We start from the raw sequence: 72,089 nt of genomic DNA, 5'->3' as shown, positions 1-72,089 counted from the left end.
ATAAATACACAATATCAATAAAATAATGTAAATTTGTATGAAAATAAAGATGCAAAATACTAATAAAATAAAGCATTTTTTTATGAAAATACATATACAAAAATACACATAGAATAATTAAATTTGTATTATTTTATATGTACGTAATGTAGTCGTATATATACAAATACACATTAAATAACATGAATTTGTATAAAATTTGTATTAAAATATATACTTATACACACAATAAAATAACGCAATTTTTTTTATGAAAATGTATATACAAAATACATATAAAATAATTCAAATACGTAGAAAATATATATACAAAAAACACATAAAATAGTGTAAATTTGTATGAAAATATATAAATAAATACACATAAAATAATGTAAATTTGGATAAAATATATATACAAAATGAACATTAAATAATGTAAATATGCATTAAAAAATATATACAATTTTTTTTATTTTTTTTATTTTTATTTATTTATTTTTTTTTTTTACGTCGCGGCCTATAGCGCCGGTAGGCTTTTTCCCGGTGGGGCCTGATGGTCGGCCGAAGGCTTCTTCCCGGTGGGTCCTGATGGTCGGCCCAGCCCGTTCTGGCGCAGGCGAGTGTTTATAGTAGCGCCATCTTGCATTGGCTCATGCTGCCCTCCCGGAGCTCATCTTTAATCCTAGAATCTAGAGTCAGGGTTGATAGGTGGTCTTCTGGACAGCATGTGGGTAGTTTTAAGCCACTCGGCGGCGGCTGAAAAATCCCAGCTTGGTGGCACCGGGCGGGGATTGAACTCGCGTTCTCCTGAACGCGGTGGTGTTACTCTGTCGATTCAGCCACCGCCTCCCCTAGTAAATACACATAGAATAATGTTAAATCGTATCAAAATAAATAAAGAGAATATCAATAAAATAATGTAAATTTGTATGAAAATAAAGATGCAAAATATCCATATAATAACGCATATTTGCATAAAAATATATATACAAATATACATATAAAATAATTAAATTTGTATTAAAATAAATATACAAAATGCACGTACAATAAAGTAAATTTGTATTGAAATAGATATGCAAAATACACATTAATATGTAAATTTGTATCAAAATATATATACGAATACTCATAAAATAGAGTATATTTCTATGAAAATATACATACAAAATAGATATACAAAATACACATATAACTAGTTAAATTTGTATTTAAATACATGTACAAAAAACACATAAAATAATGTAGATTTGTATGAAATGAAAACAAATACATTTTATATAAAATATATATACAAAATACACATAGAATAATGTAAAATCATATCAAAATAAATACACAGAATATCAATAAAATAATGTAAATTTGTATGAAAATAAAGATGCAAAATTCCCATTATATAAAGCATATTTTTATAAAAATACATATACAAAAATACACATAGATTAATCAAATTTGTATTAAAATTAATATACAAAATACACATACAATAACGTAAATTTGTATTGAAAAAATATGCAAAATACACAAAACAATGTAAATTTGTTTCAAAATATATATACGAATACACATAAAATAACGCAGATTTCTATAGAAATATATATACAAAATACACATGAAATAATGTAAATACGTATAAAAATATATATACAAAATACACATTAAATAATGTTAATTCGTGTCAAAATAAATAAACAAAATATCATGAAAAGAATGTGTATTTGTATGAAAATAGATATACAAAATACACATAAAATAACCTAAATTTGTATAAAACTATAAACAACAATACACAAAAATAATTTAAACTTGTATGAAAATAAATATACAAAAACATATAAAATTAGGTAAATTTGTATTGAAATACATATACAAAATACACATAAAATAATGTAAATTTGAATGACAATATATAAACATATAGACTTAAAATAACGTAAATTTGTATCAAATATATATACAAAAAACACATTAAATAATGTAAAAATGTATAAAAAAATATATACAAAACACAAATAAAATAATGTAAAATCGTATCAAATTAAATACAGAAAATATTAATAAAATAATGTAAATTTGAATAAAATTAAGATGCAAAATACCCATAAAATAAAGCATTTTTTATAAAAATATATATACGAAAAAACATAAAATATTTGATTTTGTATTAAAATAAATAGATATTCAAAATACACATAAAATAAGCTAAATTAAATGAAAAATATATACAAAATACACATAGAATAATGTAAAATCGTATCAAAATAAATATACAGAATATCAATAAAATAATGTAATTTTGTATGAAAATAAAGATGCAAAATTACCATAAAATAAAGCATATTTTTTTAAATATACATATACAAAAATACACATAGAATAATTAAATTTGTATTAAAATTAATATACAAAATGCACGTACAATAAGGTAAATTTGTATTGAAAAAATATACAAAATGCACATTAAAGCGTAAATTTGTTTTAAAATCTATATACGAATACACATAAAATAACGTAGATTTCTATAGAAATATATATACAAAATACACATGAAATGATGTAAATACGTATAAAAATATATATATACAAAATACACATTAAATAATTTAAATTCTCGTCAAAATAAATAAACAAAATATCAATAAAAGAATGTGTATTTGTATGAAAATAGATATACAAAATACTCATAAAATAACCTAAGTTTGTATAAAACTATATACAAAAATGCACAAAAATAATTTAAATTTGTATGAAAATAAATATATAAAATACACATAAAATTAGGTAAATTTGTATTGAAATACATATACAAAATACACATAAAATAATGGAAATTTGAATGAAAATATATAAACATATACACTTAAAATAACATAAATTTGTATCAAATATATATACAAAATACTAATTAATAATGTAAATATGTATAAAAAAATATATACAAAACACAAATAGAATAATGTAAAATCGTATCAAAATAAATACACAGAATATTAATTAAATAATGTAAATTTTTATGAAAATAAAGATGCAAAATAGCCATAAAATAACGCATTTTTTTATAAAAATATATATACCAAAATACACATAAAATATTAAAATTTGTATTAAAATAAATATAAAAAATGCACATACTGTAAGGTAAATTTGTATTGAAATAGATATGCAAAACACATATAAAACAATGTAAATTTGTTTCAAAATATATATACGAATACACATAAAATAACGTTGATTTCTATAAAAATATATACAAAATACACATAAAATGAAGTAAATACGTATAAAAAAATGAATACAAAATACACATAAAAATCGTATCAAAATAAATAAACAATATACCAGTAAAGAATGTATTTGTATAAATATAAATATACAAAATACACATAAAATATCGTAAATTTGTATAAAACTATATACAAAATACACAGAACAAATACACATTCTTTTATTGGTATTTTGTTTATTTATTTTGTTTCAATTTATATTATTTTATGTGTATTTTGTTTACATTTATAAGTATTTACCTAATTTTATGTGTATTTTATATATATTTTATAGAAATATACGTTATTTTATGTGTATTCGTATATATTTTGAAACAAATTTAAATGTATTTTTGCATATCTCTTTCAACAAGTTTACCTTATTGTATGTGCATTTTGTATTTTATTTCAATACAAATTTAAATATTTTATGTGTATTTTTACATATTTTATAAAATGCGCTATTTGATGAATTTTGCATCTTTATTTTCATACAAATTTACATTATTTTATTAATATTCAGTGTATTTATTTTGATGATTTTACATTATTCTATTGTTTTTTGTATATATATTTTATACATATTTACATTATTTAATATCTTGCATATATATTACATACATTTTATTATCTATTATTTATTTTCATACAAATACATTCTTTTCATGATATTTTGTTTATTTATTTTGTCACGATTTTACATTACTTAATATGCATTATATATATATATATATATATATATATATATATATATATATATATATATATATATATATATATATATATATATATATATATATATATATATATATATATATATATATATATATATATTTTTATACGTATTTACATAATTTCATGTGTATTTTGTATATATATTTCTATAGAGATCTACGTTATTTTATGTGTATTCGTATATATATTTTGAAAAAAATTTACACTGTTTTATTTGTATTTTGCGTTTTTTTTTTCAATACAAAATTTACCTTATTGTATGTGTGCATTTTGTATATTAATTTTAATACAAATTTAATTATTCTATGTGTATTTTTGTATATATATTTAAAAAAAAAGATATGCTTTATCTTATGGGTATTTTGCATCTTTATTTTCATACAAATTTAAATTATTTTATTGATATTCTGTGTACTTATTTTGATACGGTTTTACATTATTCTATGTATAACAAAAATAATTACAGAATACACAAAAATAGATATGCAAAATACATATAAACAATGTAAATTTGTTTCAAAATATATATACGAATACACATGAAATAAGGAAGATTTCTATAAAAATATATATACAAAATACACATAAAATTAAGTAAATACGTATAAAAAATGTATACAAAATACACATAAAATAATGTAAATTAGTATCAAAATAAATTAACAAAATACCAATAAAAGAATGTGTATTTGTATAAATATATATATACAAATTACACATTAAATAATATAAATTTGTTTAAAACTGTACAAAATACACATGAAATGATGTAAATACGTATAAAAATATATATACAAAATACACATTAAATAATGTAAATTCGCGTCAAAATAAATAAACAAAATATCAATAAAAGAATGTGTATTTGTATGAAAATAGATATACAAAATACACATAAAATAACCTAAATTTGTATCAAACTATATACAAAAATACACAAAAATATTTTAAATTTGTATGAAAATAAATATACAAAATACACATAAAATTAGGTAAATTTGTATTGAAATATATACACAAAATACACATAAAATAATGTAAATTTGAATGAAAATACATTATCAAATACACTTAAAATAACGTAAATTTGTATAAAAAATTATGTACAAAACACAAATAGAATAATGTAAAATCGTATCAAAATCAATACACAGAATATTAATAAAATAATGTAAATTTGTATGAAAATAAAGAAGCAAAATACCCATAAAATAACGCATTTTTTTTATTTATAAAAAATATATATACAAAAATTTAATTTGTATTAAAATAAATATACAAAAAACACATACAATAAGGTAAATTTGTATTGAAATAGATATGCAAAATACATATAAAACAATTTAAATATGTTTCAAAATATATACGAATACACATAAAATAACGTAGATTTCTATAAAAAATATATATTCAAAATACACATAAAATGAAGTAAATACGTATAAAAAATGTATACAAAATACACATAAAATAATGTAAATTCGTATCAAAATAAATAAACAAAATACCAATAAAAGAATGTATTTGAATAAATATAAATATACAAAATACACATAAAATAACGTAAATTTATATCAAACTATATACAAAAATACACAAGTAATTAAATTTGTGTGAAAATATATACAAAATACACAAAATAAGCTAAATTTGAATTGAAATATATATACAAAATACATGAAATAAAGTAAATTTCTATCAAAATATTTATACAAATACACATATAATAACGTAAATTTGTATGAAAATATATAAACAAAATACACATTAAATAATGTAAATACGTATAAAAAAATATGTACAAAATACACATATAATCATGTAATTCGTATCAAAATAAATAAACAAAATTTACCTTATTACATACGCATTTTGTATATTAATTTTAATACAAATTTAATTATTCGATGTGTATTTTTGTATCTGTATTTTTATATACATATGCTTTATTTTTTGGGTATTTAGCATCTTTATTTTCATACAAATTTACATAACTTTATTGATATTCAGCTCATACATTTTGATAAAATTGACATTATTCTATGTATTTTGTATATATTTTCATACAAATTTACATTATTTTATGTGTATTTGTTTATATATTTTGACACAAATTTACAATATTTTATGGGTATTTTGTATATATATTTCAAAAAAAATTTACCTAGTTTTATGTGTATTTTGTTGATCTATATTTATACATATTCAAATTATTTCTGTGTTTTTTTGGATATATTTTAATACAAATTTTAGTTATGTTAAGTTTATTTTGTAAATTTATTTTCATTCAAATATATATTATTTTATTGGTGTTTTGTTGATTTATATTGATACAATTTACATTATTTTATGTACTTTGTATATATATATTTATAAGCTTTTACATTATTTAATATTTATTTTGAATATATATTTTATACAAATTCATAGTATTTTATGTGTATTTGTATATTTTCAAATAAATTTACATTATTTTATGTCTATTTTGTACATATATTTTATTACAAATCTACCTTATTTTATGTTTATTTTGTATGTGTTTTTTGTATATTTATATTTATCCAAAACACATTCTTTTATTGGTATTTTGTTTATTTATTTTAATTCGAATTTACATTATTTTATGTGTATTTTGTATACATTTTTTTATACGTATTTACTTAATTTTATGTATTATTTTATATATTTTTTTAGAAATCTACGTTTTTTTATTTTTATTCGTATATATATTTTGAAACAAATTTACATTGTTTTATATGTATTTTTGCATATCTCTTTCAATACAAATTTACCTTATTGTATGTGCATTTTGTATATTTATTTCAATGCAAATTTAAATATTTTATGTGTATTTTGGTATATATATTTTATATAAATGCGCTATTTTATAGAATCTTGCATCTTTATTTTCATACAAATTTACATTATTTTATTAATATTCGGTGTATTTATTTTGATACGATGTTACATTATTCTATTTGTTTTTTGTATATACTTTTTTATACATATTTACATTATTTAATGTGTATCTTGCATATATATTTTGTACAAATTTATTATCTATTATCTATTTTCATACAAATACACATTCTTTTCATGATATTTTGTTTATTTATTTTGACACAAATTTACATTATTTTATATGTATTTTGTATATATATTTTTATACGTATTTACATAATTTCATATATTTTTTGTATATATATTTCTATAGAAATCTACTTTATTTTATGTGTATTCGTATATATATTTTGAAACAGATTTACATTGTTTTATATGTATTTTTGAATATCTCTTTCAATACAAATTTACCTTACTGTATATGCATTTTGTATATTTATTTCAATACAAATTTAAATATTTTATGTGTATTTTGGTAAATATATTTTTATAAAAAATGCGATAATTTTTGGGAATTTTGCATCTTTATTTTCATACAAATTTACATTATTTTATTGATATTCTGTGTATTTATTTTGATACGATTTTACATTATTCTATTTGTTTTTTGTATATATTTTTTTATACACATTTACATTATTTAATGTGTATCTTGCATATATATTTTATACAAATTTACGTTATTTTAAGTGTATTTGTTTATATATTTTCATTCAAATTTACATTAATTGATGTGTATTTTGTATATGTATTTCAATACAAATTTACCTAATTTTATGTGTTATTTGTATATTTCTTTTCATAAGAATTTAAATTATTTTTGTGAATTTTTGTATATAGTTTTATACAAATTTAGGTTATTTGATGTACGGATTTACATTATTTAGTGTGTGTTTTGTATATATATTTTTATGCAAATTTACTTTATTTTATGTGCATTTTTGTACATATTTTTTTAGAAATTTGCGTTATTTGTATATGTTTTCTCATACAAATTTACATTATTTTATTGCTATTTTGTTTATTTATTTTGATACGAGTTACATGATTATATGTGTATTTTGTACATATTTTTTATACGTATTTACATTACATAATGTGTATTTTGTTTATATATTTTTAAACAAATCTACGTTATTATATGTATTTGTATAAATATTTTGATACAGATTTACATTATTTTATGTATTTTGTATGTACATTTCAATTCAAATTTAGCTTATTTTAGCTGTATTTTGTATATATATTTTCATACAAATTTAATTACTTCTGTGTATTTTTGTATATAGTTTTATACAAATTTACGATATTTTTTGTGTATTTTGTATATTTATATTTATACAAATACACATTCTTTTACTGGTATTTTGTTTATTTATTTTGATACGATTTTTATGTGTATTTTGTATTCATTTTTTTATACGTATTTACTTCATTTTATGTGTATTTTGTATATATTTTTATAGAAATCTACGTTATTTTATGTGTATTCGTATATATATTTTGAAACAAATTTACATTGTTTTATATGTATTTTTGAATATCTCTTTCAATACAAATTTACCCCTATATATATACCAAAATACACATAAAAAAATTAAATTTGTATTAAAATAAATATTTAAAAAACACATACAATAAGGTAAATTTGTATTGAAATAGATATGCAAAACACATATAAAACAATGTAAATTTGTTTCAAAATATATATACGAATACACATAAAATAACGTAGATTTCTATAAAAATATATATACAAAATACACATAAAATGAAGTAAATACGTATAAAAAAATGTATACAAAATACACATAAAATAATGTAAATTCGCATCAAAATAAATATACAAAATACCAATAAAAGAATGTGTATTTCTATAAATATAAATATACAAAATACACATAAAATAACGTAAATTTATATAAAACTATATACAAAAATACACAGAAGTATTTTAATTTGTATGAAAATAGATATACAAAATAAGGTAAATTCGTTTCAAATTCAATAAACAAAATTCAGATTTTATAAAAATAATATAAAATCAGATTATCAGATTTTGTATATCTATTTTCATACAAACTCAAATTATTTCTATGTATTTTTGTATATATTTTAATACAAATTTTAGTTATGTTATGTGTATTTTGTAAATTTATTTTCATTCAAATATATATTATTTTATTGGTGTTTTGTTGATTTATATTGAAACGAATTTACATTATTTTATATGTACTTTGTATATATATTTTTATACGCTTGTACATTATTTAATATTTATTTTGAATATATATTTTTATACAAATTCATGGTATTTTATGTGTATTTGTATATATATTTTCATATAAATTTACATTATTTTATGTGTATTTTGTACATATATTTTATTACAAATCTACCTTATTATATGTTTATTTTGTATATGTATTTTGTATATTTATATTTATCCAAATACACATTCTTTTATTGGTAATTTGTTTATTTATTTTAAATCTAATTTACAATATTTTATGTCTATTTTGTATACATTTTTTTATACGTATTTACTTAATTTTATGTGTATTTTGCATATATATTTTTATAGAAATCTACGTTTTTTTTATTTGTATTCGTATATATATTTTGAAACAAATTTACATTGTTTTATATGTATTTTTGCATATCTCTTTCAATACAAATTTACCTTATTGTATGTGGATTTTGTATATTTATTTCAATACAAATTTAAATATTTTATGTGTATTTTGGTAAATATATTTTTATAAGAAATGCGCTATTTTATGGGAATTTTGCATCTTTATTTTCATACAAATTTACATTATTTTATTACTATTCGGTGTATTTATTTTGATACGAATTTACATTATTCTATTTGTTTTTTGTATATACTTTTTTTATACATATTTACATTATTTAATGAGTATCTTGTATATATATTTTATACAAATTTATTATCTATTATCTACTTTTATACAAATACACATTCTTTTCATGATATTTTGTTTATTTATTTTGACACAAATTTACATTATTTGATATGTATTTTGTATATATATTTTTATACGTATTTACATAATTTCATATGTATTTTGTATATATATTTCTATAGAAATCTACTTTATTTTATGTGTATTCGTATATATATTTTGAAACAAATTTACATTGTTTTATATGTATGTTTGAATATCTCTTTTAATACAAATTTACCTTACTGTATATGCATTTTGTATATTTATTTCAATACAAATTTAAATATTTTATGTGTATTTTGGTATATATATTTTTATAAAAAATGCGATAATTTTTGGGAATTTTGCATCTTTATTTTCATACAAATTTACATTATTTTATTGATATTCTGTGTATTTATTTTGATACGATTTTACATTATTCTATTTGTTTTTTGTATATATTTTTTATACACATTTACATTATTTAATGTGTATCTTGCATATATATTTTATACAAATTTACGTTATTTTAAGTGTATTTTTTTATATTTTCCATTCAAATTTACATTTATTTTAATTCGAAATTACATTATTTTATGTGTATTTTGTATACATTTTTTATACGTATTTACTTAATTTTATGTGTATTTTGTATATATATTTTTATAGAAATCTACGTTTTTTTATTTGTATTCGTATATATATTTTGAAACAAATTTACATTGTTTTATATGTATTTTTGCATATCTCTTTCAATACAAATTTACCTTATTGTATGTGCATTTTGTATATTTATTTCAATGCAAATTTAAATATTTTATGTGTATTTTGGTATATATATTTTTATAAAAAATGCGCTATTTTATGGGAATTTTGCATCTTTATTTTCATACAAATCTACATTATTTTATTAATATTCGGTGTATTTATTTTGATACGATGTTACATTATTCTATTTGTTTTTTGTATATACTTTTTTATACATATTTACATTATTTAATGTGTATCTTGCATATATATTTTATACAAATTTATTATCTATTATCTATTTTCATACAAATACACATTCTTTTCATGATATTTTGTTTATTTATTTTGACACGAATTTACATTATTTGATATGTATTTTGTATATATATTTTTATACGTATTTACATAATTTCATATGTATTTTGTATATATATTTCTATAGAAATCTACTTTATTTTATGTGTATTCGTATATATATTTTGAAACAAATTTACATTGTTTTATATGTATTTTTGAATATCTCTTTCAATACAAATTTACCTTACTGTATATGCATTTTGTATATTTATTTCAATACAAATTTAAATATTTTATGTGTATTTTGGTAAATATATTTTTATAAAAAATGCGATAATTTTTGGGAATTTTGTATCTTTATTTTCATACAAATTTAAATTATTTTATTGATATTCTGTGTATTTATTTTGATACGATTTTACATTATTCTATTTGTTTTTTGTATATATATATTTTTATGCACATTTACATTATTTAATGTGTATCTTGCATATATATTTTATACAAATTTACGTTATTTTAAGTGTATTTGTTTATATATTTTCATTCAAATTTACATTATTTGATGTGTATTTTGTATATGTATTTCAATACAAATTTACCTAATTTTATGTGTATTTTGTATATTTCTTTTTAAACAAATTTAAATTATTTTTGTGTATTTTTGTATATAGTTTTATACAAATTTAGGTTCTTTTATGTACGCATTTACATTATTTAGTGTGTGTTTTGTATATATATTTTTTTGCAAATTTACTTTATCTTATGTGCATTTTTGTACATATATTTTTATAGAAATTTGCGTTATTTGTATATATTTTCTCATACAAATTTACATTATTTTATTGCAATTTTGTTTATTTATTTTGATACGAATTACATGATTATATATGTATTTTGTACATATTTTTTATACGTATTTACATTACTTAATGTGTATTTTGTTTATATATTTTTAAACAAATCTACGTTATTATATGTATTTGTATAAATATTTTGATACAGATTTACATTATTTTATGTATTTTGTATGTACATTTCAATTCAAATTTAGCTTATTTTAGCTGTATTTTGTATATATATTTTCATACAAATTCAATTACTTCTGTGTATTTTTGTATATAGTTTTATACAAATTTACGATATTTTATGTGTATTTTGTATATTTATATTTTTACAAATACTCATTCTTTTACTGGTATTTTGTTTATTTATTTTGATACAATTTTTATGTATTTTTTGTATTCATTTTTTATACGTATTTACTTCATTTTATGTGTATTTTGTATATATTTTTATAGAAATCTACGTTATTTTATGTGTATTCGTATATATATTTTGAAACAAATTTACATTGTTTTATATGTATTTTGCATATCTATTTCAATACAAATTTGCAAATTTACTTTATTTTATGTGCATTTTTGTACATATATTTTTTTAGAAATTTGCGTTATTTTATGTGTATTTGTATATGTTTTCTCATACAAATTTACATTATTTTATTGCTATTTTGTTTATTTATTTTGATACAAATGAAAATAGATATACAAAATATACATAAAATAAACTAAATTTGTATTGAAATATATACAAAATACATAAAATAAAGTAAATTTGTATCAAAATATTTAACAGATGCGCATAAAATAACGTAAATTTGTTTTAAAATATACAAAATACACATTAAATAATGTAAATATGTATTAAAAAATATATACAAAACACAAATAGAATAATGTAAAATCGTATCAAAATAAATACTCAGAATATTAATAAAACAATGTAATTTTGTATGAAAATAAAGATGCAAAATACCCATTAAATAACGCATTTTTTTTATAAAAATATATATACCAAAATACACATGAAAAATTAATTTGTATTAAAATAAATATACAAAATACACATACAATAAGGTAAATCTGTATTGAAATAGATATGCAAAATACATATAAAACAATGTAAATTTGTTTCAAAATATATACGAATACACATAAAATAACGTAGATTTGTATGAAATATATATACAAAATACACATAAAATGAAGTAAATACGTATGAAAATGTATACAAAATACACATAAAATAATGTAAATACGTATCAAAATAAATAAACAAAATATCAATAAAATAATGTGTATTTGTATAAATATAAATATACAAAATACACATAAAATAACGTAAATTTGTATAAAACTATATACAAAAATACACAGAAGTAATTAAATTCGTGTGATAATAGATATACAAAATACAGATAAAATAAGGTAAATTTGAATTGAAATGTATATACAAAATACATGAAATAATGTAAATTTGTCTCAAAATATTTATAAAAATACATATAATAACGTAAATTTGTTTAAAAATATATAAACAAAATACACATTAAGTAATGTAAATACATATAAAAATATGTACAAAATACACATATAATCATGTAATTCGTATCAAACTAAATAAACAAAATAGCAATAAAATAATGTAAATTTGTATGAGAAAACATATACAAATACATATAAAATAACGCAAAAATGTCCTAAAACGAACGTAAAATAAATTAACTTTGGATAAAAATATATATACAAAACACACTTTAAATAATGTAAATGCGTACATAAAATAACCTAAATTTGTATAAAACTATATACAAAAATACAAAAAAATAATTTAAATTTGTATGAAAAGAAATATACAAAATACACATAAAATTAGGTTAATTTCTATTGAAATACATATACAAAATACACATAAAATAATGTAAATTTGAAAGAAAATATATAAACAAATACACATATAATAACGTAAATTTGAATGAAATATATAATCAAAATACACATTAAATAATGTAAATATGTATAAAAAAAATATATACAAAACACAAATAGAATAATGTAAAATCGTATCAAAATATATACACAGAATATTAATAAAATAATGTAAATTTGTATGAAAATTAGGATGCAAAATACCTATAAAATAACGCATTTTTTTATAAAATTATTGATACCAAAATACACATAAAATATTTGAATTTGTATCAAAATAAATATACAAAATGCACATACAATAAGGTAAATTTGTATTGAAATAGATATGCAAAATACATATAAAATAATGTAAATTTGTTTCAAAATATATATGCGAATACACATAAAATAACGTAGATTTCTATAAAAATACATATACAAAATACACATAAAATTAAGTAAATACGTAGAAAAAAATGTATACAAAATACACATAAAATAATGTAAATTCGTATAAATATAAATAAACAATATAGCAATAAAAGAATGTGTATTTGTATAAATATAAATATACAAAATGCACATAAAATAACGTAAATTTATATAAAACTATATACATAAAATAACAAATTTCTATAAAATATATGTACAAAATTGAACTTAAAATAAATTTGCATAAAAATATATATACAAAACACACATTAGATAATGTAAATGAGTATAAAAATATTTATACAAAATACCTATGAAATAATCTAAATTGGTATCGAATTAAATTAAGAAAATACCAATATAATAAAGTAATTTTGGATGAAAATATATATACAAAATACACATAAAATAACCTAAATACAAATACAAATATACACATGAAATAATTTAAAATTGAATGAAATAAATATACAAAATAAACATAAAATAAGGTAAATTTGTAATGAAATAAATGAAAAAATACACATAAAGAAATATAAATTTTATTCAAAATATATATACAAATACACATTAAATAACATGAGTTTGTATAAAAATGTATCAAAATATATACGAATACACACAATAAAATAACGTAATTTTTTTTATGAAAATGTATATACAAAATACACATAAAATAATGTAAATTTTATAAAATATATAAAAATACACATAAAATAATGTAAATTTGGATAAAATATATATACAAAATAAACCTTAAATAATGTAAATATGTATAAAAATATATACAAAATACACATAGAATAATGTTAAATCGTATCAAAATAAATAAAGAGAATATCAATAAAATAATGTAAATTTGTATGAAAATAAAGCTGCAAAATATCCATATAATAACGGATATTTGCATAAAAATATATATACAAAAATACATATAAAATAATTAAATTTGTATTAAAATAAATATACAAAATGCACGTACAATAAAGAAAATTTGTATTGAAATAGATATGCAAAATACACATCAATAATGTAAATTTGTATCAAAATATATATACGAATACTCATAAAATAGAGTAAATTTCTATGAAAATATACATACAAAATAGATATACAAAATACACATATAACTAGTTAAATTTGTATTTAAATACATGTACAAAAAATACATAAAATAATGTAGATTTGTATGAAATGAAAACAAATACATTTTATATAAAATATATATACAAAATACACATAGAATAATGTAAAATCATATCAATAAAATAATGTAAATTTGTATGAAAATAAAGATGCAAAATACCCATAAAATAAAGCATATTTTTATAAAATATATATACAAAATACACATAGATTAATCAAATTTGTATTAAAATTAATATACAAAATGCACATACAATAAGGTAAATTTGTATTGAAAAAATATGCAAAATACACATAAAACAATGTAAATTTGTTTCAAAATATATATACGAATACACATAAAATAGCGCAGATTTCTATAGAAATATATATACAAAATACACTTGAAATAATGTAAATACGTATAAAAATATATACAAAATACACATTAAATAATGTTAATTCGTGTCAAAATAAATAAACAAAATATCATGAAAAGAATGTGTATTTGTATGAAAATAGATATACAAAATACACATAAAATAACCTAAATTTGTATAAAACTATAAACAAAATAATTTAAACTTGTATGAAAATAAATATACAAAAAAAATATAAAATTAGGTAAATTTGTGTTGAAATACATATACAAAATACATAAAATAATGTAAATTTGAATGAAAATATATAAACATATAGACTTAAAATAACAAATTTTATCAAATATATATACAAAAACACATTAAATAATGTAAATATGTATAAAATAATATATACAAAACACAAATAAAATAATGTAAAATCGTATCAAAATAAATACAGAAAATATTAATAAAATAATGTAAATTTGTATGAAAATTAAGATGCAAAATACCCATAAAATAACGCTTTTTTTATAAAAATATATATACGAAAAAACATAAAATATTTGATTTTGTATTAAAATAAATAGATATACAAAATACACATAAAATAGGCTAAATTAAATGAAAAATATATACAAAATACACATAGAATAATGTAAAATCGTATCAAAATAAATACACAGAATATCAATAATATAATGTAATTTTGTATGATAATAAAGATGCAAAATACCCATAAAATAAAGCATATTTTTTTAAAAATACATATACAAAAATACACATAGAATAATTAATTTGTATTAAAATTAATATACAAAATGCACGTACAATAAGGTAAATTTGTATTGAAAAAATATACAAAATGCACATTAAAGCGTAAATTTGTTTAAAAATCTTTATACGAATACACATAAAATAACGTAGATTTCTATAGAAATATATATACAAAATACACTTGAAATAATGTAAATACGTATAAAAAAATATATATACAAAATACACATTAAATAATTTAAATTGTCGTCAAAATAAGTAAACAATATATCAATAAAAGAATGTGTATTTGTGAAATACATATACAAAATACTCATAAAATAACCTAAGTTTGTATAAAACTATATACAAAAATAAACAAAAATAATTTAAATTTGTATGAAAATAAATATACAAAATACACATAAAATTAGGTAAATTTGCATTGAAATACATATACAAAATACACATAAAATAATGGAAATTTGAATGAAAATATATAAACATATACACTTAAAATAACGTAAATTTGTATCAAATATATATACAAAATACACATTAAATAATGTAAATATGTATAAAAAAATATATACAAAACACAAATAGAATAATGTAAAATCGTATCAAAATAAATACACAGAATATTTATTAAATAATGTAAATTTGTATGAAAATAAAGATGCAAAATAGCCATAAAATAACGCATTTTTTATAAATATATATATACCAAAATACACATAAAATATTAAAATTTGTATTAAAATAAATATAAAAAATGCACATACTGTAAGGTAGATTTGTATTGAAATAGATATGCAAAATACATATAAAACAATGTAAATTTGTTTCAAAATATATATACGAATACACATAAAATAAATTGATTTCTATAAAAATATATACAAAATACACATAAAATGAAGTAAATACGTATAAAAAAATGAATACAAAATACACATAAAAATCGTATCAAAATAAATAAACAAAATACCAGTAAAGAATGTGTATTTGTATAAATATAAATATACAAAATACATAAAAGCTCGTAAATTTGTATAAAACTATATACAAAATACACAGAACAAATACACATTCTTTTATTGGTATTTTGTTTATTTATTTTCAATTTATATTATTTTATGTATTTTGTTTACATTTATACGTATTACCTAATTTATGTGTATATATATTTTATATATATATTTTATAAATCTACGTTATTTTATGTGCATTTTATATATATTTCAATACAAATTTAAATATTTATGTGTATTTTGCATATATCTTTCAACAGAATTTACCTTATTGTATGTGCATTTGCATATTTATTTCAATACAAATTTAAATATTATGTTTATTGATATTTATGTATTTATATTTATACATATTTACATTATTTATATATATTTGTATATATTACCTTCAATTTATTATCTATTATTTTTCATACAAATACACATTCTTTTCATGATATTTTGTTTATTTATTTTTCGAATTTACATTACTTAATATGTATTTTATATATATATTTTATTCGTAATTACATAATTTCATGTATTTTGTATATATATTTCTATAAATCTACGTTATTTTATGTGTATTCGTATATATATTTTGAAACAAATTTACACTGTTTTATTTGTATTTTGCGTTTTTTTTTTTTCAATACAAATTTACCTTATTGTATATGTGCATTTTGTATATTAATTTTAATACAAATTTAATTATTCTATGTGTATTTTTGTATATGTATTTTTTTGAAAAAATATGCTTATTTTGCATCTTTATTTTCATACAAATTTAAATTATTTTATTGATATCTGTGTACCTATTTTGATACGATTTTACATTATTCTATGTATAACAAAAATAAATACAGAATACACAAAAAAAGATATGCAAAATACATATAAGCAATGAAAATTTGTTTCAAAATATATATACGAATACATTTGAAATATTTAGATTTCTATAAAAATATATATACAAAATTCACATAAAATTAATTAAATGCGTATAAAAAATATATACAAAATACACATAAAATAATGTAAATTAGTATCAAAATAAATAAGCAAAATACCAATAAAAGAATGTGTATTTGTATAAATATATATATACAAAATACACATTAAATAATATAAATTTGTTTAAAACTATACAAAATACACATAAAATGATGTAAATACGTATAAAAATATATATACAAAATACACATTAAATAATGTAATTTCGCGTCAAAATAAATAAACAAAATATCAATAAAAGAATGTATTTGTATGAAAATAGATATACAAAATACACATAAAATAACCTAAATTTGTATCAAACTATATAAAAAAATACACAAAAATATTTTAAATTTGTATGAAAATAAATATACTAAATACACATAAAATTAGGTAAATTTGTGTGGAAATACATAACAAAATACACATAAAATAATGTAAATTTGAATGAAAATACATAAACAAATACACTTAAAATAACGTAAATTTGTATAAAAAAAATATGTACAAAATACAAATAGAATAATGTAAAATCGTATCAAAATAAATACTTAGAATATTAATAAAATAATGTAAATTTGTATGAAAATAAAAAAGCAAAATATCCATAAAATAACGCGTTTTTTATTTATAAAAATATATATACCAAAATACACATCAAAATTAAATTTGTATTAAAATAAAAATATAAAAACACATACAATAAGGTAAATTTGTATTGAAATAGATATGCAAAATACATATAAAACAATGTAAATTTGTTTCAAAATATATATACGAATACACATAAAATGAAGTAAATACGTATAAAAAAATGCATACAAAAAAAACATAAAATAATGTAAATACGTATCAAAATAAATAAACAAAATACAAATAAAAGAATGTGTATTTGTATAAATATAAATAAACAAAATACACATAAAATAACGTAAATTTATATAAAACTATATACAAAAATACACAAGTAATTAAATTTGTGAAAATATATACAAAATACAAACAAAATAAGCTAAAATTGAATTGAAATATATATACAAAATACATGAAATAAAGTAAATTTGTATCAAAATATTTATACTAATACACATATAATAACGTAAATTTTTATTAAAATATATAAACAAAATACACATTAAATATTGTAAATATGTATATTATATTATGTACTAAATACATATATAATCATGTTATTCGTAACAAAATAAATAAACAAAATACCAATAAAATAATATAAATTTGTATGAGTAAACGTGTATGTTGCATATTTTTCAATACAAATTTACCTTATTATATACGCATTTGTATATTAATTTTAATACAAATTTAATTATTCGATGTGTATTTTTGTATCTGTATTTTATAAACATATGCTTTATTTTTGGGGTATTTTGCATCTTTATTTTCATTCAAATTTACATTATTATTGATATTCTGCTCATTCATTTGACACGAATTGACATTATTCTATGTGTATTTTGTATATAGTTTTCATAGAAATTTACGTTATTTTATGTGTATTTGTTTGTATATTTTGACACAAATTTACAATATTTATTATTTTGTATATACATTCAAAAGAAATTTACCTAGTTTTATGTGTATTTTGTATATCTATTCATACAAACTCAAATTATTTCTATGTATTTTGTATATATTTTAATACAAATTTTAGTTATGTTATGTGTATTTTGTAAATTTATTTTCATTCAAATATATATTATTTTATTGGTGTTTTGTTGTTTTATATTGATACAATTTACATTATTTTATATGTAATTTAGGTATATATTTTTATACGCTTTACATTATTTAATATTTATTTTGAATATATATTTTATACAAATTCATAGTATTTTATGTGTATTTGTATATATATTTTATAAATTTACATTATTTTATGTATTTTGTACATATATTTTTACAAATCTACCTTATTTTATGTTTATTTTGTATGTAATTTTGTATATTTATATTTATCCAAATACACATTCTTTTATTGGTATTTTGTTTATTTATTTTAATTCAATTTACATTATTTATGTATTTTGTATACATTTTTACGTATTTACATAATTTTATGTATTATTTTATATATATTTTATAGAAATCTACGTTTTATATTTGTATTCGTATATATATTCTGAAACTAATTTACATTGTTTTATATGTATTTTGCATATCTCTTTCAATACAAATTTACATTATTGTATGTGCATTTTGTATATTTATTTCAATGCAAATTTAAATATTTTATGTGTTTCTTGGTATATATATTTTTATAAGATTACGAAAATTTCAATAAAAATATATACAAAAAACAAAAATAAATTTCAATTTGTGAAAATAGGTATACAAAATACACATATAATTAGCTAAATTTGTATTTAAATACATGTACAAAATACACATAAAATAATGTAAATTTGTATGAAATGAAAACAAACTCACATAAAATTCGCGTCAAAATAAATAAACAAAATATCAATAAAAGAATGTGTATTTTTATGAAAATAGATATACAAAATACACATAAAATAACCTAAATTTGTATCAGACTATATACAAAAATAAACAAAAATATTTTAATTTTGTATGAAAATAAATATACAAAATACACATAAAAATAGGTAAATTTGTTTTGAAATACATTCACAAAATACACATAAAATAATGTAAATTTGAATGAAAATACATAAACAAATACACTTAAAATAACGTAAATTTGTATAAAAAAATATGTACAAAACACAAATAGAATAATGTAAAATCGTATCAAAATAAATACACAGAATATTAATAAAATAATGTAAATTTGTATGAAAATAAAGCAAAATACCCATAAAATAACGCATTTTTTTATTTATAAAAATATATATACCAAAATACACATCAAAAAATTAAATTTGTATTAAAATAAATATACAAAAAACACATACAATAAGGTAAATTTGTATTAAAATAGATATACGAATACACATAAAATAACGTAGATTTCTATAAAAATATATATACAAAATACACATAAAATGAAGTAAATACGTATAAAAAAATGTATACAAAATACATAAAATAATGTAAATTCATTACCAAAATAAATAAACAAAATACCACTAAAAGAATGTGTATTTGTATAAATATAAATATACAAAATACACATAAAATAACGTAAATTTATATAAAACTATATACAAAATACTCAAGTAATTAAATTTGTGTGAAAATATATACAAAATACACACAAAATAAGCTAAATTTGAAATGAAATATATATACAAAATACATGAAATAAAATAAATTTGTATCAAAATATTTATACAAATACACATATAATAACGTAAATTTGTATGAAAACATAAAAAGAAAATACACATTAAATAATGTAAATACGTATAAAAATATGTACAAAATACACATATAATCATGTAATTCGTATCAAAATAAATAAACAAAATACCAATAAAAGAATATAAATTTGTGAGTAAACGTGTATGTTGCATATTTTTCAATACAAATTTACCTTATTATATACGCATTTGTATATTAATTTTAATATATGTGTATTTGAATATATATTTGATAAAAATTTACATTATTTATATATTTTCTATATTTATTTCAATTCAAATTTAGCTTATTTTATGTGTCTTTTGTATATCTATTCATACAAATTTAATTATTTTGTTTATTTTGTATATAGTTTTATACAATTTACGTTATTTTATGTATTTTGTATATTATATTTATACAAGTAAACATTCTTTTATTGGCATTTAGTTGATTTATTTTGATGCAATTTATATTATTTTATGTATTTTTGTATACATCTTATTCGTATTTACTTCATTTTATGTATTTTGTATATATATTTTATAGAAATCTACGTTATTTTATGTGTATTCGTATATATATTTTGAAACACATTTACATAGTTTTATGTGTATTTTTCATATCTATTTCAATACAAATTTAACTTAGTGGAGGTGTTTTGTGTATATTTATTTCAATACAACTTTAAATATTTTATGTGTATTTTGGTATATATATTTTATAAGAAATACGCTATTTTATGATTTTGAATCTTTATTTTCATACAAATTTACATTATTTATTAATATTCAGTGTATTTATTTTGATACAATTTACATTATTCTATTTGTTTTTGTATATACTTTATACATATTTACATTATTTAATGAGTATCTTGCATATATATTTTATACAAATTTATTATCTATTATCTATTTTTATACAAATACACATTCTTTACATGATATTTTGGTTATTTATTTTGACACGAATTTACATTATTTGATATGTATTTTGTATATATATTTTTATACGTATTTACATAATTTCATATGTATTTTGTATATATATTTCTATAGAAATCTACTTTATTTTATGTGTATTCGTATATATATTTTGAAACAAATTTACATTTTTTTATATGTATTTTTGTATATCTCCTTCAATACAAATTTACCTTATTGTATGTGCATTTTGTATATTTATTTCAATGCAAATTTAAATATTTTATGTGTATTTTGGTATATATATTTTTATAAGAAATGCGCTATTTTGGGAATTTTGCATCTTTATTTTCATACAAATTTACATTATTTTATTAATATTCGGTGTATTTATTTTGATACGATGTTACATTATTCTATTTGTTTTTTGTATATACTTTTTTTATACATATTTACATTATTCTATTTGTTTTTTGTATATACTTTTTTATACATATTTACATTATTTAATGAGTATCTTGCATATATATTTTATACAAATTTATTATCTATTATCTATTTTTATACAAATACACATTCTTTACATGATATTTTGGTTATTTATTTTGACACGAATTTACATTATTTGATATGTATTTTGTATATATATTTTTATACGTATTTACATAATTTCATATGTATTTTGTATATATATTTCTATAGAAATCTACTTTATTTTATGTGTATTCGTATATATATTTTGAAACAAATTTACATTGTTTTATATGTATTTTTGAATATCTCTTTCAATACAAATTTACCTTACTGTATATGCATTTTGTATATTTATTTCAATACAAATTTAAATATTTTATGTGTATTTTGGTAAATATATTTTTTATAAATGCGAAAATTTTTAAATTTTGCATCTTTATTTTCATACAAATATACATTATTTTATTGATATTCTGTGTATTTATTTTGATACGATTTTACATTATTCTTTTTGTTTTTTGTATATATTTTTTTATACACATTTACATTATTTAATGTGTATCTTGCATATATATTTTATACAAATTTACGTTATTTTAAGTGTATTTGTTTATATATTTTCATTCAAATTTACATTATTTGATGTGTATTTTGTATTTGTATTTCAATACAAATTTACCTAATGTTATTGGTATTTTTTATATTTCTTTTCAAACAAATTTAAATTATTTTTGTGTATTTTTTATATAGTTTTATACAAATTTAGGTTATTTTATGTACGCATTTAAATTATTTAGTGTGTGTTTTGTATACATATTTTTTTGCAAATTTACTTTATTTTATGTGCATTTTTGTACATATATTTTTATAGAAATTTGCGTTATTTGTATATGTTTTCTCATACAAATTTACATTATTTTATTGCTATTTTGTTTATTTATTTTGATACGAATTACATGATTATATGTGTATTTTGTACATATTTTTTATACGTATTTACATTACTTAATGTGTATTTTGTTTATATATTTTTAAACAAATCTACGTTATTATATGTATTTGTATAAATATTTTGATACAGATTTACATTATTTTATGTATTTTGTATGTACATTTCAAATCAAATTTAGCTCATTTTTGCTGTATTTTGTATATATATTTTCATACAAATTTAATTACTTCTGTGTATTTTTGTATATAGTTTTATACAAATTTACGATATTTTATGTGTATTTTGTATATATTTATACAAATACACATTCTTTTACTGGTATTTTGTTTATTTATTTTGATACGATTTTTATGTATTTTTTGTATTCATTTTTTTATACGTATTTACTTCATTTTATGTGTATATATTTTTATAGAAATCTACGTTATTTTATGTGTATTCGTATATATATTTTGAAACAAATTTACATTGTTTTATATATATTTTGCATATCTATTTCAATACAAATTTACCTTATAGTATGTGCATTTTTTATATTTATTTTAATACAAATTCAGATGTTTAATGTGTATTTTGGTATATATATTTTTATAAAAAATGCGTTATTTTATGGCTATTTTGCATCTTTATTTTCATTCAAATTTACATTATTTTATTAATATTCTGTGTATTTATTGTTGATACGATTTTACATTATTCTATTTGTGTTTTGTATATATTTTTTTTATACATATTTACATTATTTAATGTGTATTTTGTATATATATTTGATACAAATCTACGTTATTTTAAGTGTACATGTTTATATATTTTCATTGAAATTTCCATTATTTTATATGTATTTTGTATATGTATTTCAATACAAATTTACCTAATTTTATGTGTATTTTGTATATTTATTTTCATACAAATTTAAATTATTTTTGTGTATTTTTGTATATAGTTTTATACAAACTTAGGTTATTTTATGAGTATTTTGTATATCTATTTTCATACAAATACACATTCTTTTATTGATATTTTGTTTATTTATTTTGACGAGAATTTAAATTATTTAATGTGTATTTTGTATATATATATTTTTATACGTATTTACATCACTTCATGTTTATTTTGTATATATATTTCTATAGAAATCTCCGTTATTTTATGTGTATTCGTATATATATTTTGAAACAAATTTACACTTTTATGTGCATTTTGTATAATTTTTCAATACAAATTTACCTTATTGTACGTGCATTTTGTATATTAATTTTAATACACATTTAATTATTCTATGTGTTTTTTTGTATATGTATTTTTAAAAAAATATGCTTTATTTTATGGGTATTTTGCATCTTTATTTTCATACAAAATTACACTATTTTATTGATATTCTGTGTATTTATTTTGATATGATTTTACATTATTCTATGTATATTTTGTATATAGATTTTAGACTAATTTACGTTATTTTATGTTAATTTGTTTTCATTTCATACAAATTTAAATTATTTTATGTGTATTTTGTACATGTATTTAAATACAAATTTAACTAATTATATGTGTATTTTGTATATCTATTTTCATACAAATTGAAATTTATTTTTTTGTTTTTTTGTATATATTTTATTCAAATTTTCGTAATTTTATGTGTATTTTGTATACTTATTTTCCTACAAATATACGTTCTTTTCTCAGAATTTTGTTTATTTATTTTGATACAATTTATTTTTTTTAGGTGTTTTTGATATATATATTTTTATACTTATTTACATAATTTTATATGTATTTTGAATATATATTATCATAGAAATTTACTCTATATGTTTATACAAAAAACCACAAAAATAATTTAAATTTGTGAAAATAAATATACAAATACACATAAAATTAGGTGAGTTTGTATTTAAATACATATACAAAATACACTTAAATAATGTAAATTTGAAGGAAATTATATAAACAAATACACTTTAAATAACGTTAATTTGTATAAAATATATATAAATAATACACATTAAACAATGAAAATATGTATAAAAATATATACCAAACACAAATAGTATAATATAAAATCGTATCAAAATATATACACAGAATATTAATAATATAATGTACATTTGTATGAAAACTAAGATGCAAAATACCTATAAAATAACACATTTTTATAAAATTATATATACCAAAATACATAAAATATTTGAATTTGTATTAAAATAAATATACAAAATGCAAATACAATAAAATAAATTTAAATTTTAAACATATTTGTGTATTTTTGTATATAGTTTGATACAAATTTAGGTTATTTTATGTATATCTATTTTCATACAAATACACATTCTTTTATTGATATTTTGTTTATTTATTTTGACGCAATTTACATTATTTAATGTATTTTATATATATTTTTATACGTATTTACATCATTTCATGTGTATTTTGTATAGTTTTAAACAAATTTATATTATTTAATGTGTATTTTGTATATATATTTATACAAATACACATTCTTTTAAATATTTTGTTTATTTATTTTGATACTAATTTACATTATTTTATGTGTATCTTGTATACATTTTTATACGTATTTACTTAATTTTATATGTATTTTGTATATATATTTTATAAAATCTACCTTGTTTCATGTGTATTCGTATATATATTTTGAAACAAATTTACATTGTTTATATGTATTTTGCATATCTATTTTTGTGTATTCTGTATTTATTTTTGTTATACATAGAATAATGTAAATCGTATCAAAATAAGTACACAGAATATCAATAAAATAATTTAAATTTGTATGAAAATAAAGATGAAAAATACCCATAAAATAAAAGCATTTTTTTAAAATACATATACAAAATGCACATAGAATAATTAAATTTATTAAAATTAATATACAAAATACACACATACAATAAGGTAGATTTGTATTGAAAAAAACGCAAAATACAGATAAAACATTGTAAATTTGTTTCAAAATATATATACGAATACACATAAAATAACGTTGATTTCTATGAAATATATATACAAAATACACATGAAATTATGTAAATACGTATAAATATATATATATATATATATATATATATATATATATATATATATATATATATATATATATATATATATATATATATATATATATATATATATATATATATATATATATATATATATATATATATATATATGTGTCAAAATAAATAAACAAAATATCATGAAAAGAATGTTATTTGTATGAAAATAAATAATAGATAATAAATTTGTGTAAAATATATATGAGATATACATTAAATAATGTAAATATGTATAAAAAATATATATACAAAAACAAATAGAATAATGTGAGATCGTATCAAAATAAATACACGAATATTAATAAAATAATGTAAATTTGTATGAAAAAGATGCAAAATTCCATCAAATAGCGCATTTCTTATAAAATATATATACCAAAATACACATAAAATATTTAAATTTGTATTGAAATAAATATACAAAATGCACATACAATAAGGTAAACTTCTATTGAAAGAGATATGCAAAATACATATAAAACAATGTAAATTTGTTTCAAAATATATACGAATACACATAAATAACATGAATCTATAAAAATATATATACAAAATACACATAAAATTAGGTAAATACGTATAAAAAATGTAAACAAAATACACATAAAATAATATAAATTCAAACAAAATAAATAAACAAAATACCAATAAAAGAATGTGTATTTGTATAAATATAAATGTACAAAATACACATACAAAATAAACATAAATAAAGTAAATTTTTAAGAAATATATGTACAAAATACACATAAAATAATGTTAATTTATATGAAAATATATACAAATGCATAAAATACCATGAATTTGTATAAATTTATATATTCAAAATAAATATTAAATAATGTAAAAGCGTATAAAATATATATAAAAAGTACATATAAAATAATTTAAATTCGTATAAATATAAATAAAAAAAAAACCAAAAAAATAATATATATTTTAATTAAATAGATTTACAAAATACACATAACATAACTAAAATTTGTATTTAAATATATACAAAATACATAAAAATAGTTTGAGTTTGTATGAAAATAGATATTCAAAATACACATAAAACTAGGTAAATTTCTTTTGAAATATATATACAAAATACCCATAAAATATTGTAAACTTGAGTCAAAATATATAAACAAATACATAAAATAACGTAAATTTGTTTGAAAATATATACAAAATACACATAGAATAATGTCAAATCGTATCAAAATGAATGAGCAGAATATCAATAAAATAACGTAAATTTGTATGAAAATAAAGATGCAAAATACCCATAAAATAAAGCATATTTTTATAAACATACATATACAAAATACACATAGAATAATTAAATTTGTATTAAAATTAAAATACAAAATGCATATACAATAAGGTAAATTTGTATTGAAAAAATATGCAAAATACACATAAAATTGTAAATTTGTTTAAAAATCTATATACGAATACACATAATATCACGTAGATTTCTATAAATATATATATACAAAATACACATGAAATGATGTAAATAGGTATAAAAATATATATACAAAATACACATTAAATAATTTGAATTCTCGTCAAAATAAATAAACAAAATATCAATAAAAGAAAATGTATTTACATGAAAATAGATATACAAAATACTCATAAAATAACCTAAGTTTGTATAAAACATATACAAAAATACACAAAATAATTTAAATTTGAATGAAAATAAATATACAAAATACACATAAAATTATTTTGTATATCTATTTTATACAAATACGTTATTTTATGTGAATTTGTTTACATTTCATACAAATTTACATTATTTTATATGTATTTTGTATATGTATTTAAATACAAATTTAACTAATTATATGTGTATTTTGTATATCTATTTTCATACAAATTGAAATTTATTTTTTTGTTTTTTTGTATATATTTTTATTCAAATTTTCGTAATCTTATAAAAATATATATACCAAAATACACATAAAATATTTAAATTTGCATTGAAATAAATATACAAAATGCACATACAATAAGGTAAATTTGTATTGAAAGAGATATGCAAAAATACATATAAAACAATGTAAATTTGTTTCAAAATATATATATACGAATACAAATTAAAAAACGTAGATTTCTATAAAAATATATATACAAAATACACATAAAATTAAGTAAATACGTATAAAAAAATGTATACAAAATACACATAAAATAATGTAAATTCGAATTAAAATAAATAAACAAAATACCAATTAAAGAATGTGTATTTGGATAAATATAAATATACAAAATACACATATAAAATAAACATAAAATAAGGTAGATTTAAAAATAATTATATGTACAAAATACACATAAAATAATGTAGATTTATATAAAAATATATATACAAATACACATAAAATACCATGAATTTATATAAAAATATATATTCAAAATAAATCTTAAATAATGTAAAAGCGTATAAAAATATATATACAAAGTACATATAAAATAATGTAAATTCGTATCAATATAAATCAATAAAACACCAATAAAATAATATATATTTGAATGAAAATAAATTTACAAAATACACATAACATAACTAAAATTTGTATTAAAATATATACAAAAATACATAGAAATAATTTGAGTTTGTATGAAAATAGATATACAAAATACACATAAAACTAGGTAAATTTCTTTTGAAATGTATATACAAAATACCCATAAAATATTGTAAATTTGTGTCAAAATATATAAACAAATACACATAAAATAACGTAAATTTGTATGAAAAATATATACAAAATACACATAGAATAATGTCAATTCGTATAAAAATGAATGAGCAGAATATCAATAAAATAATGTAAATTTGTATGAAAAAAAAGATGCAAAATACCCAAAAAATAAAGCATATGTTTATAAAAATACAGATACAAAAATACACATCGAATAATTAAATTTGTATTAAAATTAATATACAAAATGCGTATATAATAAGGTAAATTTGTATTGAAAAAATATGCAACATACACGTTTACTCATACAAATTTATATTATTTTATTGGTATTTTGTTTATTTATTTTGATACGAATTACATGATTATATGTGTATTTTGAACATATTTTTTTATACGTATTTACATTATTTAAAGTGTATTTTGTTTATATATTTTCATACAAATTTACGTTATTATATGTGTATTTGTATAAATATTTTGATACAAATTTACTTTATTTCATGTATTTTGTATATATATTTCAATTCAAATTTAGCTTATATCGTGTGTATTTTGTATATATTTTCATACAAATTTAATTACTTCTGTGTTTTTTTGTATATAGTTTTATATAAATTTACGTTATTTTATGTGTATTTTGTATATTTATATTCATTCAAATACACATTCTTTTATTGGTATTTTGTTTATTTATTTTGATACGAGTTTACATTATTTTATGTGTATTTTGTATACATTTTTTTATACGTATTTACTTCATTTTATGTGTATTTTGTATATATATTTTTATAGAAATCTACGTTATTTTATGTGTAGCGTATATATATTTTGAAACAAATTTACTTTGTTTTATATGTATTTTGCATATCTATTTCAATACAAATTTACCTTATTGTATGTGTTTTTTGTATATTTATTTTAATACAAATTTAATTTTTTGATGTGTATTTTGGTATATATATTTTTATAAATAAAAAAATGCGTTATTTTATGGGTATTTTGCTTCTTTATTTTCATACAAATTTACATTATTTTATTAATATTCTGTGTATTTATTTTGATACGATTTTACATTATTCTATTTGTGTTTTGTACATATTTTTTATACAAATTTACGTTTTTTTATAAAATTATTGATACCAAAATACACAAAATATTTCAATTTGTATTAAAATAAATATACAAAATGCACATACAATAAGGTAAATTTGTATTGAAATAGATATGCAAAATACATATAAAATAATGAAAATTTGTTTCAAAATATATATACGAATATACATAAAATAACGTAGATTTAAAAAAAATACATATACAAAATACACATAACATTAAGTAAATACGTATAAAAAAATGTATACAAAATACACATAAAATAATGTAAATTCGTATAAATGTAAATAAACAATATACCAATAAAAGAAAGTGTATTTGTTTATATATAAATATTCAAAATGCACATAAATTAACGTAAATTTGTATAAAACTATATACATAAAATAACGCAAATTTCTATAAAAATATATGTACAAAAATGAACATAAAATAAATTTGCATAAAAATATATATACAAAACACACTTTAGATAATGTAAATGAGTATAAAAATATGTATAGAAAATATCTATGAAATAATCTAAATTCGTATCGAATTAAATTAAGAAAATACCAATAAAATAATGTAATTTTGGATGAAAATATATATACAAAATACACATAAAATAACCTAAATACAAATATGCACATAAAATATTGTATTTTGTATATACATTCAAATTTAACTTATTTTATCTGTATTTTGTATATCTATTTTCATACGAATTTAATTACTTCTGTGTATTTTTTATAGTTTTAAACAAATTTACTTTATTTTATGTGTATTTTGTATATTTATATTTATACAGATACACATTCTTTTATTGGTATTTTGTTTATTTATTTTGATACGAATTTACATTATTTTATGTGTATTTTGTATACATTTTCTTATACGTATTTACTTCATTTTATGTGTATTTTGTATATATATTTTTATACAAATCTACGTTATTTTATGTGTATTCGTATACATATTTTGAAACAAATTTACATTGCTTTATATGTATTTTGCATATCTATTTCAATACAGATTTACCTTATTGTATGTGTATTTTGTATATTTATTTTAATACAAATTAATTTTTTCATGTGTATTTTGGTATATATATTTTTATAAAAAATGCGTTATTTAATGGGAATTTTGCATCTTTATTTTCATACAAATTTACATTGTTTTATTATAAAATAATATAAATTTGTATGAAAATATATATAAAAATACACATAAAATAACATGAATTTGTATAAAATTTCTTTCAAAATATATACGAATACACACAATAAAATAACGTAAATTTTTATGAAAATGTATATATAAAATACACATAAAATAGTTTAAATACGTAGAAAAATATATATATATAAAATACACATAAAATAATGTAAATTCGTCAAAAATTAAATACACAAAATTCCAATAAAAGAATGTATATTTGTAGGAAAATATATATACAAAAAACAAATAAGATAACTAAAATTTGTATAAAAATATATACAAAAATACACAAAAATAATTAAAATTTGTTTTAAAATAGATATGCAAAATACACATAAAGTTAGGCAAATTTGTATTGAAATACATATACAAAACTCACATAAAATAATGTAAATTTGTATGAAAATATATAAACAAATACATATAAAATCACGTAAATTTGGATAAAATATATATATACAAAATATACATTAAATATTTTAAATATGTATAAAAATATATTATATTATATATTTTTTTATTGATATTTGCGTTATTTATGTGTATTTTGTATATGTTTTCTCATAGAAATTTACATTATTTTATTGGTATTTTGTCTATTTATTTTGATACGAATTACATGATTATTTGTGTATTTTTTTCATTTTTTTTATACGTATTTACATTATTTAATGTGTATTTTGTTTATATATTTTTATACAAATTTACGTTATTATATGTGTATTTGTATAGGTATTTTGATACAAATTTACATTATTTTATGTATTTTGTATATATATTTCAATTCAAATTTAGCTTATTTTATGTGTATTTTGTATATCTATTTGTTTTAATACAAAATCAAATATTTTATGTTTTTTCATATAATATATTTTTATAAAAAATGCTTTATTTTATGGGTATTTTGCATCTTAATTTTTATACAAATTTACATTATTTTATTAATATTTTCTGTATTTATTTTGATACGATTTTACATTATTTGATTTGTGTTTTGTATATATTTTTTTATACATATTTACATTATTTAATGTTTTTTTGTATATATATTTGATACAAATTTACGTTATTTTAAGTCTATATGTTTATATATTTTCATTCAAATTTACATTATTTTATGTGTATTTTGTATATGTATTTCAATACAAATTTACCTATTTTTATATGTTTTTTGTATATTTATTTTCCTACAAGTTTAAATTATTTTTGTGTTTTTTTGTATATAGTTTTATACAAATCTAGGTTATTTTATGTGTATTTTGTATATCTATTTTCATACAAATAGACATTCTTTTCATGATATTTTGTTTATTTATTTTGACAGGAATTAACATTATTTAATGTGTATTTTTTATATATATTTTTATACGTATTTACATTATTTCAAGTGTATTTTGTATATATATTTCTATTGAAATCTGCGTTATTTTATGTGTATTCGTATATATATTTTGAGACAAATTTACATTGTTTTATTTGTGTTTTGCATATTTTTTCAATACAAATTTACCTTATTGTATGTGAATTTTGTATATTAATTTTAATACAAATTTGATTAATCTATGTGTATTTTTGTATATGTATTTTTATAAAAATATGCTTTATTTTATAGGTATTTTGCATCTTTATTTTCATACAAATTTACATTATTTTATTGATATTCTGTGTATTTACTATAATATGACTTTACATTATTCTATGTGTATTTTGTATATATATTTTATATAAAATGTATTTGTTTTCATTTCATACTAATCTACATTATTTTATGTGTTTTTTTGTACATGTATTTAAATACAAATTTAAGTAGTTATATGTGTATTTTGTATATCTATTTTGTATGTATATTTTAATAGAAATTTACTCTATTTTATGAGTATTCTTATATATTTTGATACAAATTTACATTACTGATGTGTATTTTGCATATCTATTTCAATACCAATTTACTTTATTGTACGTGCATTTTGTATATTTATTTTAATACAAATTTAACTATTTTATATGTATTTTTGTATATATATTTTTATGCAAATATGCGTTATTATATGGATATTTTGCATCTTTATTTTCATACAAATTTACATCATTTTATTGATATTCTCTTTATTTATTTTGATACGATTTAACATTATTCTATGTGAGTTTTGTATATTTTTTTTATACATATTTACATTATTTAATGTTCATTTTGTATATATATTTTATCCAAATTTACATTATTTTATGTGTATTTGTTTATATATTTTCATACAAATTTACATTATTTTATGTGTTTTTTGTATATATATTTTTCTACGTATTTAAATCATTTTATGTGTATTTTGTATATATATTTTCATAAAAAAATTACGTTATTTTATTGTGTGTATACGTATATATTTTGATACAAATGTTATACAAATTCATGTTATTTAATGTGTATTTGTATATCTATTTTCCTACAAATTTATATTATTTTATGTGTATTTTTTTATATATTTCATTACAAATTTACGTTATTTTATGTTTATTTTGTATATTTATTTTATTTAATTTTAAATTATTTTATGTGTATATTTGCATTTGTATTTAGGTTATTTTATGTGTATTTTGTATATATATTTTCATCCAAAAATACATTATTTTATTGATATCTTCTTAATTTAATTCGATACGAATTTAGATTATTTCATAGGTATTTTGTATACATATTTTTATACTCATTTACATTATCTAATGTGTGTTTTGTATGTATATTTTTATGCAAATTTATTTTATGTTAATTTTTGTACATATATTTTTATAGAAATTTGCGTTATTTTATGTATATAGATTTATATAAATTTACGTTATTTTATGTGCATTTTGTATATTTATATTTATACAAATACACATTCTTTTGTTGGTATATTATTTATTTACATTTATACGAATTTACATTATTTTATGTGTATTTTGTATACATTTTTTATACGTATTTACTTAATATTATGTGTATTTTGTATATGTATTTTTATAGAAATCTACGTTATTTTATGTGTATTCGTATATATATTTTGAAACAAATTTACATTATTTTATATGTATTTTGCATATCTATTTCAATACAAATTTACCTTATTGTATGTGCATTTTGTATATTTATTTTAATACAAATTCAAATATTTTATGTGTATTTTGGTATCAATAATTTTATAAAATATGCGTTATTTTATAGGTATTTTGCATCTTAATTTTCATACAAATTTACATTATTTTATTAATATTCTGTGTATATATTTTGACACGATTTTACATTATACTATTTGTGCTTTGTATATATATTTTTTATACATATTTACATTATTTAATGTGTATTTTGAATATATATTTCATATAAATTTACGTTATTATATGTGTATTTGTTTATATATTTTCTTTAAAATTTACATTATTTTATATGTATTTTGAATATGTATTTCAATACAAATTAACCTAAATTTATGTGTATTTTGTATATTTCTTTTCATTCAAATTTAAATTTTTTTTGTGTATTTTTGTATATAGTTTTATACAAATTTAGGTTATTTTATGTACGCATTTACATTATTTAATGTGTGTTTTGTATATATATTTTTATCCAAAGTTACTTTATTTTACGTTCATTTTTGGACATATATTTTTATGGAAATTAGCGATATTTTATATGTATTTGTATATGTTTTCTCATACAAATTTACATTATTTTATTGATATTTTGTTTATTTAGTTTGATACGAATTACATGATTATATGTGTATTTTGTACATATTTTTTATACGTATTTATATTACTTAATGTGTATTTTGTTTATATATTTTTAAACAAATTTACGTTATTATATGTATTTTTATAAATATTTTGATACAAATTTACATTATTTAATGTATTTTGTATATACATTTCAATTCAAATTTAGCTTATTTTATCTGTATTTTGAATATCTATTTTCATTCAAATTTAATAACTTCCGTGTATTTTTGTATATAGTTTTATACAAATTTACGTTATTTTATGTGTATTTTGTATATTTATATTTATACAAATACACCTTCTTTTATTGGTATTTTGTTTATTTATTTTGAAACGAATTTACATTATTTTATGTGTATTTTGTATACATTTTCTTATACGTATCTACTTCATTTTATTTGTATTTTTTATATAATTTTTATACAAATCTACGTTATTTTATGTGTATTCGTATATATATTTTGAAACAAATTTACATTGTTTTAAATGTATTTTGCATATCTATTTCAATACAGATTTACCTTATTGTATGTGTATTTTGTATATTTATTTTAATACAAATTAATTTTTTCATGTATATTTTGGTAAATATATTTTTATAAAAAAATGCGTTATTTAATGGGTATTTTGCATCTTTATTTTCATACAAATTTACATTGTTTTATTAATATTCTGTGTATTTATTTTGATACGATATTACATTATTCTATTTGTGTTTTGTATATATTTTTTTATACATATTTACATTATTTAATGTGTATTTTGTATATTTTAAAACAAATTTACGTTATTTTATGCGCATCTGTTAAAATATTTTGATACAAATTTACATTATTTTATGTTTTTTGTATATATATTTCAATACAAATTTAGTTTATTTTATGTATATTTTGTATATCTATTTGATTCGTATCAAAATAAATAAACAAAATAGCAAGAAAATAATGTAAATTTGTATGAGGAAACATATACAAATACACATAAAATATGCATAAAAATATATATACAAAACACACATTAAATAATGTAAATGCGTACATAAAATAACCTAAATTTGTATAAAACTATATACAAAAATGCACAAAAATATTTAAAATTTGTATGAAAAGAAATATACAAAATACACATAAAATTAGGTAAATTTGTATTGAAATACATATACAAAATATACATAAGATAAAGTAAATTTGAATGAAAATATATAAACAAATACACTTAAAATAACGTAAATTTTTATAAAATATATATGCAAGATACACATTAAATAATATAAATGTGTTTAAGAAAATATATACAAAAAAGAAATAGAATAATGTAAAATCCTATCAATATAAATACACAGAATATCAATAAAATAATGTAAATTTGTATGAAAAGAAAGATGCAAAATTCCCATAAAATAGCGCATTTTTTATAAAAATATATATACCAAAATACACATAAAATATTTAAATTTGTATTGAAATAAATATACAAAATGCATATACAGTAAGGTAAATATGTATTGAAAGAGATATTCAAAAATACATATAAAACAAAGTTAATTTGTTTCAAAATATATATCCGAATACACATAAAATAACGTAGATTTCTATAGAAATATATATACAAAATAAACATGAAATTATGTAAATACGTATAAAAATATATATACAAAATACATATCTAGGTAAATTCGTGTCAAAATAAATAAACAAAATATCATGAAAAGAATGTGTATTTCCATGAAAATAAATAATAGATAATAAATTTGTATGAAATATATATGCAAGATACACATTAAATAATGTAAATATGTATAAAAAAATATATACAAAAAACAAATAGAATAACGTGAAATCGTAACAAAATAAATACACCGAATATTAATAAAATAATGTAAATTTCTATGAAAATAAAGATGCAAAACTCCCATCAAATAGCGCATTTCTTATAAAAATATATATACCAAAATACACATAAAATATTTAAATTTGTATTGAAATAAATATACAAAATGGACATACAATAAGGTAAACTTGTATTGAAAGAGATATGCAAAAATACATATAAAACAATGTAAATTTGTTTCAAAATATATATACGAATACACATAAAATAACGTAGATTTCTATAAAAATATATATACAAAATACACATAAAATTAAGAAAATACTTATAAAAATAGATATACAAAATACACATAGAATAATGTAAAATTGTTTAAAAAAAAACAGAATATAAATAAAATAATGTAAATTTGTATGAAAATAAAAGTGCAAAATACCCATAAAATAAAGCATATTTTTAAAAAATATACAAAAAATACACATAGCATAATTAAATTTGTATTAAAATTATTATACAAAATGCATATACAATAAGGTAAATTTGTATTGAAAAAATATGCAAAATACTCATAAAACAGTGTAAATTTATTTCAAAATCTATATACGAATACTCATAAATCAACGTAGATTTCTATAGAATTAAATATACAAAATAAACATCAAATGATGTAAACACGTATAAAAATATATATATAAAATACACATTAAATAATGTAAATTCGCGTCAAAATAAATTAACAAAATATCAATAAAAGAATGTGTATTTATATGAAAATAGATATACAATATACACGTTATTTTATGTGTATTCGTACATATATTTTGAAACAAATTTCCACTGTTTTATTTGTATTTTGCGGTTTTTTTTCAATAAAAATTTACCTTTTTGTATGTGTGCATTTTGTATATTAATTTTAATACAAATTTAATTATTCTATGTGTATATTTGTATATGTATTTTTAAAAAAAATATGCTTTATCTTATGGGTATTTTGCATCTTTATTTTCATACAAATTTAAATTATTTTATTGATATTCTGTGTACTTATTTTGATACGATTTTATATTATTCTATGTATAACAAAAATAAATATATACAAAAATACACAAAAATAATTTAAATTCGTTTGAAAATAGATATGCAAAATATTTGTATTTTGTATATATATTTCAATTTAAATTTAGCTTATTTTGTGTGTATTTTGTATTTATTTTCATTCAAATTTAATTACTTCTGTGTATTTTTGTATATACTTTTATACAAATTTACGTTATTTTATGTGTATTTTGTATATTTATATTTATACAAATACACATTCTTTTATTGGTATTTTGTTTATTTATTTTGAAACGAATTTACATTATTTTATGTGTATTTTGTATACATTTTCTTATACGTATTTACTTCATTTTATTTGTATTTTGTATATATATTTTTATACAAATCTACGTTATTTTATGTGTATTCGTATATATATTTTGAAACAAATTTACATTTTTTTAAATGTATTTTGCATATCTATTTCAATACAGATTTACCTTATTGTATGTGAATTTTGTATATTTATTTTAATACAAATTAATTTTTTCATGTGTATTTTGGTATATATATTTTTATAAAAAAATGCGTTATTTAATGGGTATTTTGCATCTTTATTTTCATACAAATTTACATTGTTTTATTAATATTCTGTGTCTTTATTTTGATACGATTTTACATTATTCTATTTGTGTTTTGTATATATTTTTTTATACATATTTACATTATTTAATGTGTATTTTGTATATTTTAAAACAAATTTACGTTATTGTATGCGCATCTGTTAAAATATTTTGATACAAATTTACATTATTTTATGTTTTTTGTATATATATTTCAATACAAATTTAGTTTATTTTATGTATATTTTGTATATATATTTTCATTCGTATCAAAATAAATAAACAAAATAGCAAGAAAATAATGTAAATTTGTATGAGGAAACATGTACAAATACACATAAAATAACGCAAATTTCTAAAAAAATATATGTACAAAAATGCACATAAAATAACGTAAATTTGCATAAAAATATATATACAAAACACACATTAAATAATGTAAATGCGTACATAAAATAACCTAAATTTGTATAAAACTATATACAAAAATACACAAAAATATTTAAAATTTGTAAGAAAAGAAATATACAAAATACACATAAAATTAGGTAAATTTTTATAGAAAAACTTAACCAAAATACACATAAAATATTTAAATTTGTATTGAAATAAATATACAAAATGCATATACAGTAAGGTAAATATGTATTGAAAGAGATATTCAAAAATACATATAAAACAAAGTAAATTTGTTTCAAAATATATATACGAATACACATAAAATAACGTAGATTTCTATAGAAATATATATACAAAATACACATAAAATTATGTAGATACGTATAAAAATATATATACAAAATACATATCTAGGTAAATTCGTGTCAAAAATAAATAAACAAAATATCATGAAAAGAATGTGTATTTGCATGAAAATAAATAATAGATAATAAATTTGTATGAAATATATATGCAAGACACACTTTAAATAATGTAAATATGTATAAAAAAAATATATACAAAAAACAAATAGAATAATGTGAAATCGTAACAAAATAAATACACCGAATATTAATAAAATAATGTAAATTTGTATGAAAATAAAGATGCAAAATTCCCATCAAATAGCGCATTTCTTATAAAAATATATATACCAAAATACACATAAAATATTTAAATTTGTATTGAAGTAAATATACAAAATGCACATACAATAAGGTAAACTTGTATTGAAAGAGATATGCAAAAATACATATAAAACAATGTAAATTTGTTTCAAAATATATATACGAATACACATAAAATAACGTAGATTTCTATAAAAATATATATACAAAATACACATAAATTAAGTAAATACGTATAAAAATAGATTTACAAAATACAAATTGGCCTAGCTTTATGTCTATTTTGCATATCTATTTTCAAAAAACTTATATTATTTTTGTGTATTTTTGTATATATTTTTATACAAATTTTAGTTATTTTATTTGTTTTTTGTATATATATTTTCCTACAAATATACATTCTTTTATTGGAATTTAGTGTATCTAATTTTTTGCGAATTTACATTATTTTATGTGTATTTTGTATATATATTTTTCTACGTATTTAAATTATTTTATGTGTATTTTATATATACATTTTCATAAAAATCTACGTTATTTTATTGTGTGTATTCGTATATATTTTGAAACAAATTTTATACAAATTTATGTTATTTTATGTGTATTTGTATATATATTTTCATACAAATTTATATTATTTCATGTGTATTCTTACATATATTTTATTACAAATTTACCTTATTTTATGTTTATTTTGTATATTTATTTCATTCAATTTTAAATTATTTATTGTGTATATTTGTATTTGTATTTGTATCGTAAATTTGTATAAAACTATATACAAAATTTTATTGGTATTTTGTTTATTTATTTTGTTTCGAATTTATATTATTTTATGTGTATTTTTTTATATTTTTTTTATACGTATTTACCTAATTTTATGTGTATTTTGTATATATATTTTTATAGAAATCTCAGTTATTTTATGTGTATTCGTATATATATTTTGAAACAAATTTACAATTTTTTATATGTATTTTTGCATATCTCTTTCAACAGAAGTTTACCTTATTGTATGTGCATTTTGTATATTTATTTCATTACAAATATAAATATTTTATGTGTATTTTGGTATATATATTTTTATAAGAAATGCGCTATTTGATGGGAATTTTGCATCTTTATTTTCATACAAATTTAGATTATTTTACTAATATTCGGTGTATTTATTATGATACGATTTTACATTATTCTATTTATTTTTTGTATATATATATATATATATATATATATATATATATATATATATATATATATATATATATATATATATATATATATATATATATATATATATATATATATATATATATATATATTTTATACGTATTTACATAATTTCATGTGTATTTTGTATCTATATTTCTAGAAATCTACGTTATTTTAAGTGCATTCGTATATATATTTTGAAACAAATTTACACTGTTTTATTTGTATTTTGCGTTTTTTTTTCAATACAAATTTACCTTATTGTATGTGTGCATTTTGTATATTAATTTTAATACAAATTTAATTATTCTATGTGTATTTTTGTATATGTATTTTTGGGTATTTTGCATCTTTTTTTCATACAAATTTAAATTATTTTATTGATATTCTTTGTACCTATTTTGATACGATTTTACATTATTCTATGTATAACAAAAATAAATACAGAATACACAAAAATAGATATGCAAAATACATATAAACAATGTAAATTTGTTTCAAAATATATATACGAATACACATGAAATAAGGTAGATTTCTATAAAAATATATATGCAAAATACACATAAAATTAAGTAAATACGTATAAAAAATGTATACAAAATACACATAAAATAATGTAAATTAGTATCAAAATAAATAAACAAAATACCAATAAATGAATGTGTATTTGTATAAATATATATATACAAAATACACATTAAATAATATAAATTTGTTTAAAAGTATACAAAATACACATGAAATGATGTAAATACGTATAAAAATATATATACAAAATACACATTAAATAATGTAAATTCACGTCAAAATAAATAAACAAAATATCAATAAAAGAATGTGTATTTGTATGAAAATAGATATACAAAATACACATAAAATAACCTAAATTTGCATCAAACTATATACAAAAAAACACAAAAATATTTTAAATTTAAATTTACATTATTGTATTTGCATTTTGTATATTTATTTTAATACAAATTCAAATATTTTATGTGTATTTTGGTATATATAATTTTATAAAAAATGCGTTATTTTATAGGTATTTTGGATCTTAGTTTTCATACAAATGTACATTATTTTATTAATATTCTGAGTATATATTTTGATACGATTTTATATTATACTATTTGTGTTTGGTATATATTTTTTTATACATATTTTCATTATTTAATCTGTATTTTTTATATATATTTTATACAAATTAACGTTATTTTAAGTGTATTTGTTTATATAATTTCATTCAAATTTACATTATTTTAAGAGTATTTTGTATATGTATTTAAATACAAACTTACCTAATTTTATGTGTATTTTTTTTTTTCATACAAATTTAAATTATTTTTGTGTTTTTTTGTATAAACATATAGAGTAAATTTCTATGATAATATATATTCAAAATACATATAAAATTATGTAAATAAGTATAAAAAAATAAATATATCAAATACACCTAAAAAAAATAAAACTCGTATCAAAATAAATAAACAAAATTTCGAGAAAATAACGTATATTTGTAGGAAAATAAATATACAAAATACACATAAAATTACGAAAATTTGAATAAAAATATATACAAAAAAACAAAAAAATAAATTTCAATTTGTATGAAAATAGATATACAAAATAAACATATAATTAGTTAAATTTGTATTTAAATACATGTACAAAATACACATAAAATAATGTAAATTTGTATAAAATGAAAACAAATTCACATAAAATAACGTACACTTGTATAATATAGATATATAAAATATACATAGAATAATGTAAAATCGTATCAAAATAAATACACAGAATATCAATAAAATAATGTAATTTTGTATGAAAATAAAGATGCAAAATACCCATAAAATGAAGCATATTTTTTTAAAAATACATATACAAAAAAACACATAGAATAATTAAATGTGTATTAAAATTAATATACAAAATGCACGTACAATAAGGTAAATTTGTATTGAAAAATTATACAAAATGCACATAAAAGTGTAAGTTTGTTTCAAAATATATATACGAATACACATAAAATAACGTAGATTTCTATAGAAATATATATACAAAATACACATGAAATGATGTAAATACGTATAAAAATATATATATACAAAATACACATTAAATAATTTAAATTCTCGTCAAAATAAATAAACAAAATATCAATAAAAAAATGTGTATTTGTATGAAAATAGATATACAAAATACTCATTAAATAACCTAAGTTTGTGTAAAACTATATACAAAAATACACAAAAATAATTTAAATTTGTTTGAAAATAAATATACAAAATACACATAAAATTAGGTAAATTTGTATTGAAATACATATACAAAATACACATAAAATAATGGAAATTTGAATGAAAATATATAAAAATGTACACTTAAAATAACGTATATTTGTATCAAATATATATACAAAATACACATTAAATAATGTAAATATGTATAAAAAAATATATACAAAACACAAATAGAATAATGTAAAATCGTATCAACAATAAATACACAGAATATTAATAAAATAATGTAAATTTGTATGAAAATATAGGTGCAAAATAGCCATAAAATAACGCATTTTTTATAAAAATATATATACTAAAATACACATAAAATATAAAAATTTGTATTAAAATAAACATAAAAAATGCACATACTATAAGGTAAATTTGTATTGAAATAGATATGCAAAATACATATAAAACAATGTAAACTTGTTTCAAAATATATATACGAATACACATAAAATAACGTTGATTTCTATAAAAATATATACAAAATACACATTAAATGAAGTAAATACGTATAAAAAAATGAATACAAAATACACATAAAAATCGTATCAAAATAAATAAACAAAATACCAGTAAAAGAATGTGTATTTGTATAAATATAAATATAGAAAATACACATAAAATATCGTAAATTTGTATAAAACTATATACAAAAATACACCGAAGTTATTAAATTTGTATGAAAATATATATACAAAATACAGCTAAAATAAGCTAAATTTGAATTGAAATGTACATACAAAATACATAAAATAATGTAGATCTGTATCAAAATATTGATACAAATACATATAATAACGTAGATTTGTTTAAAAATATATAAACAAAATACACATTAAGTAATGTAAATACGTATAAAAAATATGTACAAAATACACATATAATCATGTAATTCGTACCAAAATAAATAAACAAAATAGCAATAAAATAATGTAAATTTGTATGAGAAAAAATATACAAATAACGCAAATTTCTATAAAAATATATGTACAAAAATACACATAAAATAAAGTAAATTAGCATAAAAATATATCTACAAAACACACACTAAATAATGTAAATGCGTACATAAAATAACCTAAATTTGTATAAAACTATATACAAAAATACACAAAAATAATTTAAATTTGTTTGAAAAGAAATATACAAAATACATATAAAATTAGGTAAATTTGTATGGAAATACATATACAAAATACACATCAAATAATGTAAATTTGAATGAAAATATATAAACAAATACACTTAAAATAACCTAAATTTGTATAAAATATATATGCAAGATACACATTAAATAATGTAAATGTGTATAAAAAAATATATACAAAAAACAAATAGAATAATGTAAAATCGTATCAAAATAAATACACAGAATATCAATAAAATAATGTAAATTTGTATGAAAATAAAGATGCAAAATTCCCCAAAATTATCGCATTTTTTATAAAAATATATATACCAAAATACACATAAAATATTTAAATTTGTATTGAAATAAATATACAAAATGCATATACAGTAAGGTAAATTTGTATCAAAAGAGATATTCAAAAATACATATAAAACAATGTAAATTTGTTTCAAAATATATATACGAATACACATAAAATAAAGTAGATTTCTAAAGAAATATATATACAAAATACATATGAAATTATGTAAATACGTATAAAAATATATATACAAAATACATATCAAATAATGTAAATTCGTGTCAAAATAAATAAACAAAATATCATGAAAAGAATGTGTATTTGTATGAAAATAGATAATAGATAATAAATTTGTATAAAATATATATGCAAGATACACATTAAATAATGTAAATATGTATAAATAAGTATATACAAAAAACAAATAGAATAATGTAAAATCGTATCAAAATAAATACACCGAATATTAATAAAATAATGTAAATTTGTTTGAAAATAAAGATGCAAAATTCCCATATAATAGCGCATTTCTTATAAAAATATATATACCAAAATACACATAATATATTTAAATTTGTATTGAAATAAATATACAAAATGCACATACAATAAGGTAAATTTGTATTGAAAGAGATATGCAAAAATACATATAAAACAATGTAAATTTCTATAAAAATATATATACAAAATACACATAAAATTATGTAAATTCGAATTAAAATAAATAAACAAAATACCAATAAAAGAATGTGTATTTGGATAAATATAAATATACTAAATACACATACCAAATAAACATAAAATAAGGTAGATTTGTAATAAAATATATGTACAAAATACACATAAAATAATGTAAATTTATATGAAAATATATATACAAATACACATAAAATACCATGAATCTGTATAAAAATATATATTCAAAATAAATATTAAATAATGTAAAAGCGTATAAAAATATATATACAAAGTACATATAAAATGAAAATTAAGATGCAAAATACCTATAAAATAACGCATTTTTTATAAAATTATTGATACCAAAATACACATAAAATATTTGAACTTGTATTAAAATAAATATACAAAATGCACATACAATAATGTAAATTTGTATTGAAATATATATGCAAAATACATATAAAATAATGTAAATTTGTTTCAAAATATATATACGAATACACATAAGATAACGTAGATTTCTATAAAAATACATATACAAAATACACATGAAATAAAGTAAATACGTATAAAAAATGTATACAAAATACACATAAAATAATGTAAATTCGTATAAATGTAAATAAACAATATACCAATAAAAGAATGTGTATTTGTATAAATATAAATATACAAAATGCACATAAAATAACGTAAATTTATATAAAACTATATACATAAAATAACGCAAATTTCTATAAAAATATATGTACAAAAATGAACATTAAATAAATTTGCATAAAAATATATATACAAAACACACATTAGATAATGTAAATGAGTATAAAAATATGTATACAAAATACCTATGAAATAATCTAAATTCGTATCGAATTAAATTAAGAAATACCAATAAAATAATGTAGTTTTGGATGAAAATATATATACAAAATACACATAAAATAAACTAAATACAAATACAAATATACACATAAAATAATTTAAAATTGAATGAAATAAATATACAAAATAAACATAAAATAAGGTAAATTTGTAATAAAATATATGAAAAAATACACATAAAATAATATAAATTTGTATGAAAATATATATACAAATACACATTAAATAACATGAATTTGTATAAAATTTGTATCAAAATATATACTTATACACACAATAAAATAACGTAATTTTGTATAAAAATATGTATACAAAATACACATAAAACTAGTTAAATTTCTATTGAAATACATATACAAAATACACATAAAATAATGTAAATTTGAATGAAAATATATAAACAAATACTCTTAAAATAATGTAAATTTTTATGAAATATATACAGAAAATACACATTAAATAATGTAAATATATATAAAAAAATATATACAAAACACAAATAGAATAATGTAAAATAGTAACAAAATAAATACACAGAATATTACTAAAATAATGTAAATTTGTATGAAAATAAAGATACAAAATACCCATAAAACAACGCATTTTTTATGAAAATATATATACCAAAATACACATAAAATATTTAAATTTGTATTACAATAAACATACAAAATGCATATACAATAAGGTAAATTTGTATTGAAATAGATATGCAAAATACACATAAAACAATGTAAATTCGTTTCAATGAAGTAAATACGTATAAGAAAATGTATACAAAATAGACATAAAATAACGTAAAATTGTATAAACTATATACAAAAATAAACAAAAATAATTAAATTTGTATGAAAATAGATATACAAAAGACACATAAAATAAGCTAAATTTGAATTGAAATAAATATAGAAAATACATAAAATAATGTAAATTTGTATCAAAATATATATTCAAATACACATATAATAACGTAAATTTGTATAAAAAATACACATTAAATAATGTAAATACGTATAAAAGATATGTACGTAATGTAAAAATTTATAAAATTAAAGATGCAAAATACCCATAAAATAACTCATATTTAAAAAAAAATATACACAAAAATACACATAAAATAGTTTAATTTGTATTAAAATAAATATACAAAATACACATACAATAAGGTAGATTTTTATTGAAATAGATATGCAAAAAACACATAAAATAATGAATTTTTTTTATCAAAATATATACGAATACACACAATAAAATTACGTAATTTTTTATGAAAATATATATACAAAATACACATAAAATAATGTAAATACATAGAAAAATATATATATACAAAATACACATAAAATAAAGTATATTCGTATCAAAATAAATAAACAAAATTTCCTCTAAAAGAATGTATATTTGTAGGAAAATATATATCCAAAATACAAACAAAATAACAAAAATTTGTATAAAAATATATACAAAAATACACAAAAATAATTTAAATTTGTTTGAAAATAGATATGCAAAATACTCATGAAATTAGGCAAATTTTTTTTGAAATACATATACAAAATACACATAAAATAATGTAAATTTGTATGAAAATATACAAACAAATACACATAAGATAACGTAAATTTCCCTAAAATATATGTAAATATATATAATTTAAATATATCTATATATATATATATATATATATATATATATATATATATATATATATATATATATATATATATATATATATATATATATATATATATATATATATATATATATATATATACAAAATACACAGAATAACGTAAAATCGTATCAAAATAAATAAACAGACTATCAATAAAATAATGTAAATTTGTATGAAAATAAAGATGCAAAATACCAATATATATATATATATATATATATATATATATATATATATATATATATATATATATATATATATATATATATATATATATATATATATATATATATATACAAAATACATAAAATAGAGTAAATTTCTATGAAAATATATATTCAAATATATATATATATATATATATATATATATATATATATATATATATATATATATATATATATATATATATATATATATATATATATATATATATATATATATATATATATATATATATATATATATATATCACATACATCTAAAATAATGAAAATTCGTATCAAAATAAATAAACAAAATTCCGATAAAAGAACGTATATTTGTAGGAAAATAACTATACAAAATACACATAAAATTACGAAAATTTGAATAAAAATATATACTAAAATACACAAAATTAATTTCGATTTGTATGAAAATAGATATACATAATATACATATAATTAGTAAAATTTGCATTTAAATACAAATACAAACACTCATGAAATAATGTAAATTTGTATAAAATGAAAACAAATTCACATAAAATAACGTTCATTTGTATGAAATATATATACAAAATATACATAGAACAATGTAAAATCGTATCAAAATAAATACACAGAATATCAATAAAATAAAGTAAATTTGTATGAAAATAAAGATACAAAATACTCATAAAATAAAGCATTTTTTTATGAAAATACATATACAAAAATACACATAGAATACTTAAATTTGTATTATTTTATATGTACTTTGTATATATATTTTTATACGCATTTACATTATTTAACATTTATTTTGAATATATAATTTTATACAAATTCATGGTATTTCATGTGTATTTGTATATATATTTTCATATAAATTTACATTATTTTATGTGTATTTTGTACATATATTTCATTACAAATTTACCTTATTTAATGTTTATTTTGTATGTGTATTTTGTACATTTATATTTATACAAATACACATTCTTTTATTGGTTTTTTGTTTATTTATTTTGATTCGAATTTACATTATTTTATGTGTATTTTGTTTACATTTTTTTTTATACGTATTTACTTAATTTTATGTGTATTTTCTATATATATTTTTATTGAAATCTACGTTATTTTATGTGTGTTCGTATATATATTTTGAAACAAATTTACAATGTTTTATATGTATTTTTGCATATCTCTTTCAATAGAAGTTTACCTTATTGTATGTTCATTTTGTATATTTATTTCAATACAAATTTAAATATTTTATGTGTATTTTGGTATATATATTTTTATAAGAAATGCGCTATTTGATGGGAATTTTGCATCTTTATTTTCATTCAAATTTACATTATTTTATTAATATTCGGTGTATTTATTTTGATACGATTTTACATTATTCTATTTGTTTTTTGTATATTTTTTTTATACAAATTTACATTATTTAATGTGTATCTTGCATATATATTTCATACAAATTTATTATCTATTATTTATTTTCATACAAATACACATTCTTTTCATGATATTTTGTTTATTTATTTTGACACGAATTTACATTACTTAATATGTATTTTGTATATATATTTTTATACGTATTTACATAATTTCATGTCTATTTTGTATATATATTTCTTTAGAAATCTACGTTATTTTATGTGTATTCGTATATATATTTTGAAACAAATTTACATTGTTTTATATGTATTTTTGAATATCTCTTTCAATACAAATTTACCTTACTGTATATGCATTTTGTATATTTATTTCAATACAAATTTAAATATTTTATGTGTATTTTGGTATATATATTTTTAGAAAAAATGCGCTATTTTATGGGAATATTGCATCTTTCTTTTCATACAAATTTACATTATTTTGTTGATATTCTCTGTATTTATTTTGATACGATTTTACATTATTCTATTTCTTTTTTGTATATATTTTTTTATACACATTTATATTATTTAATGTGTATCTTGCATATATATTTTATACAAATTTACGTTATTTAAGTGTATTTGTTTATATATTTTCATTCAAATTTACATTATTTTATGTGTATTTTGTATATGTATTTCAATACAAATTTATCTAATTTTATGTGTATTTTGTATATTTCTCTTCATACATATTTTAATTATTTCTGAGTATTTTTGTATATAGTTTTATACAAATTTAAGTTATTTTATGTACGCATTTACATTATTTAATGTGTGCTTTGTATATATATTTTAATGCAAATTTACTTTATTTTATGTGCATTTTTGTAAGTTTGTATTGAAATACATATGCAAAATACATATAAAACAATGTAAATTTGTTTCAAAATATGTATACGAATACACATAAAATAACGTAGATTTCTATAAAAATATATACAAAATACATATAAAATGAAATAAACACGTATAAAAAAATGAATACAAAATACACATAAAATAATGTAAAATCGTATCAAAATAGATAAACAAAATACCAATAAAAGAATGTGTATTTGTATAAATATAAATATACAAAATATACAAAATTTGTATAAATATAAATATATATCATAAAATATCGTAAATTTATATTAAACTATATACAAAAATACACAGAAGTAATTAAATTAAATAAATGTTAAATAATGTAAATGCGTATAAAAATATATACACAAAGTACATAGAAAATAATACAAATTTAATTATTCTATGTGTATTTTTGTATATGTATTTTCATAAAAAAATGCTTTATTTTTAATGAGTATTTTGCATCTTTATTTTCATACAAATTTACTTTATTTTATTGATATCCTGTTTATTTATTTTGATACGATTTTACATTATTCTATGTATATTTTGTATATATATTTCATACAAATGAACGTTATTTTATGTGAATTTGTTTTCATTTCATACAAATTTACATTATTTCATGTGTATTTTGTACATGTATTTAAATGCAAATTTAACTAATTATATGTGTATTATGTATATCTATTTTCATACAAATCGAAATTAATTTTGTGTATTTTAGTATATATTTTTACTCAAATTTTCGTAATTTTATGTGTATTTTGTATATTTATTTTCCTAAATATACGTTCTTTTATCGGAATTTTGTTTATTTATTTTGATACGAATTTTCATTATTATAGGGGTATGTGATATATATATTTTTATACTTATTTACATAATTTTATATGTATTTTGAATATATATTTTCATAGAAATTTACTCTATTTTATGTGTATTCGTATATATATTTTGATACAAATTTACATTATTTATGTGTATTTCGCATATTTATTTCAATACAAATTTTCTTTATTGTATGTGCCTTTTTTATATTGATTTTGATACAAATTTAATTATTTTATGTGTATTTTTGTATATATATTTTTAAACAAAAATGCGTTATTATATGAGTATTTTGCATCTTTATTTTCATACAAATTTACATTATTTTATTGATAGTCTGTTTTTTTTATTTTGAGACGATTTTTCGTTATTCTGTGTATTTTGTATATATATTTTTAGACATATTTACATTATTTAATGTATATTTTGTACACATATTTTATGGAAATTTACGTTATCTTATGTGTATTTGTTTATATGTTTTCATTCAAATTTACATTATTTTATGTGTATTTTGTATATGTATTTCAATAAAAATTTGCCTAATTTCATGTGTATTTTGCATATCTATTTTCAAACAAATTTAGATTATTTTTGTGTATTTTTGTATATATTTTTATACAAATTTTTGTTATTTTATTTGTATTTTGTATACATATTTTCCTACAAATATACATTCTTTTAGAGGAAATTTTGTTTATTTATTTTGATACGAATTTACATTATTTTATGTGTATTTTGTATATATATTTTTCTATGTATTTACATTATTTTATGTGTATTTTGTATATATATTTTCATAAAAATTTACGTAATTTTATTGTGTGTATTCGTATATATTTTGATAAAAAAAATTTCATTATTTTATGTGTTTATTGCATATCTATTTCAATAAAAATCTACATTATTGTATGTGTATTTTGTATATATATTTTAACACAAATTCAATTAATTAATGTGTATTTTTGTATATTTTTTTTTTAAATATGAGTTATTTTATGGGTATTTTGCATCTTTAATTTTTTTAATTTTTACATTACGTACATATCTTTTATACGTATTTATATTATTTAATGTGTATTTTGTTTATATATTTTTATACAAATTTACGTCATTATATGTGTATTTGTATATATATTTTGATACAAATTTACATTATTTTATGTATTTTCTATATTTATTTCAATTCAAATTTAGCTTATTTTATGTGTCTTTTGTATATCTATTTTCATACAAATTTAATTATTTTTGTTTATTTTTGTATATAGTTTTATACAATTTTACGTTATTTTAAGTGTATTTTGTATATTTATATATATACAAGTAAACATTCTTATATTGGCATTTAGTTTATTTATTTTGATACGAATTTACATTATTTTATGTGTATTTTGTATACATTTTCTTATACGTATTTACTTCATTTTATGTGTATTTTGTATATATAATTTTATAGAAATCTACGTTTTTTTTTGTGTATTCGTATATATATTTTGAAACAAATTTACATTGTTTTATGTGTATTTTGCATATCTATTTCAATACAAATTTACATTACTGAATGTGCATTTTGTATATTTATTGTAATACAAATTTAAATATTTTATGTGTATTTTGGTATAAATATTTTTATAAAAAAATGCGTTGTTTTATGGGTATTTTGCATCTTTATTTTCATACAAATTTACATTATTTTATTAATATTCTGTGTATTTATTTTGATACTATTTTACATTATTCTATTTGTGTTTTGTATATATTTTTTCATAAATATTTACATTATTTAATGTGTATTTTCTATATATATTTCATACACATTTACGTTATTTCAAGTGTATTTGTTTATATATTTTCATTCAAATTTACATTATTTTATGTGTATTTTGTATATGTATTTCAATAGAAATTTAACAATTTTTTGTGTATTTTGTATATATATTTTTATACAAATTTAAATTATTTTTGTGTGTTTTTTGAATAGAGTTTTATACAAATTAACAATATTTTATGTGTATTTTGTATATCTATTTTCATAGATATACACATTCTTTTATTGATATTTTGTTTATATATTTTGATACGAATTTACATTATTTAATGTATATTGTGTATATATATTTTTATACGTATTTAGAAATATACGTTATTTTATGTGTATTCGTATATATATTTTGAAATAAATATACATTGTTTTATGTGCATTTTGTATATTTTTTCAATACAAATTTACCTTATTGTAACTTCCTATTGTATATTAATTTTAATACAAATTTAATTATTCTATGTGTATTCTTGTATATGTATTTAAAAAAAAAAATGCTTTATTTTATGGGTATTTTGCATCTTTATTTTCATACAAAATTACATTATTTTATTGATATTCTGTGTATTTATTTTGATATGATTTTACATTATTCTATGTATATTTTGTATATCTATTTTATACAAATGTACGTTATTTTATGTGAATTTGTTTTCATTTGATACAAATTTACATTATTTTATGTGTATTTTGTACATGTATTTAAATACAAATTTAACTAATTATGTGTATATTTTGTATATCTATTTTCATACAAATTGAAATTTATTTTTTTGTTTTTTTGTATATATTTTTATTCAAATTTTCGTAATTTTATGTGTATTTTGTATATTTATTTTCCTACAAATGTACGTTCTTTTATCGGAATTTTGTTTATTTATTTTGATACGAATTTTCATTTTTTTTAGGTGTATTTGATATATATATTTTTATACTTATTTACATAATTTTATATGTATTTTGAATATATATTTTCATAGAAATTTACTCTATATGTATATACGAAAAAAACACAAAAATAATTTAAATTTGTATGAAAATAAATATACAAAATACACATAAAATTAGGTAAATTTGTATTGAAATACATATACAAAATACATTTAAAATAATGTAAATTTGAATGAAATTATATAAACAAATACACTTAAAATAACGTTAATTTGTATAAAATATATATAAAAAATACACATTAAATAATGAAAATATGTATAAAAAAATATATACAAAACACAAATAGTATAATATAAAATCGTATCAAAATAATGTAAATAAAATAATGTACATTTGTATGAAAACTAACATGCAAAATACCTATAAAATATCGCATTTTTTATAAAATTATATATACCAAAATACACATAAAATATTTGAATTTCTATTAAAATAAATATACAAAATGCACATACAATAAGGTAAATTAGTATTGAAATAAATATGCAAAAAACATATAAAACAATGTAAATTTGTTTCAAAATATATATACGAATACACATAAAATATATATATATATATATATATATATATATATATATATATATATATATATATATATATATATATATATATATATATATATATATATATATATATATATATATATATCTATATATATATATATATATATATATATATATATATATACATATACAAAATACAAATAAAATTAAGTAAATACGAATAAAAAATGTATACAAAATACACATAAAATAATGTAAATTCGTAAAATATAAATAAACAAAATACCAATAAGAGAATGTGTATTTGTATAAATATAAATCTACAAAATGCACATAAAATAACGTAAATTTGTATAAAACTATATACAAAAATACACAGAAGTAATTAAATTTGTATGAAAATAGATATACAAAATACACACAAAATAAGCTAAATTTGAATTGAAATATATATACAAAATACATAAAATAAAGTAAATTCGTTTCAAAATATTTTTAACAAATACACATATAATAACGTAAATTTGTTAAAAAAAAAACTATATAAACAAAATACACATTAAGTAAAGTAAATACGTATAAAAAAAAATTTACAAAATACACAAATAATCAAGTAATTCGTATCAAAATAAATAAACAAAAAACTAATTAAAAAATGTAAATTTGTATGAGAAAACATATACAAAATACACAAAAAATAAAGTTTTAAGTTTCTATAAAAATATATGTACAAAATTTCACATAAAATTAGTTTGCATAAAAAAATATATACAAAAAATACATTAGATAATGTAAATAAGTATAAAAATATGTATAAAATATATATAGAAAACACACATAAAATAACCTAAATACAAATACAAATATACTCATTAAATAATTTAAAATTGAATGAAATAAATATACAAAATAAACATAAAATAAGGTAAATTTGTAATAAAATATATGTAAGAATACACATAAAATAATATAAATTTGTATGAAAATATATATACAAATACACATAAAATAACATGAATTTGTATAAAATTTGTTTCAAAATATATACGAATACACACAATAAATTAACGTAAATTTTTATGAAAATGTATATATAAAATACACATAAAATAGTTTAAATACGTAGAAAAATATATATACAAAATACACATAAAATAATGTAAATTCGTAAAAAATTAAATACATAAAATTCCAATAAAAGAATGTATATTTGTAGGAAAATACATATACAAAAAACAAATAAAATAACTAAAATTTGTATAAAAATATATACAAAAATACACAAAAATAATTTAAATTTGTTTGAAAATAGATATGCAAAATACACATAAAGTAAGGCAAATTTGTATTGAAATACATATACAAAACTCACATCAAATAATGTAAATTTGTATGAAAATATATAAACAAATACATATAAAATCACGTAAATTTGGATAAAATATATATATACAAAATATACATTAAATGTTTTAAATATGTATAAAAATATATTATATTATATATATTTTTATTGATATTTGCGTTATTTATGTGTATTTTGTACATGTTTTCTCATAGAAATTTACATTATTTTATTGGTATTTTGTCTATTTATTTTGATACGAATTACATGATTATTTGTGTATTTTTTACACTTTTTTATACGTATTTACATTATTTAATGTGTATTTTGTTTATATATTTTATACAAATTTACGTTATTATATGTGTATTTGTATAGGTGTTTTGATACAAATTTACATTATTTTATGTATTTTGTATATATATTTCAATTCAAATTTAGCTTATTTTATGTGTATTTTGTATATCTATTTATTTTCATACAAAATCAAATATTTTATGTTTTTTCGTATATATATTTTTATAAAAAATGTGTTATTTTATGGGTATTTTGCATCTTAATTTTCATACAAATTTGCATTATTTTGTTAATATTTTCTGTATTTATTTTGATACGATTTTACATTATTTTATTTGTGTTTTGTATATATTTTTTTATACATATTTACATTATTTAATGTTTAAAATAACGTAAATATGTATCAAATATATATACAAAAAACACATTAAATAATGTAAATATGTATAAAAAATATATACAAAACACAAATAAAATAATGTAAAATCCTATCAAAATAAATACAGAAAATATTAATAAAATAATGTAAATTTGTATGAAAATTAAGAAGCAAAATACTCATAAAATAACGCATTTTTTTTAAATATATATAAATAAAATAAATATAATGTAAATTTCTATGAGAAAACATATACATTTTGTATATGTTTTCTCATAGAAATTTTCATTATTTTTTTGGTATTTTGTCTATTTATTTTGATACGAATTACATGATTATTTGTGTATTTTGTACATTTTTTTATACGTATTTACATTATTTAATGTGTATTTTGTTTATATACTTATATACAAATTTACGCTATTATATGTGTATTTGTATAAGTATTTTGATACAAATTTACATTATTTTATGTATTTTGTATATATATTTCAATTCAAATTTAGCTTATTTTATGTGTATTTTGTGTATCTATTTATTTTAATACAAAATCAAATATTTTATGTTTTTACGTATATATATTTTTATAAGCAACGCAAATATCAATAAAAATATATATAATATAATATAATTTTATACATATTTAAAATATTTAATGTATATTTTGTATATATATTTTATCCAAATTTACGTTATTTTATATGTATTTGTTTATATATTTTCATACAAATTTACATTATTATATGTGAGTTTTGTATATGTATTTCAATACAAATCTGCCTAACTTCATGTGTGTTTTGTATATATATTTTCAAACAAATTTAAATTATTTCTGTGTATTTTTGTATATATTTATATACAAATTTTAGTTATTTTATTTGTTTTTTGTATATATATTTTCCTACAAATATACATTCTTTTATTAGAATTTTGTGTATAATTTTTTTCGAATTTACATTATTTTATGGGTATTTTGTATATATATTTTTGTACGTATTTAGATTATTTTATGTGTATTTTATATATACATTTTCATAAAAATTTATGTTATTTTATTGTGTGTATTCGTATATATTTTGAAACAAATTTCATACAAATTCATGTTATTTTATGTGTATTTCTATATATATTTTCATACAAATTTATATTATTTTATGTGTATTCTTACATATATTTTATTACAAATTTACCTTATTTTATGTTTATTTTGTATATTTATTTCATTGTATTTTAAATTATTTAATATATATTTTTGTATTTGTATTTAGGTTATCTTAGGTCATCTTTATGTTACCTTATTTTATGTTTATTTTGTATATTTATTACATTCAATTTTGAATTATTTTATGTGTATATTTGTATTTGTATTTAGTATATTTTATGTGTATTTTGTATATATATTTTCATCCAAAATTACATTATTTTATTGGTATTTCTTAATTTAACTCGATACGAGTTTAGATTATTTCATAGGTATTTTGTATACATAATTTTATACTCATTTACATTATCTAATGTGTGTTTTGTATATATATTTTTATGCAAATTTATTTAATGTTCATTTTTGTACATATATTTTTATAGAAATTTGCGTTATTTTATGTATATAGTTTTATATAAATTTACGTTATTTTATGTGCATTTTGTATATTTATATTTATACAAATACACATTCTTTTATTGGTATATTGTTTATTTACATTTATACGAATTTACATTATTTTATGTGTATTTTGTATACATTTTTTATACGTATTTACTTAATATTATGTGTATTTTGTATATGTATTTTTATAGAAATCTACGTTATTTTATGTGTATTCGTATATATATTTTGAAACAAATTTACATTGTTTTATATGTATTTTGCATATCTATTTCAATACAAATTTACCTTATTGTATGTGTTTTTTGTATATATATTTTAATACAAATTTAATTTTTTATGTGTATTTTGGTATATATATTTTTGTATAAAATATATATGCAAGATACACATTAAATAATGTAAATAAAATAATGTAAATTTGTATGAAAATATATAAACAAATACATATAAAATAACGTAAATTTGGATAAAATATATATACAAAATATACATTAAATATTTTAAATATGTATAAAAATATATTATATTATATATATTTTTATTGATATTTGAGTTAATTATGTGTATTTTGTATATGTTTTCTCATAGAAATTTACATTATTTTATTGGTATTTTGTCTATTTATTTTGATACGAATTACATGATTATTTCTGTATTTTGTACATTTTTTATACGTATTTACATTATTTAATGTGTATTTTGTTTATATATTTTTATACAAATTTACGTTATTATATGTGTATTTCTATAAGTATTTTGATACAAATTTACATTATTTTATGTACTTTGTATATATATTTCAATTCAAATTTAGCTTATTTTATGTGTATTTTGTATATCTATTTAATTTAATACAAAATCAAATATTTTATGTTTTTTCGAATATATATTTTTATAAAAAATGCGTTATTTTATGGGTATTTTGCATCTTAATTTTCATACAAATTTACATTATTTTATTAATATTTTCTGTATTTATTTTGATACAATTTTACATTATCTTATTTGTGTTTTGTATATATTTTTTTTATACATATTTACATTATTTAATGTGTTTTTTGTATATATATTTGATACAAATTTACATTATTTTAAGTCTAGATGTTTATATATTTTCATTCAAATTTACATTATTTTATGTGTATATTGTATATGTATTTCAATACACATTTACCTAATTTTATGTTTTTTGTATATTTATTTTCATACAAGTTTAAATTATTTTTGTGTATTTTTGTATATAGCTTTATACAAATTTAGGTTATTTTATGTGTATTTTGTATATCTATTTTCATACAAATACACATTCTTTTCATGATATTTTGTTTATTTATTTTGACACGAATGAACATTATTTAATATGTATTTTGTATATATATTTTTATACGTATTTACATTATTTCAAGTGTATTTTGTATATATATTTCTATAGAAATCTACGTTATTTTATGTGTATTCGTATATATTTTTTGAAACAAATTTACATTGTTTTATGTGTATTTTGCATATTTTTTCAATGCAAATTTACCTTATTGTATATGCATTTTGTATATTAATTTTAATACAAATTTGATTAATCTATGTGTATTTTTGTATATGTATTTTTATAAAAATATGCTTTATTTTATGGGTATTTTGCATCTTTATTTTCATACAAATTTACATTATTTTATTGATATTCTGTGTATTTATTTTGATATGATTTTACATTATTCTATGTGTATTTTGTATATATATTTTATATAAAATGTATTTGTTTTCAATTCATACAAATCTACATTATTTTAAGTTTTTTTTGTGCATGTATTTAAATACAAATTTAACTAGTTATATGTGTATTTTGAATATCTATTTTGTATGTATATTTTCATAGAAATTTACTCTATTTTATGAGGATTCGTATATATATTTCAATACAAATTTACTTTATTGTACGTACATTTTGTATATTTATTTTAATACAAATTTAATTATTTTATATGTATTTTTGTATATATATTTTTATGCAAATATGCGTTATTATATGGATATTTTGTATCTTTATTTTCATACAAATTTACATTATTTTATTGATATTCTCTTTATTTATTTTGACTCGATTTAACATTATTCTGTGTGTTTTTTGTATATATTTTTTTATACATATTTACATTATTTAATGTTCATTTTGTATATATTTTTTATCCAAATTTACATTATTTTATGTGTATTTGTTTATAAATTTTCATACATATTTACATTATTTTAGGTGTTTTTTGTATATATATTTTTCTACGTATTTAAATTATTTTATGTGTATTTTGTATATACATTTTCGTAAAAAAAATTACGTTATTTTATTGTGTGTATAAGTATATATTTTGATACAAATTTTATACAAATTCATGTTATTTAATGTGTATTTGTATATATATTTTGATACAAATTTATATTATCTTATTTGTATTTTTTCATATATTTCATTACAAATTTTCCTTATTTTATGTTTATTTTGTATATTTATTTCATTCAATTTTAAATTATTTTATGTGAGGATTTGTATTTGTATTTAGGTTATTTTATGTGTATTTTGTATATATATTTTCATCCAAAATTACTTTATTTTATTGGTATTTCTTAATTTAATTCGATACGAAATTCGATAATTTCATAGGTATTTTGTATACATATTTTTATACTCATTTACATTATCTAATGTGTGTTTTGTATATATATTTTTATGCAAATTTATCTAATGTTCATTTTTGTACATATATTTTTATAGAAATTTGCGTTATTTTATGTATATAGTTTTATATAAATTTACGTTATTTTATGTGCATTTTGTATTTTTATATTTATACAAATACACATTCTTTTATTGGTATATTGTTTATTTACATTTATACGAGTTTACATTATTTTATGTGTATTTTGTATATGTATTTTTATAAATATCTACGTTATTTTATGTGTATTCGTATATATATTTTGAAACAAATTTACATTAATTTATATGTATTTTCCATATCTATTTCAATACAAATTTACCTTATTGTATGTGGATTTTGTATATTTATTTTAATACAAGTTCAAATATTTAAGTGTATTTTGGTATCCAAAATTTTATAAAAAATGCGTTATTTTATAGGTATTTTGCATCTTAATTTTCATTTTATATGTACTTTGTATATATGTTTTTATACGCTCTTACATTATTTAATATTTATTTTGAATATATATTTTTATACAAATTCATGGTATTTTATGTGTATTTGTATATATATTTTCATATAAATTTACATTATTGTATGTGTATTTTGTACATATATTTTATTACAAATCTACCTTATTTTATGTTTATTTTGTATGTGTATTTTGTTTATTTATATTTATCCAAATACATATTCTTTTATTGGTATTTTTTTTATTTATTTTAATTCGAATTTACATTATTTTATGTGTATTTTGAATACATTTTCTTATACGTATTTACTTAATTTTGTACATATATTTGATTACAAATCTACCTTATTTTATGTTTATTTTGTATGTGTATTTTGTATATTTATATTTATCCAAATACATATTCTTTTATTGGTATTTTTTTTATTTATTTTAATTCGAATTTACATTATTTTATGTGTATTTTGAATACATTTTCTTATACGTATTTTCTTAATTTTATGTGTATTTTGTATATATATTTTTATAGAAATCTACGTTTTTTTATTTGTATTCGTATATATATTTTGAAACAAATTTATATTGTTTTATATGTATTTTTGCATATCTCTTTCAATACAAATTTACCTTATTGTATATGCATTTTGTATATTTATTTCAATACAAATTTAAAAATTTTATGTGTATTTTGGTATATATATTTTTATAAGAAATGCGCTATTTTATGGGAATTTTGCATCTTTATTTTCATACAAATTTACATTATTTTATTAATGTTCGGTGTATTTATTTTGATACGATTTTACATTATTCTATTTGTTTTTTGTATATACTTTTTTTATACATATTTACATTATTTAATGTGTATCTTGCATATATATTTTATACAAATTTATTATCTATTATCTATTTTCATTCAAATACACATTCTTTTCATGATATTTTGTTTATTTATTTTGACACGAGTTTACATTATTTGATATGTATTTTGTATATATATTTTTATACGTATTTACATAATTTCATATGTATTTTGTATATATAATTCTATAGAAATCTACTTTATTTTATGTGTATTCGTATATATATTTTGAAACAAATTTACATTGTTTTATATGTATTTTTGAATATCTCTTTTAATACAAATTTACCTTACTGTATATGAATTTTGTATATTTATTTCAATACAAATTTAAATAATTTATGTGTATTTTGGTATATATATTTTTATAAAAAATGCGATAATTTTTGGGAATTTTGCATCTTTATTTTCATACAAATTTACATTATTTTATTGATATTCTGTGTATTTATTTTGATACGATTTTACATTATTCTATTTGTTTTTTGTATATATTTTTTTATACACATTTACATTATTTAATGTGTATCTTGCATATATATTTTATACAAATTTACGTTTTTTTAAGTGTATTTGTTTTTATATTTTCATTCAAATTTACATTTATTTTAATTCGAAATTACATTAATTTATGTGTATTTTGTATACATTTTTTTATACGTATTTACTTAATTTTGTGTATTTTGTATATATATTTTTATAGAAATCTACGTTTTTTTATTTGTATTCGTATATATATTTTGAAACAAATTTACATTGTTTTATATGTATTTTTGCATATCTCTTTCAGTACAAATTTACCTTATTGTATGTGCATTTTGTATATTTATTTCAATGCAAATTTAAATATTTTATGTGTATTTTGGTATATATATTTTTATAAGAAATGCGCTATTTTATGGGAATTTTGCATCTTTATTTTCATACAAATTTACATTATTTTATTAATATTCGGTGTATTTATTTTGATACGATGTTACATTATTCTATTTGTTTTTTGTATATACTTTTTTATACATATTTACATAAATTAATGTGTATCTTGCATATATATTTTATACAAATTTATTATCAATTATCTATTTTCATACAAATACACATTCTTTTCATGATATTTTGTTTATTGTTTTATATGTACAATAAGGTAAATTTGTATTGAAATAGATATGCAAAATACATATAAAGCAATGTAAATTTGTTTCAAAATATGTATTTGAATACACATACAATAACGTAGATTTCTATAAAAAATATATATACAAAATACACATAAAATGAAGTAAATACGTATAAAAAAATGTATGCAAAATACACATAGATTAATGTAAATTCGTATCAAAATAAATAAACAAAATACAAATAAAAGAATGTATATTTGTATAAATATAAATATACAAAATACACATAAAATAACGTAAATTTATATAAAACTATATACAAAAATACACAGAAGTAATTAAATTTGTATGAAAATATATACAAAATACACACAAAATAAGCTAAATTTGAATTGAAATATATATACAAAATACATGAAATAAAGTAAATTTGTATCAAAATATTTATACAAATACACATATAATAACGTAAATTTGTATGAAAATATATAAACAAAATACACATTAAATAATGTAAATACGTATAAAAAAATGTGTACAAAATACACATATAATCATGTAATTCGTATCAAAATAAATAAACAAAATACCAATAAAATAATATAAATTTGTATGAGTAAACGTGTATAAATATAAATGTACAAAATACACATACAAAATAAACATAAAATAAGGTAAATTTGTAATGAAATATATGTACAAAATACACATAAAATAATGTAAATTTATATGAAAATCAACAAAATACCAATAAAAAGATATATATTTGAATGAAAATAGATTTACAAAATACACATAACATAACTAAAATTTGTATTGAAATATATACAAAAATACATATAAATAATCTGAGTTTGTATGAAACTAGATATTCAAAATACACATAAAACTAGGATATGCATTTTGTATATTTATTTCAATACAAATCTAAATATTTTATGTGTATTTTGGTAAATATATTTTTTTTAAAAATGCGATAATTTTTGGGAATTTTGAATCTTTATTTTCATACAAATTTACATTATTTTATTGATATTCTGTGTATTTATTTTGAAACGATTTTACATTATTCTATTTGTTTTTTGTATATATATTTTTTATACACATTTACATTATTTAATGTGTATCTTGCATATATATTTTATACAAATTTACGTTATTTTAAGTGTATTTGTTTATATATTTTCATTCAAATTTAAATTATTTGATAAGTATTTTGTATATGTATTTCAATACAAATTTATCTAATTTTATGTGTATTTTGAATATTTCTTTTCAAACAAATTTAAATAATTTTGTGTATTTTTGTATATAGTTTTATACAAATTTAGGTTATTTTATGTACGCATTTACATTATTTAGTGTGTGTTTTGTATATATATTTTTATGCAAATTTACTTTATTTGATGTGCATTTTTGTACATATATTTTTATAGAAATTTGCGTTATTTGTATATGTTTTCTCATACAAATTTACATTATTTTATTGCTATTTTGGTTATTTATTTTGATACGAATTACATAATTATATGTGTTTTTTTTTACATATTTTTTTTATACGTATTTACATTACTTAATGTGTATTTTGTTTATATATTTTAAACAAATCTACGTTATTATATGTATTTGTATAAATATTTTGATACAGATTTACATTATTTTATGTATTTTGTATGTACATTTCAATTCAAATTTAGCTTATTTTAGCTGTATTTTGTATATATTTTTTCATACAAATTTAATTATTTCTGTGTATTTTTGTATATAGTTTTATACAAATTTACGATATTTTATGTGTATTTTGTATATTTATATTTTTACAAATACACATTCTTTTACTGGCATTTTGTTTATTTATTTTGATACGATTTTTATGTATTTTTTGTATTCATTTTTTTATACGTATTTACTTCATTTTATGTGATTTTGTATATATTTTTATAGAAATCTACGTTATTTTATGTGTATTCGTGTATATATTTTGAAACAAATTTACATTGTTTTATATGTATTTTGCATATCTATTTCAATTCAAATTTACAAATTTACTTTATTTTATGTGCATTTTTGTACATATATTTTTTTAGAAATTTGCGTTATTTTATGTGTATTTGTATATGTTTTCTCATACAAATTTACATTATTTTATTGCTATTTTGTTTATTTATTTTGATACAAATGAAAATAGATATACAAAATATACATAAAATAAACTAAATTTGTATTGAAATATATATACAAAATACATAAAACAATGTAAATTTGTATCAAAATATTTTAACAGATGCGCATAAAATAACGTAAATTTGTTTTAAAATATACAAAATACACATTAAATAATGTAAATATGTATAAAAAAATATATACAAAACACAAATAGAATAATGTAAAATCGTATCAAATCGTATAAAATTATACATTCAAAATAAATATTACATAATGTAAATGCGTATAAAAATATATATAAAAAGTACATATAAAATAATGTAAATTCGTATCAATATAAATCAACAAAATACCAATAAAAAGATATATATTTGAATGAAAATAGATTTACAAAATACACATAACATAACTAAAATCTGTATTGAAATATATACAAAAATACATATAAATAATTTGAGTTTGTATGAAAATAGATATTCAAAATACACATAAAACTAGGTAAATTTGTTTTAAAATATACAAAATACACATTAAATAATTTAAATATGTCTAAAAAAATATATACAAAACACAAATAGAATAATGTAAAATCGTATCAAATCGTATAAAATTATACATTCAAAATAAATATTACATAATGTAAATGCGTATAAAAATATATATAAAAAGTACATATAAAATAATGTAAATTCGTATCAATATAAATCAACAAACTACCAATAAAAAGATATATATTTGAATGAAAATAGATTTACAAAATACACATAACATAACTAAAATTTGTATTGAAATATATACAAAAATACATATAAATAATTTGAGTTTGTATGAAAATAGATATTCAAAATACACATAAAACTAGGTAAATTTCTTTTGAAATATATATACAAAATACCCATAAAATATTGTAAATTTGTGTCAAAATATATAAACAAATACACATAAAATAACGTAAATTTGTATGAAAAATATATACAAAATACACGTAGAATAATGTCAAATCGTATCAAAATGAATGAGCAGAATATCAATAAAATAACGTAAATTTGAATGAAAATAAAGATGCAAAATACCCATAAAATAAAGCATATTTTTATAAAAATACATACAAAAATTTACATTATTTGATATGTATTTTGTATATATATTTTTATACGTATTTACATAATTTCATATGTATTTTGTATATATATTTCTATAGAAATCTACTTTATTTTATATGTATTCGTATATATATTTTGAAACAAATTTACATTGTTTTATATGTATTTTTGAATATCTCTTTTAATACAAATTTACCTTACTGTATATGCATTTTGTATATTTATTTCAATACAAATTTAAATATTTTATGTGTATTTTGGTATATATATTTTTATAAAAAATGCGATAATTTTTGGGAGTCTTGCACCTTTATTTTCATACAAATTTACATTATTTTATTGATATTCTGTGTATTTATTTTGATACGATTTTACATTACTCTATTCGTTTTTTATATATTTTTTTATACACATTTACATTATTTAATGTGTATCTTGCATATATATTTTATACAAATTTACGTTATTTTAAGTGTATTTGTTTTTATATTTCCATTTAAATTTACATTTATTTTACTTACATTAAATAATGTAAATATGTATAAAAAAATATATACAAAACACAAAAAGAATAATGTAAAATCGTATCAAATCGTATAAAATTATACATTCAAAATAAATATTACATAATGTAAATGCGTATAAAAATATATATAAAAAGTACATATAAAATAATGTAAATTCGTATCAATATAAATCAACAAAATACCAATAAATAGATATATATTTGAATGAAAATAGATTTACAAAATACACATAACATAACTAAAATTTGTATTGAAATATATACAAAAATACATATAAATAATTTGAGTTTGTATGAAAATAGATATTCAAAATATACATAAAACTAGGTAAATTTGTTTTAAAATATACAAAATACACATTAAATAATGTAAATATGTATAAAAAAATATATATCTATATATATATATATATATATATATATATATATATATATATATATATATATATATATATATATATATATATATATATATATATATATATATATATATACACAAATATATATAAAATCGTATCAAAATAAATACACTGAATATTAATAAAACAATGTAAATTTGTATGAAAATAAAGATGCAAAATACCCATTAAATAACGCATTTTTTATAAAAATATATACAGGTAACTCGATTTACGTGAGTTTGGTTTACGCGCTTTTTAAATAACGCGGGGTCCAAAATCCAAATAAATGTTTAATTTAGGCGTTTTTTTCACTTATACGCGATATTTTATGGAGTGGCCACCAGATGTCTCACGCAACTAGACTCACACGGCTACACAGCTGAGCTCAGTTCTTCCCGCGCGCCACTTGAACAACAATACAGTATCTACGCTGCCACGCTACTCAACAATAGGGGTGTGCAGGTACCGGAACGGTACCAGCAATACGGTACGGTACTGGTACCAGACTGCTCGGTACCGGTACCAATACTAGCCAGCCCCTCATGGTGTCCCTCATTTCTTCCTCACACGAGAGAGGCTGAGAATGAGTGCCCGAGTGGATATCTCAGTTCTGGTGACACGCAGCATGCAGCTGTTTGTTGTGTGGGTGTGGTTGTGTGGTTTGTAAATAATGCAAATGGCGGCCGGGCTGGGATTGCGTGAAATAACTCCTCGTACAAGACTCATGATGTACAGTTTCTGATATCATAATCACCCCATTATTCTCACTAATATTAATAATTAATAATGAACACATGGACATTTTTTTCCCATATGATTTTTTATGTATCTTGTACTGCTCCTTAGTCATAAAATCTTAAGCCACCTGTGACATCAAGATCAAGATCATACAAATGGCGCCCGACGGAAAAACGGGATAACAGCAAGGCATGGACGATCTTCCACCGATTTGGTCTTTGTACAGAAGTTATTAGATCGCCTTGTATTCTATGGTAACATATTATAGGACAGCTACGGACCATGAAGGATTATAAACAATAATAAAGGTAAGTTTGCCGTTGTTATTGGATAAGACGAAAAACAGACCCTTAAAAACATCCCAAAGAAGAAAAAAATCATTAAAAATTTGTACATTCAGCGTATAACGCGCAGGGCTAAACTTTCAGGTATTTTTTATGTGAAAAATGCGCACTATACGCCGAAAATTGCGGTATTTATTTTTCGCAGAAACCTACCTCTTGTTTGATTTACATTGTTTTTGAATTACGCGACCTCTTCAAGAACGCAACACTCTCGTAAATCGAGAGTTACCTGTATACCAAAATACACATGAAAAAATTAATTTGTATTAAAATAAATATACAAAATACACATACAATAAGGTAAATCTGTATTGAAATAGATATGCAAAATACATATAAAACAATGTAAATTTGTATCATAATATATATACGAATACACATAAAATAACGTAGATTTGTATAAAAGTATATATACAAAATACACATATAATGAAGTAAATACGTATAAGAAAATGTATACAAAATACACATAAAATAATGTAAATTCGTATCAAAATAAATAAACAAAATACCAATAAAAGAATGTGTATTTGTATAAATATAAATATACAAAATACACATAAAATAACGTACATTTGTATAAAACTATATACAAAAATACACAGAAGTAATTAAATTCGTATGAAAATAGATATACAAAATACAGATAAAATAAGCTAAATTTGAATTGAAATGTATATACAAAATACATAAAATAATGTAGATTTGTATCAAAATATTTATAAATATACCCATAAAATAACGCATTTTTTTATTTATAAAAATATATATACCAAAATACACATCAAAAAATTAAATTTGTATTAAAATAAATCTACAAAAAACACATACAATAAGGTAAATTTGTACTGAAATAGATATGCAAAATACATATAAAACAATGTAAATTTGTTTCAAAATATATATACGAATACACATAAAATAACGTAGATTTCTATAAAAATATATATACAAAATACATATAAAATGAAGTAAATACGTATAAAAAAATGTATAAATACACATAAAATAATGTTAACTCGTAGCAAAATAAATATCCAAAATACCAATAAAAGAATGTGGATTGGTATCAATATAAATATAAAATACATAAAATAACGTAAATTTATATAAAACTATATACAAAAATACACAGAAGTATTTTAATTTGTATGAAAATAGATATACAAAATAATGTAAATTCGTTTCAAATTCAATAAACAAAATTCAGATAAAAGAACGTATATTTGTAGAAAAAATAAATATACAAAATACACATTAAATAACGAAAATTTTTATGAAAATATATAAAAAATAAACAAAAATAAATTCAATTTGTATGAAAATAAATATACAAAATACACATGTATTTTGTATATCTATTTTCACACAAATTTAATTACTTTTGTGTATTTTTGCATATAGTTTTATATAAATTTACGTTATTTTATTTGTATTTTGTATATTTATATATATACAATACACATTCTTTTATTAGTATTTTGTTTATTTATTTTGATACGAGTTTACATTATTTTATGTGTATTTTGTATACCTTTTTTATACGTATTTACTTCATTTTATGTGTATTTTGTATATTTATTTTCATAGAAATCTACGTTATTTTATGTGTATTCGTATATATATATTTTTAAAAATTTACATGGTTTTATATGTATTTTCCATATCTATTTCACTACAAATTTACCTTATTGTATGTGCATTTTGTATATTTATTTTAATACAAATTCAAATATTTTATGTATATCTTGGTATAAATATTTTTATAAAAAATGCGTTATTTTATGGGTATTTTGCATCTTAATTTTCATACAAATTTACATTATTTTATTAATATTCTGTGTATTTATTTTGATACGATTTTATATTATTCTATTTGTGTTTTGTATATATTCTTTTATACATATTTACATTATTTAATGTGTATTTTTTATATATATTTTATACAAATTTACGTTATTTTAAGTGTATTTGTTTATATATTTTCATTCAAATTTACATTATTTTATGTGTATTTTGTAAATGTATTTCAATACAAATTTACCTAATTTTATGTGTATTTTGTATATTTATTTTCATACAAATTAAAATTATTTTTGTGTATTTTTGTATATAGTTTTAGACAAATTTAGGTGATTTTATGTGTATATTGTATATATATTTTCATACAAATACACATTCTTTTATTGATATTTTGTTTATTTACTTTGACGCAAATTTACATTATTTAATGTTTTTTTTATATATATATATATATATATATATATATATATATATATATATATATATATATATATATATATATATATATATATATATATATATATATATTTTATACGTGTTTACATCATTTGATGTGTATTTTGTATATATATTTCTATAGAAATCTACGTTGATTTATGAGTATTCGTATATAGATTTTGAAATAAATTTACACTATTTTATGTGTATTTTGCATATTTTTTCAATACAAATTTACCTTATTGTATATGCATTTTGTATATTAATGTTAATACAAATTTAATTATGCTATGTGTATTTTTGTATATGTATTTTTATAAAAATATGCTTTATTTTATGGGTATTTTGCATTTTTATTTTCATACAAATTTACATTATTTTATTTATATTCTGTTTTTTTTTAAACAATTCTACATTATTCCATGTGAATTTTGTATATCTATTTTTATATGTATTTACTTAATTTTATGTGTATTTTGTATATATATTTTTATAGAAATCTACGTTATTTTATGTGTATTCGTATATATATTTTGAAACAAATTTACATTGTTTTATATGTATTTTTGCATATCTCTTTCAATACAAATTTACCTTATTGTATGTGCATTTTGTA

This window comes from Eriocheir sinensis, unplaced genomic scaffold (genome assembly GCF_024679095.1).
Source record: "Eriocheir sinensis breed Jianghai 21 unplaced genomic scaffold, ASM2467909v1 Scaffold9, whole genome shotgun sequence".
In the NCBI taxonomy this organism is placed as follows: domain Eukaryota; kingdom Metazoa; phylum Arthropoda; class Malacostraca; order Decapoda; family Varunidae; genus Eriocheir; species Eriocheir sinensis.
The sequence above is the reverse complement of the archived record's forward strand: the minus strand, read 5'-3'. Positions refer to the sequence as shown.